This window comes from Dioscorea cayenensis, chromosome 10 (assembly GCF_009730915.1).
Source record: "Dioscorea cayenensis subsp. rotundata cultivar TDr96_F1 chromosome 10, TDr96_F1_v2_PseudoChromosome.rev07_lg8_w22 25.fasta, whole genome shotgun sequence".
NCBI classification, from domain to species: Eukaryota; Viridiplantae; Streptophyta; class Magnoliopsida; order Dioscoreales; family Dioscoreaceae; genus Dioscorea; species Dioscorea cayenensis.
In genome coordinates this window covers 5204816-5276904 of record NC_052480.1, presented here as the reverse complement: position 1 = coordinate 5276904, position 72089 = coordinate 5204816, and the positions used below count along the sequence as shown (strand labels likewise).

General features: G+C 32.5%; 4 protein-coding genes and 1 pseudogene across 5 annotated transcripts; 1 reads left to right on the top strand and 4 right to left on the bottom strand.

The window, feature by feature from the left end:
- Positions 1 to 14146: 14146 nt before the first annotated feature.
- LOC120270226 lies at positions 14147 to 26558 on the bottom strand (annotated as a pseudogene).
- Positions 26559 to 37157: 10599 nt separating this feature from the next.
- Positions 37158 to 39910, bottom strand: LOC120270934. Of its 2 annotated transcripts, XR_005539721.1 has the most exons (4): positions 39190 to 39910; positions 38954 to 39093; positions 38226 to 38360; positions 37324 to 37405 (listed from the first exon to the last, which is right to left on the bottom strand). XR_005539721.1 is itself a non-coding variant. In XM_039278011.1 (3 exons), the coding sequence occupies exons 1-3, from the start codon at positions 39907 to 39909 to the stop codon at positions 37279 to 37281; spliced, it is 987 nt and encodes a 328-aa protein (XP_039133945.1). In that variant the 5' UTR covers position 39910; the 3' UTR covers positions 37158 to 37278. The 2 variants fall into 2 exon arrangements, 1 of the variants encoding a protein (XP_039133945.1); XM_039278011.1 differs by lacking the exon at positions 38226 to 38360 and having other exon boundaries at positions 37158 to 37405.
- Positions 39911 to 42970: 3060 nt separating this feature from the next.
- Positions 42971 to 53250, top strand: LOC120270525 (oxysterol-binding protein-related protein 1D). Its single transcript, XM_039277557.1, is given in 10 exon segments — positions 42971 to 43561; positions 43563 to 43685; positions 45153 to 45383; positions 45385 to 45513; positions 46077 to 46158; positions 48298 to 48773; positions 50053 to 50208; positions 50413 to 50721; positions 52311 to 52655; positions 52824 to 53250. Coding segments are annotated over 10 exon segments (2337 nt in total). The 5' UTR covers positions 42971 to 43243; the 3' UTR covers positions 52992 to 53250.
- A 5202-nt stretch (positions 53251 to 58452) lies between these two features.
- LOC120270967 (autophagy-related protein 16) lies at positions 58453 to 62394 on the bottom strand. The gene is made up of 5 exons (XM_039278059.1): positions 62235 to 62394; positions 62021 to 62147; positions 60353 to 60534; positions 60050 to 60245; positions 58453 to 59585 (listed from the first exon to the last, which is right to left on the bottom strand). Coding segments are annotated over exons 1-5 (1530 nt in total). The 5' UTR covers positions 62237 to 62394; the 3' UTR covers positions 58453 to 58562.
- Positions 62395 to 64149: 1755 nt separating this feature from the next.
- On the bottom strand, positions 64150 to 68280 carry LOC120270534 (alpha/beta hydrolase domain-containing protein 17B-like). Its single transcript, XM_039277559.1, has 5 exons — positions 67922 to 68280; positions 66247 to 66283; positions 65899 to 66135; positions 65727 to 65774; positions 64150 to 64804 (listed from the first exon to the last, which is right to left on the bottom strand). The coding sequence occupies exons 1-5, from the start codon at positions 68221 to 68223 to the stop codon at positions 64343 to 64345; spliced, it is 1086 nt and encodes a 361-aa protein (XP_039133493.1). The 5' UTR covers positions 68224 to 68280; the 3' UTR covers positions 64150 to 64342.
- Positions 68281 to 72089: the final 3809 nt, after the last annotated feature.

Genomic DNA, 72089 nt, shown 5'->3' with positions numbered 1-72089 from the left:
CCTCAATCCATGGGTCCCACATTTTTTTTCTTTTAACTTTGTTTTTTAAAATGTATATGTTGCATTTGTGAGTGTATTTTTTTAAATTTTTTATTTTATTCAAAATTTTCAAATTTTAAAATTATCATGAATTTATTTTTTATTTTAAAAAATACCGAATTATCCAAATTTTATGTTTATTAGTGTTTCACTAATAATATTTCTTCTTCTTAGCTTTATGCTAATTAAAAAATCCCCATTATAATTACTACTAATTATTTAATACTCTATTTAAAAATTAAATTACAAATCACCATAATTAAGATAATTTTATTTTGAGATAACAATTATAATCATCACATTATATGAAAAACACATAAGAAATTAAAAAAAAAAAAAAACCTAAAGGGAGGTTAATTACCTTGATGCTGAGTTAAAAAAATATTAAAAATATTAAACAAATAAAAAATATAGGGAGAGGGGTTTGTATAGGGCTGTAAACGAGCCGAGCCAAGCTGAGTATCACCAGGCTAGAGCTCGGTTGGAATATAGTATTCGAAGGCTCGAGCTTGGCTCGAGCTCGTTCGAGCCATTTTTTTTTGTGCTCAAGCTCGGCTCGCTGAAAAGCTCAAGTAGCTCGAGCTTACCTCATTTAAGCTCGATTAGCTTGTATACAAAAGTATTTTTGTAATTTAATATAGTTTATATAATTATGTATTTTTATAATTTATATATATATAATTTAATATTTTATATATAAAAGCTCGTTTAGGCTCGTGAGCCTCACGAGCTAAGTATTTTTAGGCTTGAGCTCGGCTCGTCAACATAAACGAGCAGCTCGAGCTCGACTCGGCTCGTGAAAAATCGAATCGAATTCGAGTATTGACTAAGCCGATCTCGAGTAGCTCATGAGTAGCTTGGCTCATTTACACCCGTAGGTTTGTAACCACGGGATCAAGGTTACTAACACCAATGTCGGGGTTAGTATTTCCCATAAAAAATGTATTATTTAATTATTTTTATTAATTATGATATCATAATTTATTATTATTCACATATTTTTATTATTTAAATATTTATTTTGAAATATAATTTTTAAATATATTAGTTAATTATTTTATTAATTATATTTAATATTTTTTAAATAAATATGTTTTAATGAAATATATAATGTAAATAATTAAAAAGATGAATGATATGATTGTGGGTCATATTTTATAGTATAATTATTATAGAAGATAATTTAATAAATAAGATTTTAATGGATTCATGAGGTGGCATGGATATTAAATTCTAAAATAGTTTAATCGCTAAAGATGTCCTTATAATCCAATCTCAAACCATTAGTTATAAAAACATAGCATAAGTAATTATTATTATTCTCAATATTTAGTCTTAAAATTTTTAAAAAGGTGAATTAAAACCAACAAACCTTCTAATTATCTTCGTTAAAAGACCAAATTTAATTATGCATATATTTCTAAAAAACAATCATTTTAAATAATCTTGTTTTTTATTAAAGAAAAATACAAAATATCCGCTTTATCTTCTTCTTTTTATTAAATTTTTTATTTTATCCAAATTATTTAAATTTTAAAATTCTCGCCAATTTATTTTTTATTTAAAAATTACCCAAATTATCCAAATTGTATGCTTATTAGTGTTTTCACTAATAATATTTCTTCTATGGTTTACTACTAATTATTTAATACTATATTTAAAAATTAAATTGCAAATCGCCAAAATTAAGATAATTTTATTTGAGATAAGAATTATAATCATCACAGTGTATGAAAAAACACATGAGAAATTTGAAAATAAAAAATAAAAAAATCTAAAGGAGGTTAATAACCCCCTGGAGTTAAAAAAAATTTAAAAAATAAAAAATCTTGGGAGAGGGATTTGTAACCCCGGGATCGGTTAGTATCTCCCATAAAAATGTATTAATTAATTATTTTTATTTATTATGATATAATAATTTATTATTATTCATATATTTTTATTATTTAAATATTTATTTTGAAATATAATTTTTAAATATATTAGTTAATTATTTTATTAATTATATTTAATATTTTTTAAATAAATATATTTTAATGAAATATATAATGTAAATAATTAAAAAGATGAATGAAATGATTGTGTCATATTTTATAGTATAATTATTGTAGAAGATAGTTTAGTAAATATTTCTTCTTTGCTTTATACTAGTTACCAAATCCCCTCATAATTACTACTAATTATTTAATACTCTATTTAAAATTTAAATTACAAATCACCATGATAATTTTATTTTGAGATAAGAATTATAATCATCACATTCACATTGTATGAAAAACATATAAAAAATTTAAAATTTAAAACAAATCTAAAGGGAGGTTAATTATCCCGATGCCTGGGTTAAAAAAATATTTTAAAAATTAAAAAAAAAAATAAAAAAAATCTAGGGAGAGGGATTTGTAACGCAGATGTCAGGGTTAGTATCTCAAATAAAAAAATGTATTATTTAATTACTTTTATCAATTATGATATCATAATTTATTATTATTCACATATTTTTATTATTTTGAATATATATTTTGGAATATAATTTTTAAAATATATTTTATTGATAATCTGATAAGTGCTTGTGTGATAGGTATGCGGAGCATTCTTTCCTTATGATAAGTATTACTTTTCTCGGGTTTTAACGCTAATATGTGTGTATTTATGTTACTTTCATGTATGTAGGGTTGTGGAGCCGATTATGAGAAAAAGAAGCCAATGTGGATTGTATTGCATCAATTTGGAGGAAGTATTGCGAAAGTTCAAACACGAAGATGTAGGTCGGGTTCGAGATGCGGGAATGTGTGCCAACCTCCTCGTATTCAAGTTAGCACAACGATTTGGAGGGGCACAAGGGCAATCACATTCAAGTATTCCGACTTGCGCATATAGAATAAGATCTCCACCAACATGTCCGTTTTTGAAGAAGCAAAGCGATCCACGACGTAAACGTGTGTCTGTTTGCGTTACCTTGATGAAAGCATGGATTCGCGAGTATTTCGGGCCGGGCTGTAGCAGAGTACTGCAGCAAACACTGTAGCAGCACGGTTCATAGTCGGCCAAGAAAATAGGAAAAACAGAGAATCCACACGCCCGTGTGAAAAATCCACAGGGGCACCTATACGGCGCGCGGATTCCCGATTTCAGCCTCGATTTCAGCATTTTTTTCTCCATCTTTTCCCCAACTTGAGAGAGGGCTTTTGGTTAGGGTTTTGAGGGGCATTGGCTAGGGATTTGGAGAGGTTCTACGGCTCTGACATCACGCTCCGTTTGGAAGAAGGTTATTGGGAGAGCTTTCGTTAGCACCGATCCGGCGAGATGTATCCTAGGCAGGACAAAGGGACCCTTGCGACGAGTAGAGGACTCTCCATAAGACTATCACCATGACTATCGAGAGGGTTTTCTATGGATTTATTGATTTTACATTCGATTTCATTGATTGTACTTAGCTCCATGGAGAGCTAAACCCCCTAGTGGGTACTTGGATATTGTGAACCCTAGGATGTATTTGTTTCATTGAACCTCTTTATTATGCTTTCAATTAATTGATGTTTTATTTGAGTTCCAATCTTGAATGCTTGATTGTATGAATACTCTCCTAGAGTGACACTAGAGTTGAGAGTTCTTGTTGGTAACCCTTGTGAGTGAGTCACATCATTAGGGTTAGACAAAGCTAGATTGGAGAGGGTTGAATGGATGAGTCGAGAGGTAGCGGAGCGTCCCCTTTCCCCTCTGGTGTGATTTATTATACCTCTGTTTCCTTAAGCTCTTTACGGTCATAGTAGAGTGAATTGGTTAAGGGGTGACCTTCCGTTGGGGCTTAGTTGCGGGTGCAACAGAGTGAAGCATTGAAGTGATCTTAGCATCTAGGTCTTAATTGTGGCTAGGGACCTTTCACCTGGACCAAAGGGTTAGGTCTACATATAGGAAAAGGATTTATCACTTGGAATCCTTAGAACTTATTGCAATTCTATACGAGTGCAAGGTTGAGAGGTTATTTAATTTCTCCTTCGGGACATGTATAGAGTTAGGCATAGTTGACCTTAGGTTTGGGACTATGTATTTAAAGATCTCCATGACTCATTAATGCATTAGTTAGAAAGCATAATAGAGGGTTTTTGCACTTGAAACGATTGTCCTAGGCGGAACTTTATCCGAGTACCCCACTTATATCAATTGCCTTACCTTCTCCTTTACTTTTGCTCTCTTTCTTGTTGCTTTTACTTTTGTTATTCTACACCTTATCACACAAATCACTATTCATCTTTCACTTAGTTAAGAAACAAATTAAGTGTTTTTATTCCGTACTCTTTGTGGATACAATACCCACTCATTTGGGATTATTACTTCGACAAACCCGTACACTTGCAGGGGACCTTGTCATAATCTAAGAATTTTAAATCAATTAAATTTTTTTTACCAAAGCGACAAGTGCCACCCAAAAGGGTTTATCAAGAGATAGACATGTATGGTGATACACTATTTACAGTGACTTATCAACTATCTAAAAGTTTATTAACCAACTCATGAGTTACATGGGTCGATGAAAGTCCTATCACTCACCTATACGCTTAGAAGATTTTCAGGGACCAAATCGAGTTAAGATATTCCTATTACTTTACAACCCTAGAGTCAAGGTTCACAACACCTCCCATAGGGGACCCATTGGATCCATTTGAACTAGGGATGGAAATGGGGCGGGACGGGGGTAGGCATGCCTCTACCATCCCCACCCCGGATGGTAATAAGCGGAGTACCGGTGTGGCGGGTTGGGGCCTGGGCGCCGACGTGGCACTATTCTTGCCCTGTATTTTTTCGTAAATCTTCCACCTTACTCATAGTTACAAATAAGTACCCAAAATTCTTTAAAATATTTATAAAATAATTTTTTTATAAAACATATACTTATAAAGACAAACTCATAAGAAATTTATTGAAAATTTTTTAAAAAATTCATTTACCTCATACATTATATGATATTTATAATAAATTAAATTATTATCGGGGCGGGGCAAGCAAATACCAGACCCCGCCCCGCCCAAAACCGGGGCGGATCTGGGCGGGAATTTCGAGGCGGATCGGGTTTTGCCATCCCAAATTTAAATTATACTATAAAATTACTTGGGTCTAGCAACAATGATGAACAGTAATTCTATAGTACTTCAACATAAAAAATTCCATTATGCGCCTTGCCCACCACTGCTAAGGATGTTAATTGGTCCCGGCCCTAACGGGGAACAAGGAATTTTGGGGGATCGGGGCCAAGGCCAGGTCCGGAGAAAAATTCCCAGTCGGGGTCGGGGAATAACCTTCCCGCCCCAGCCCAACCAGGCCCCGAAATAGTAAATATTTAATTTAAATATTATATATATATATTAATATATATGTTATATGTTATAAATATGAAATATCTAAATAAAAATTGAACAAAAGGTAAAAGCCCATATATTTATTTAATTAACAAATTATTAATAATTATATTATATGAGGTTGTAACCCCAGCATCGGGGTTACAACCCAGTATCGGGGCTATTTTAAAGATACATAATTAGTTTTTATGAATACTAGAAATTTGAATTTTAATTTTGTAAATATATTATATAACAATTTTATTAAATAATGAACGGATTATCCTTTAATCTTTATGGGATTTTCAGACATACGCTGTATATCGTTATAATTCATATAGAACTTTATAAAATTTCAAGGAAAAATTGCTAGATCCATCGTAAGTGTGTGAATAAAGATGGTTTTATTTCTGACCCCAAGGTAAAAAAAAATTTAATGTTTATTTGTTTATTATTTGAAATTCTTTAACTATGGCATTTTAATTTAAATGCTTTATTCTTTTTATTTTTATATTTACTTTAAAACTTTCAAAAACATACTATTACTTGAGAAATTCTAATTTTGGTATTTAACAGGATGCCTTAGTGTATTTGGAATACAATCGGTTTAATAATTTAATTAGATAATCAAATTCAGATCGTTGATAATTGATAACCAATGTAGATCAATGGTCTGATCTACATTAATTATCAAAGGTTTGATCAACATGACAACATTGGTTTTTCGGATCTTCCTAAGCTTTGAATTTTCCAAGTAATTTTAAAATTTTCCCATATTATTTCTTTCCACCAAATATGTAAAAAAATTCAAAATTAATCTCAAAATTCACAAAATTTTCCCATCTCAGTGACCTCACAAAGTTATTCCCACCATTTTTATCCAAATATTTAAAATTATTTAAAAATTTAAAAAATATATTTAAAAAATTAAAGATAAAATTTGCATGGCATGATAAATATGATATTTTAATAAATATTTAAAGATAAATTTTTTAAAGATAAAAGCTCACTAGATAAATATTTAAATAAAATTAATTATGTTATATGAGGTTGTAACCCCCAACATCAGGGTTATTTTAAAGATAAATAATTATTTTTTATGAATACTAGAAATTTGAAAATTAGAAGTTTGAATTATATCCTAATGATATAATTAAAAAAAATGGAATTTTACATGCATATAAAAAAATAAAAATGAAAATTTAAAGATTTTTGGGTTCATTTGGAAAACTTTTAGAAAAAAAGATTAAAAATGTAAAAATGTGAGAATTCTTTGGATAAATTGCTTAAGCAACGGATCTTTTACCTGTTAACCCGAATCCATCATCTATCTTTACTCTTTAGCAAGAAAAAGAACATAAAGATCAGATCTATCATCTATCTCCTCACCAATTCACCATCTCATCTTAACTTCTCTAAAACCTTAGACTTTGGAGGGGAGAGGAGACAAGTCTACAACCGCACACAAGCTCTCCTTTAGCTCCTCCTACTTCTTGCCCACTTTGTGAGGTATGTACAAATGAAATTAATTCAAAGATTGATAGCTTGTTTAATAGAACTTTGGTAACCAATTGCTGCACTTATGGTTGTGAAGTTTTATTTAGTGTTGTTAAATAAAGGATTGCTTAGTCGAGTTTTCCATTTTCTGTATTTGATTATTTAGGTATGATAGGAATGTGCACACATTGCAGGGAGGAGCTTGAGCAGAGAGGTATTTGATTCTTTATTAGAAACATTTGAGAAGGATTTGAAACACTTAAAGGCAAAGGTGAGTTGTCTACATAATTTGTTTACTTCCAATGATGTTAACCATCTCTATTATAGAAGCTTTTGTTTTATTTATTGCATTGTTGTTGCATCTTTTTATGAGTTACGTCAAATTGTCAAAATCCATGTTTGCACAGATGTCAAGCCTAGTAGTTGCTGTCTATTGGTTGCTAACATTGTCCTTTGAGCACTAATATGCTTGTTTGTTTATTATGATGCCAATAATATCATTGAAATATTATGATTCCGGTAATTTATTTCCATTCAAGTTAGATGGTAATTGATTTTTTTTTTGTGTCCATTATTCCGGTTCCCTTCTATGGATCATTTAAATAATGTTTATTTCTTTTTATTGGTTCAATTTGAAGGCATTTTGTTATATGATGTTTTTTTTTAATTATTGTTTTTTATGATTGTTTAAAATGGTAGTCTTGTTGGTTCTTATTGGTGGATTGGATGATTTGAATGAAGTATGACGTACTTTGATTAATAATAATAATAATAATAATAATAATAATAATAATAATAATAATAATCCATAGAAGTTAGAATTCTAGTTTTTTTAGTTGTTTTATGAATATATTTTACTTTGAATGCTTTTCAGTTTGTTTATAATGATTAGTATATTTTATATTTTTTGGTTACTAATAAGTTCTAATTAAAACAATTAATTAACATAAATTCATATATTTTCTATAGAGAAATGATGGCATCTCAAGGTGGTAATTCTTCTACTCCAGTTGGTAGTAGCTCATTAACTCCACTTAATTCTCCTATGGAGTCACCAAATGAGTCACCTATAGACACTCCTACTCAAGTTAATAAAGAAACAACACAAGTTGGTGAGAAGAGATTGAAATCAATTGTTTGGCAACATTTTAAAAATATCAAAGTTGGTGAATCTAATAAAGCGGAATGCAATTATTGTAAAAAATTGCTTGCCATAGGAATCAAAAATGGAATAAGACATTTGCAAAATGAGGCCTTTTAACAACATAAGACAAAAAAAATATTAGTGCAACAACAATGGAATGCGGATGGGAAAATGTGTGTAAGCAATTACACATTTGACCAAGAATCTTCAAGAAAGGATCTTGCTAGTATGATAATAATGCATGAATATCCAATTTCAATGGTTGAACATTATGGGTTCAAAAAATATTCGGCAAATCTTCAAACAATGTTCAAAATTCTTTCTCGGAATACAATTAGAAATGATATCATGAAGATATATGCCAATGAAAAATCAAAGATCATAGACCTTTTGAAAAAGAATTTAAGTAGGGTTGCAATAACTACCGATATGTGGATGGCTTCAAATAAAAAAAAAAAAGGATTCATGGCTATCATGGGACATTTTATTGACAACAATTGGAATTTGCAAAGTTTGGTTTTGAGGTATGTTTAATTTATTGACATTTTAATAGTTATTTTATTAAATTTATTTTGTATTATTATAATTATAAAAGTAAGGTTATATGCTATTTTATTTCTTATAGTTATGCAATTTTTTCTTAACTCGTTAGGTTTCTTTATGTGCCTTGTTCACATACATCAGTTGTTCTCTCTAAAGAATTGTTGAAATGCATATTTGATTGGAACATAGAAAGAAAGTTGTCCACTTTAACAGTTGATAATTGCACTACTAATGATTCTATGGTTGATATCCTAGTGTCTAAGTTCAATCCTAACCATCTCTTGTTGCATGGAAAATTGATTCATATGAGTTTTTGTGCACATATTTTGAATATAATTGTTCAAGATGGGTTAAAACTCATGGGTGATGGAATAGAGAGGGTTAAAGATAGTGTTGCTTTTTGGATGGCCACACCAAAAAGCTACAAACTTTCAAGGAAAATGCACAAATTTTGAACATAAACTATTCCAAACAATTGATGCTTGATTGCAAGACTCGATGGAATTCTACATATTTGATGCTTAGTGTTGTTTTGGAATATAAAGATGTTTTTTAAACATTTACAACAAATGGAACCGCATTTTATTTCTACACCAACCGAAGAAAATTGGATGTTAGCTGAGGAGATTTGTAAAAAGTTGAATGCATTTTATACCGCTTCAAATGCATTTTCGGGGAGAAAATCCCAACATCCAATATTTTCTTTCCATTGATGTGTGAGATTAAAATTTCTTTGAGCACTTGGGTTAAATCTCCTATTGAAACTATTAGAAATATGGCCACAAATATATCAATAAAGTTTGATAAATATTCGGAAACTGTTTATGGAATCATGGGAGTAGCTACCGTGCTTGATCTAAGATATAAGTTGAAATTAATGGAATATTTTTTCCTCATCTTTATGGACATTTGACCGATTATGAAATTCAAAGGATTACAAGTTATTGTTATGACTTGTTACATGAATATGAAAGTTCTACACAAATTAGCAAAATTACCCGGCAAACTTCATGTAATGGTTCAAAGGAGAATGTATTATTAATTCAAGCTTCTTTGACGGTTTTGATTCTTATGAGAGTGATTCAAACAAAAATATATTGAAGTCGGAGTTAGGTCATTATTTGGAGGAAAATGTCATGACAAGAACTCCAGATTTTGACATTTTAGCTTGGTGAAAAAGTTATGGACTCCGTTATCCGATTTTGTAAATAATTGCTAAAGACATCTTGGCTATTCCAATTTCTATAGTGGCTTCAAAATTTGCTTTTTAGTACTGGTGGTAGATTGGTGAGTCCTCATCATAGTAGGCTTCATGCGAATACTTTGGAAGCATTGATGTGCAAGCAAAATTGGTTGTTGAAAGATATTGAAGGTAATCAAATTTACTTGCAAAAAATTATAACTTTTATTTATTTTGTATTAAATGAATATTATTTTGTTTTATAGATGAGTGTTCCAAAAAAAAAAAGATACATATGACACTATTAATGAAGATTTTGAGAGTGAAGAATAGATGGAATAAATAAAGGTATATTTTAATTATACTATGTGGTCATCATGGGAGTTGCATTTAGATGATTGACCTTGAATTATAAGATCATGTATTATTACCAATATTGTGTCTCATCACAATTTATTACTAATATATATAAATTTGTTCTTGTTGTTTACTACTACAACAGGTACTTGCATTACAATTGTAGAGTGTTCATTGAATCCAAATAGGAATATGCATTTTAAACTGGCTGTCGTGGATCCGTGGTGTTTCAAGTGCTTTGTTAAATTTATGTTTGCATTTGCCTTTTCTATTAACGTTGTATGGGAGATGTTAAATTTGGCTTATTATCAGATGTTTTCACTTCAGCTGAATGAAGAAACTAGATTTGCATTTCCTTTATCAGATATTTTTACTAGTTCCTTTGAACCATTGAATGTTTTTTTCTTCTTTCAATTATATGACTTGTCTAACATGATTCTTCTTTTTCTTTTAAGGGTGCTTTTTTTCTTTGTGTCAAGTAGAGTTGTTGAATTTTCATTGAGTTATAAGAAAATTATAATATAATATAAAATTTATATTAAATAAGAATAATATTTTAATTTATTAATTGGGGTTGGGGAATCCCCAAAACCGAAAAATCCCCGTGGGGACGGGGACGGCGAAAAAATATTCTCCATATTCTGGTTCGGAGCCGGAGTCGGGGATGAGAGTGGAAAATCGGGGCCATGGCAGGGGAATGTGTCCCTTGGTGAATCCTAGCCCCGTTGACATCTCTAACCACTACATTTGTGTCCTTACCACTAGGCCACTAGTGACTTGACACTAGTTAAAAATTAAAAAATTCCCCAAAAAAGGGATTATTTCATATTTAAAAAACATTAATTAATAATTCATAATGGAAAATATAAAGATTAATAAATAAATTTTTTTATGCACCTTTAAACATAGCTCTAATTAAATAACCAATGCCTATTATGGTTAAGCTTCCAATTGATAGCTTCAAAGAGTGTGGAAAACAATGAATCTAATTTATCCTTTACATACATTTAAAGTATTATAATAGCTTAAGAAATTTAATAGTTTTAATCATTGTCCATTGTGGTTGAGATCTCTGTGGGGTCTTTTATTCTTGCCAAGCCAATGATAGAATTGATCGGCTAAAAAACATGATCACAAATCAAAATTTTAATCATTTAAGGTTTCAAGGTTCCTAATGAATTCCCAAAGGTTGCAGCTTCACTCTAAACCAAAGAGTCCTAGTGTTTTTTAGCCTCCCCTTGTTGGCAATTTATTTCTCTTTGGCCTTACCTCATTTGTAATTATTTCCCTATAGGATCCTGTTCACATGAGTCAATAAACCAGAATAGCTAGATTTTATTTTGTTAACACATCTTATCCTAATAAGAAAATAGTATCAATGTTGAAGCATGTAAACTAATATATGAAGTGTAATCTAACTTGTGAGACAGATTCTACTACAATTTCTTATGTGAGTTCCCCAATTTTATTGCTTTTGTTGAGGATATCCACCATATAAAGATAATTACTTTCATGTCATAGAATTGGATGCCAAATAAAATAAGAAAAAAATGCAAAGAAAACTCAATGATAAACCTGAACAAAATGATCCTGAAGAACCTGGGGATTGATTGTTGCCATAGGATAATTACTTTCACCCTAATAAGCATAAGATAATTAAATAAACACCACAAATACAAAAGAACTAAATTTATTTATCACAAAAATTTCTCACATTATTAGCATTGAGTGTCCCAATAGACTGCCCTTTGCCTGTTCAATTGCCTCTTTTTCCCCTGAAACCATGGCAAATATGTCTATGTCATAGGAAAAACAAAAACAAAAGATGAAGCCCATATATTTTTTAAAATTTGACCATATTGGACACCATGGAATCTCTTGTTATGGCCAAGCTTTCTACAAATACTGCATCTCATTGAAATCCCCCTCTTGCATGCCCTACCATTTTTTAAACCCATATTTTGCTCATCTGGCTCTCTTCTTCTAAGCAATGGCTTTTTGCAGCTCTTCTTATTTATTGGCTCGGTGGAAGAGGGGGAGGGGGTGGGGTGGGGTGGGGGTTAGATCACTCTTAGGCCAATAGTCCCTATCTTGTGTTGGGTATAGAATATAGTCATATATTTTAAGAACAGTGGAGACTTGATAACATCCATCCAAGTAGTTCTCTAGCTTTCCCCTATTATAATAAATTGCCGATATTGCATGACTACAAGGAATTCCTGCTAGTTGTCATTCTTACAACTGCAATTTCTTTCTTTAATATTAACCACAAACTGTTCATCTTGCCCTAGTACTTGATATTCATCCCCTCCAATCCATGTTAAATAATACATGTTACTCATTTCCTTCAATTTCTTTAATTTCCTGAGAATCCTAGGGCAGTCTATGGTTTTGCATTTCTCCATTCCATCTCTTTTTCTATGGATCCTGATCATTAGCTTTGTCTTGATAATTTCATTCATTGTAATGATGCCCTTTGTTCTAGCTTCCAATATTTGACTGTTAAAACACTTGCATAAATTGTTCAAAAGCATGTCACACTTGAATTGAGTTTGGAAATGAGACTTACTCCAATGTTTTGGGTCTATGTTTTTCATATATTAATATGCACCCACAGACATCAATTTTAAATTTTCCATTGTCTTATCAAAATCTGGAATGTAGCTAGACCTTGCACATGTCCATAATTGATCCTTTAGTCCCTTACACTTAAAGTTTTTTTTTTTGAAGTTTGTGTCGATATGCCTCACACAAAATTTGTGCTCACTGTCTGGGGATAGATTTTCAATAGTAGATATAAGGCCCTACATAGTTTCCCCAATTCATACACCATGGCCAATAAAACAAAGAACAGAACAAGATAGTCACATAAAAGAAAAGTTAAATAAGATGATTCACATTCGTACCTGGTTTAGAGATAATATTAGTATTCATACTTAAACATTTAATCAATGAATGTAAATAGAAATGAAATTGCTTATAAAGCAATTCAGAATAGGACATGGCAATCACCAAAAAAAAAAAAAATTAGTATAAGCAGTGGCATTGCATTAACCGGTTGTTACTAGCATAAAATGCACTTATTTTTTGTTTGTCTGTCATAAATGCTCATTGATGGTTATTGTTTATTTCTATGTCTTCAGTTGGCAATTGTAGGAACCACTGCCAATTTTCATAATTCTCCTTTGCCACAACAGCCCATGCCAGGGGGTATATGTTGTCATTGCCATCTTACCTACAGCTAAGAGTAATTGGCCACCATATAAGCCCTTTAGGAAGCAACCATCCAAGAATATTATGCGCCTACAACCCTCCAAAAATCCAGCCTTGACTAGACCTTAACAAACATACATGCCTGCAAAGTGAATGCATAAATGCAAATTAGTTATAGGTATTGGCATAAAAACATACTATACTTGTAAAATGCAATTTGGTAACAGACATGCCTACAAAAACCCTTTTAGAACATTTGACCTTTACAGTTGAATTGACATGAGTTCTCAATAATTACAAATTGTAGTCATAAACCCTATATATATATATGTGATTATTCACCACCATCCACCATCCTTGCATAAGAAAAAATATATGTTATATTTAATCAAATATAAAAAGAGACATATAAACTTACTGAAAAAAAGAAAAAACAAATAATCACCCAAGGGCAATACATTTGGCCCTCCATGCTTTTAGCTTACTGATCTTAGCTTGCTGATTAAGCCTAACAGCTTCGATTATACTTGCAACCTTACATGATGGATCAGCTCTAAATTGCTCCAAATAATTCTTGGCTATCCATTGTGCACTTATATGCCTAATATTATGATCTCTTATTCATTCATGTTTCAGGTTACCCGACTTGATTTGAATAGTATTTTTGTGTTTATACATGAGAGAATCCCACAAATACCAAGGGCAACCTTGTTTGCAAAATGCTTTGTACCTTTTACTATTGTTTGGTTTGAATTTCATGACACACCTATTCTTTATACCATAATTCCTCACTGCTTCTTAAAATTGTTTAAAGCTTCTAAATTTCATACCAATTTTGAATTAAGGTTCCTTATTGTCAGCTTCTTCATTAAAGTCTACATACTTGGGCATTGTAGGATCCGATTCTTCCTCATCAGTGCAAGAGCATGATTTCAATTCTTCAGAATCAGCAATTTCAGAATCTTTATAGTCAGAATTACCCACAACCTATTCCCCACTACTTGTCGTGCACCATCCTCAACAGTTGGTATATTTTCATCCTCACCAAGGTCTTCCTCTTCAGGATCTTCATCTTCAGGGTCTTTCTCTTGAGGATCTTCAAGATCATCACTATGAAAGGTATAATTTGAATCATGTAGGTCACTTGACCACTCATCACTTTCATTAGCTATTTCTTTTCATTTGTCCTTTGCAGCCACTGTAGTGATTAATTCAACATCTCTCATGAATTCTATTTCTGTTGTACCATCCTTTTCCAATGAATCCAATCCATCACAACCAACTCATTCATTCCTAGCAGCTTCAACTGCACCATGTCCATCATTACTAGTACTTCCTCTATCACATACCTTGGCATATAAATGCATGAGCCTCCTACGATCAATCTTTATTGCAATTGAAAATGCATCAATGTCTTTTTTAATTTCTACAGATTCTCCCACAAACAAAGATAGTCAATATACCCTGTTATTTTGTAATCAGTCCAATTATATAGTTCACCATATGTGTAATAGATACAAATTGTGAAATACTCTGAATTTTGTGCTAAAACAAAGAAAATTTTATAATATTTATTAATCAGTAGCCACCAACATAGTAAATGTTATACCTAAACTATTGCATAGCAAAATAATGCATAGTGGATAGCAATTCATCATGGTGAATGTTTATGAAATTCAAAGATACTACATAAATGGACAAGGTATTTTTCCCTATGGCAGCACAGAACCCTCTCAACAAAATAGTTCCTTTTCTTAATTATTAGCTATACTTTAATAATATTCTCATCACCAAAACCAAATTAAATTGGCTACAAAATATTTGTGTCATATTTCAGAATCATTGAAATTGCTATGTTTGGTTTTAAAAAATAATAATGATGATGAACCATTCAAATTGAGTGGACCTAAATACATATCAATTCAATTGGAATGGACATTTGATCAACAACTCCATACTCTTCAGGATTTCACATTTGCTACAAAAAAATAAATTAAAATAAGTACAAAACTAGAAAATGTATAAAAGGTTTCAACCAACTTTTATATGATTTGTTCACACCAAACACAAGAGATTGAAATTTGAAGAAAAATGGTAGCAAAATTATTCAAATTCATCCTACTTCCAAAGATGTTACATTCATGTTTGCCTAACTCATTTTGAAATTTACATAACATTGGTTAGTTCTAATCAGTAACTTATGTCTTCCAACTACAAGAGATGCTAAATTCATATTTGCCAAACTCATTTTGAAATTTACATAACATTGGTTACTTCTAATCAGTAACTTATGTCTTCCCACTACAAGAGATGCTAAATTCATATTTGTCAAACTCATAACATATATGGTAAATTACAAAGATAATACATAACAGAACATGTCAATTATCAAGACAAAGATGTTAAATTCATAATTGACAAAGATGGTAAATTACAGAGATAGCACATAGTAGAAATTCATAATTATTATAACAAAGATGCTAAATCCATAAATGGTACGCTATTTATAAATGTTAAACTAGTCCCAAATGGTAAAGTATTCATTGCAAAGATGCTAAATTATTTGTGTAACCATTTATGCTACATTGATGAGTTGATTAAGCAAATTACTTGTTTTTTTTATTAACGGTTAACTTTACCTTAAGAATACTTACATGACAACAAAATGTTTATCATTCCTAACAACTATGCAATTGCCATGTGTGGCTCAAGTAATAATTGATGAAACTCGGTATTTACCTCACAGTACAAAAAATAAAAATAATTAATCAATGATGTTAAACTAGGATATGTACAAAGGTTTCAACAACTTTTATATGATTTGTTCACAATAGGGGAAGGTTTGAACTAAAATATCATTAAGCCTACTTACCAAAAGGACCTTCATCCCTAAAAAAACCCTAATTGTATATGCCATAAATCGAAGCATAACACTCAAAAAAACCCTCAAATCACCTACATTCCCAAGATAACAACTTACACAAGGTGTTGTCAACCCTAATTATATTGGGAACAATCTTTCATCCAAATTTCAAACTAAAGTTAAATTCCCTCAAATCACCACTCACATACAATCATACTTGCATCCTTAGCATCTTAAAGTATAGGAAGAGGAAGCACTTATGGTATTCATGCTATTTTAGGTCTGCGGGCCTTATCGCCCAATCAACCTCCATGTTGTGCAGTCTAATTACACTAGAAATTGATTTCAGCCGACGTATTGAAGATGCCCTTTGGAAGATGCCCTCGCTCGCATTATGTCTTTAAGGTCTAAGCAAAGAATAAGAAGAAGACGAAGAAGACAATGAAAGCAAAGAAGAAGAAGAAGACTAGGAGGTGAAGAAGGGGAAGAGATGAAGGGCTGGATGCTGAGCTGGATAAAGCAACTTTGACTAGGCTTGAAAAACCGGTTTAATCTTCATTGGGTAGTGGTGGGCACGGGCTGGTTAACCGGCCCAGCGAGCCCAACCCGACGGGTTATACGGTTCACCGGCCCTCTGACTCGAATCAGGCTCAGTAGGGGTGTACAACCCACCGGGCCGATTTGACCCTTCAGATCCGACGAGTTTGGGTCACAGGGAGCTGGGCCCGAAACCGACCCGGCTCCTTATTGACCTGGCGTGCCAGGTCGACAAGCTAGCTGACCCTGCAAGTTTGACTCGCCGGGCCGGGTTGGCCTACATATTAAAAAATAAAAAAATCTAAAAAAATTTCAAAAAAATTTAGAAAGAAAATAAAAATTTAAATTAATTACCAAACAGGGCCTGACCCGATGGGCCAACCTGCCAAGTCACAGGTTGGAGAAAGCCCAACCCGTAACCGAATCGTTTACATGACGGGCCGGTTACGGTTCATTGAACTGGCCGGTCGGATCACTGACCTAGCAAGCCGGTCTGGGCCGGTTCCGGGACGGGACGGGTTTCGGGACGACCCACACCCATCTCTAATTGTGGGTTCAAACATTAGATCATATTTATAGCTTCATAGGTATGTTTTCTTTTTTAATAATAAAAGTAAAGAAATCAAATGAATAAGAAATTTTCTTTTATTCTCCTTTTATTTTCATTGATTTACTTTCTTATACGTCAATAATATAACAGAGATGGATCTTTGATTTGTTTAATATTTGAGCCTATTTGACCTTTTATACCTTAAGAAGTAGATGTCCTCTTTTGTCGGTTTAGATTAAGGGTACGTTTGGATCACGGAATAGGAATGGGAATGGGAATGAAAATGGAAATGAGGTAATGTTAATGGGAATGAGAATTATGGGGATATGAATGAAAAAGTTGTTTGGTTGGAAGGAATGAGTATTGGGAATAAGAAAAAGTGGAGTAAGGATTATTATGAAATTACTTTTGTACCCTTAGAATAATAAATAATATAAAAATATGTGAAAATATGCATTATGATTAAGAGAAAATAAAAATTGATATTTATAAAATATTTTGAATATAATTATTCATTTAATTATTAAAATTAAATAATTAAATGTAAGAATTAACTTAATAATTTTGGATCTCCCCCGTTAATTATATTTTAATTTTAATTAATTAATTAATTAAAATTAGTTATTATATAATTTGATCACAATAATAAAATATTTAAATTAAACAATTTACTCATACTACATAATATTTCTTCAGAATCCAATGAAACCTAAAATTCCATGTCATTTTTAATATAACTAAAATAAATATATGAATCAATAAAACTATTGCATGCAACATAGGAGATTGTGTCATAATCAATGAAAAAAAATTGAAAAGCAAGGGTAAAAAAAAAAAATTCCATGTTATGCCCTTCCAATCCCACCAAATTTGAGAGTCATGTGATTAATGTACGGATAGGCATCCCATTAACCTCAATTTAAAGCTTTATCTTTGGTTGGCTACATCCAAACATGGGCATGGGTTTAAGGGGGTAATGATGCCCATTGATGGGGTTTCATTACCCCTATCCAAATGGACCCTAAAAGTCAATAATTACGGATGTAGTGAATAATCCCAACATTTATTTACATATTTAATGAAACAAAAAGCTAGTTGGGGTTTAGCCAATAGAATCCCTGAAAACCAAATGGTAATAATATTTGTTATTTACTGAAAAATAAATAATAATAAAGAATCATATGAACATGAACACCAGTGAAGAGTAATCATACTATTAAAAGATAATTACTTGTACTCCCTCCAAAAGAAAAAATGTAAATTACTAAAACACCCTTATAGAGATTATATTTCCATATACAACGTCACAAAATATTTGCCTTTCATGCAATGTTTACAAGTGAAGAGAATAGGGAGAGATGGGTATTTTTATCTTTTGATAAAATTTTGGTCCTGGAGTTACATATTTATATAAGGTTTGTATTTTTACCAAACACAATGACATAGATTTGATGATCCCGGTTGAGTCACTGAAATACCATTTCTGTTAGAGTTGAAGCGAGCCAATAAATAAATAAATAAAGTTCAAGGATCAAAAGCTCCATTGAATTCACAAAGCAACTTGAATTAAGCCAATGGCCAAATAGTCTATTGGTATACGGGTCACCGATAGAACTCTTCACCGATTGGTGAGAGTTCGATTCTCCGCTGAGGATATATTTTTGGGAGATGTGAGCAGTGGTTGTGTGTGCGGTACCCATGTGTACGTGGGTCATGCCCCCCACTTGCTCCACCGAGGCTTAGGTTAAAAACAAGAAATGGAAAGCACAATAAAATATATATATATAGCGTTTGGTTCGCGGTAATGTAGAAAAATTACCACGTGTTACGTGGTAAGATTACCACGTTTGGCATTGCACAAGTGGCAATCTGGATGACAATATCATATTACCAACTTATAAATATTACCAAGAAAGTGGTAATCCCATTACTACCAAATTTGGTGTCTATCTTGGATTACCGTGGTAATCGTATGACTTTGTATATTTTAACAAATAAATTACTATGATAACCAAACACGGTAATGAATTATTCCTGATAATAAAATTACCACAATATTCCCAACCATATAACATTTAATCTCGTTACATGGTAATATATCATTACCACGAACCAAACGGCCCTAACAGTAATGATCTAATGTAGTAATAAAAGAGAACATCATGGCCATCTAATCTAATCCTTTGAGCAAGAACTAAAAATAACAAAATTCAAAAATCAACCTTCCTAACACTAGTGTAGAAAAAAGACTGGCAAAACATGTAGCAGGTATACAACAGAGTTCCCGAATCAGTATCAGAACGATACAATAAGGGGAACTGTAAGAAATATGCAAACAAAGCTCAAGGGGTTTTACTCGACATTGATTTGGGTGTTGTGTTGCCTGAAAATATCCAGAATTCCATCCCATTTTCTTTGCTCTCTCTCTCTCTTCCCAATAGCCCCCAATGTATTGGAAACAATCATCCTCGCTGTCTTTCTTGAACCACCTCGGCTGCCATCCTTTTTCCTGCATTCTTCTCGCCTGTATTGCGTACAACATTGACAAGTTCATCAGCATCCCTTTTTTTTCCCTCTTCTTTTCATTAACATTGCAATTTGCATGATATTGATAAAAAGAACATTTACTGTACAGTCTTAAAATCGTTGACATATTTGAAAAAGGGTATGAATTTTACCTGTCTCTGTGAATTCTCAAGCCTGAACTTCTCGGCATTGGCTAACTCATATTCGCCATTTTCTAGATGCCGCTGATCAGGCCTGAGACGAGAATCAATTGGAGGCAACATCTCTAACAAGCTAGGTGCCAACTCATTCAATGAGATAGCAAATGGTCTAAGGTTGTATCGTGTATGATTCACAGATTTGTGTCGCTCCCAGAGAAGTACTTCTTCTGAAATTGGATCGTATCCCTTTGGTTTTGTACTTGGGTCCCTGAGTACATAATACATAGCTTCATCCCATTTCCCTATCAGCAGGGCAACCTTGTTCCCAGTTTTGTTGACTTGAACAAATCCATGCACCTTGATGTTCGTGCATAAAGTAATTAACAGGCAAGATATGAAGATAACAAAGCATCAAAAGATTATACAGTGTGATCAGCTTAATATCCGAATTATCCATAGTGGAAATTCACTTTCATCTAGTGAAAAAAAGCAACTAATTAGGCTCTGTTTAGATTGAGGAAAATAGAGAAAAAAAAAAAGATGGGAGAAAAAGACTAGAAAAAACTAATTTTCACAAGAACTTTCACCTTCCTAGCCAGTTTGTTTTCCTTCACCTAACCAAAACTAACTCAATTGCATCAAAGGAAATTGAATTTCCACTAATAAACATCATCAAAAGAAATTGAATTTCCACTAATAAACATCTGACACCATCTTGCCTGATAAGCAAAGTTGGTAAAGCTGTCCACTGATTAGTTGTTGATAGAGAATCACTTGAAGAATGCTTGTTAATCTTGTTCAGAAAACAATAAAATGCCAGATATTATTATGTGAACAGAATGATTAAAACTTCGCCAGATGACCCAATTATGTTAATGCTTTGATGCCAACAAAGGAAAATCAAGTTTGTTTGCTGAAGATAAGTTCTTGAAACACAATTTAGATTGTTGGGCATTTTCCTGCTCTAGTAAACATGCAGATAGCAATTGCAATTCTACAGGTTAAAACCTGACAGTGCCAGATAAAATGCCGTACAAAATTGTAGTCAATAAATTAAATGAATGAAAAGGGTTTTACTTGCCAATTCCAGAAAAATAGTGATATTACATGCCACATCCTGACTTTTCAATGACTACTTGCCACGCCTCTAATATTATTTTACTTGCCCACCTTGAAATAACTTTTGATGTTTTCTCTTGACTTAAAATGTTTTTTTTAAACTCTTTTGTTTATATAAAATGTCTTTAGTAATATATATCTTTGAGTATTAGGTATAAAACATTAGGAAACTTTCTATGTTTAATTAAAAAAAGCCATGATTTAGTAATAAAATCAATTACATATCTAATATTTAATGATATGAATCACAAAAGAGGTTTATATAAATAAATAAATAAAAGGAAAATTTATCTCAAGTTAAACATCAAAATTTGGTTAAGGAGTGACAAGTGAAACAAAATTAAAGCTGTGGTGGCAAGTAATTTTTTAAAAAAAATCTGGGATGGCAAGTAAAAAAACTCATTACTGAATGGGTGGTTATTCGGACTTATGTGATGCACATGATGACATGAAAACAAAACCTGACAGGAGAAATGCTCCTATTGAAGATACTCACTCTCCAAATAATGGCACGATTTATTAACAGATTGATTAGTAAGAGCATGTAACTGACCGTGGCATATATACATTACTGTCAAGCAGCCAGGTTTCAATAGCATGGAAAAAAAAAACATAGTTTCTCTAGGATATCAACATATGACTATATGCTAACAGTGGTGAGACTACTTAACGAACTTGTTTCAATGGTATTACTGATTCTCCAAAGCAAAGGTCGCTATTTCAAATCCTATGGGTGATAGAACAGGCTATAAGTTATCAAAGAAATAAAAGGAGTCTACAACAAACACATTGAAGAAGCCAAGAAAAATTAGCAGCTAAGACCATTTATCTTTTTCTTTCAAATTGAAAATTCAGCGATACCTGATGAGGATTTCAGTCAATGATAGACTGTTCTTTAAACTTCAGTTTGCAAGAGTACCGTCCACTACCTTTTATGCGCATGGTACCATAATGATCGCAATAGATTTTTCCCTGTATAATGTTATAGATGGAAGTGGTAACTTTACTCCACTGAAATTTCTCACCATCCTCAAACTGCAGGGTCAGAACACCTATAGGATCAAGCTGAATAGACCGACCCCAGAAGTTCCCTCTAAGGTTGGAATCACTCCAGAATTTCCATCCCATACCGTCACAATGACAAGCAACAACCATTGGGTGGTGACTAACCTGAAACCACAGAATATTTTATCATTGGAAAAGAATTAAATCCATGTCATGACCACAGCATTGTCAAAAAAATAAACACAACATAAGACTAGAAAGCAATTTTCTGGTTCTATAGATGATGCAGAACAAATATACATGAATCAATAAAAATACTAGCAGGAATTCAAGTTCAAGGAAAATAGAATAATGAACCAAGAAATAAAGGAAAGAAGTATAACCTTTTCAGAAAAGAAGTGAAGACATTTATCAGGATAATCACCCTCATATGTCTCTCCTAGGAGAGGGTTAAAGGGTTTGCATTGCCTACCTTCTGTTGAAGCATATCCAGAAACAGCAAAGGCCGCAATGTTAAGAATCCTCATTAAATTGTTTCCCTGTATGAAGAACATTCAACCTTTTAATTTTTTTTTAATGTCATACATACTTTTAAGAGGAATAAACAGGTGTTCATAGAACAGTTATTGTTTGAAATATCACGAACAATAAAAGTTAAATGTAAATATCATTGAAAATATCAATTTAATAGCTGTCTTTCTTAAAATACAGTTACAATATTCAGCAAAGGTACTTTTCCATGTTGACCTATATATTAACTTGAAGATGAGGATAGTAGATAGCTAGAGAAGGAAGCAAGGGGAACTTCTTGCCTTCACTGGATGGTCCTACAAGGAAGCCTGACAATGCAAGACACACAAGACATACTAGGAGTATGAATACAAGGAAAAAACAGCAAAAATTGGAACATAGGGGACACAGAGGTTAGGTGGTAGAATTAAACTAAAAGGAAAGAAATATCATCAGATTTAGTTTAAGTCAAGGGAATTGGAACTCAGAAAAGGAGAAACTTGTTTTGAGTTTTGCGATCCAATGAGAACTTCATGGACTAATGGATCAATAGAGGATTTCTTGGATAACATAAACTCAAAAGAAACTATTTGTATAAATGTTGCTGGTGGAATAGAATTCCAAAGGCAATCAAGGACAAAAAAAATTTCTGCTGGCTGCTGAAAGTGGAATGTTTTGGATGCCCAAAAATATGATTAATGCCAAGCAATCTCCAGCTCCTCCCTAACATAACCAACATTTGCACATGCATTTTCTCAAGAACTACAACATATATATAAAAAGAGATTCATTGAAACAAGAAAAAGTTCATTTTTTCTTTAAGAATTTAAAATATTTTTCCTACATAAAGACTAGAAAAGAACCAGAAATATCCTCAGAGCCAAGCCTGATGGCTGTGACTGTGTTTGTGTGTTTTAAATTTTTTATTATAGTTTTCATTGTGCTTGTATTAAAAGCAAACTGAATTGTCATCCTCGTACAGAGCCATAGCCTTGCTCATCACCAATGGCTGTGACAACAGCCTACTCCTTTCCTCGCCTGAAGGATGAGTTAACAACAGTTCCTCCAGGAACGCACTCATGTTACTCTGTTCTTGCTTTTTGTGTGTGCCAAGCATCTCAAACATCTTCTTTGGAACGTCACGAGGTGAGTAACCTGCAGACGCCATCAACATGAGGCCAATATAATCGGCCTCTTTTTCATTCCTGCCAAACAAGATCAAACTCATGTGAGAACTTGTCTTAATTTGACCCTTTCAACATCAGGTCTTGTGGTTTTGTTCAATAAAAGTGTCTCAAATTTCGAAAACATGTTTGTTTTAGGTAACCTCAAAAAAGTGGGAGAATTCCTGTTATTCCAAAATAGGAAAATTGAAATAACATTTATGAAGTCCTTTTTGGACTATTTCTGGTGCTTATGTAGTAAAACTATAAGGAAAACTAACTTTGATGTTTGAACACCATATAAACCCAAAAGAAAAAGAAAAAAAAAAGAAAAGAAAAAGAAAAACCCCCACAACAAACTGACCTAAAACATACATACCATCTTTTAGTTATTCAGTCATAAAACTATCACAGAGGAAATGGGCTGACATAAAAATTATTTTTCAGAAAACACAGTGAACTGAAAACGTTGTCCTAAAATGGTTTTCAAACGGAAGTAGACAACAGCAGAACAATTGTGCAGCCACATATTACATTAGCTAACATGCACAATGATAACCAAAAGATGATGGTGTTTTTCCATTGTAATTTCATTAAATCAAATCTTCAGAATACATATCAAGACAGGCATGGAGGTCACGGCCCCCATCAGCCCCTTCTAGAGCAGACTTATGCCTAAATGACCATTTTTTTCGTTGCTAAGTGATTCCTACTGATATATATCTCTCTGTTTCATGTCATGAAAGGTCTTTTGAAGGTTGTTGATGTGTCAAAATGCACTTGTTTCAGGAATAGATGGTGGATAAGCATCATCATATCCAAAGGTCAACTGTAAACATAGAAATAGAACAGAACAGTTGGCGATTTGCCCATTCTTATATGCCATTTTCACCTATCAACTATTCATTTGAGTATGTAAAAATTTTTTTCTGCTGCCATGTTATCAAATCCTCATAGAGCACAGTAAATTCAAATCTAACATACGCACTCAAAATCAAATCCTCATAGAGCACAGTAAATTCTTGTTACCACATCTCCTGGTTTCAGTGAACACAATACAAACATACATTCAGATGATGAAAACATACATCTTTGAATTCTAGCACTTGCAGGACATAAACATTCCTTTTGAATATTCATTTCACAACAAAAAAACTGCAGTGGTAAATATATACATAAGAGTTATGAGGGTGTCAAATTTTTCTTCAACTATCTACATAGTAAAATGAGCAAAACTAAAGCTACTCTAAAATTCTAGACATTGAAGATCAACCAGCACCAATGCCCAACAAAAAATCTACAGAAATAGTAAAAACAGGCTTACAACTAAATTCATAACCTCCAAAACAAGGACAAAAAAAAAGATGAAGAGAAAAATACAGATACTCACTCACATGAGTTTAATTGACAGTAGGAAACAAATGTAAATATGTCATCAACTATAGCCATCCTCCAATAAAATTTGCAAATGCACACAAAGCAAAAACCGGTGTAACTTTACAGAAAAGCAATACTAAATACATCGAGAAAAATCTCAATGCAATTCCTAAAATGAGATTCTAACAAGGAAAATGCTTGATAGAGTAAATACATGTATACAGAGAAGAACAGTCTAACACCCTGCATGAATTTTGTACACTATACAAACATGCAAACATACATTCAGAAAAATGCAGGAAACACACACACACACATATATAGTCTACAAAATTAAAAACATGCTGATGGTTTAGAAAATATGGGTGAAAAGAAAAACGGCGATAATAAATTATATGGAAAGTTTCGAAATTACACCTCCTCTCCAAATAACTCGTCAGCCAACGCCATGGATATGAGCAGACAACCACAGGAATTGTAAACCACGGTGAAACAATCAACGATGGTATAAGCCCGACAAGAATGGTCATCCCACATATAGATCTGGTTAGCTTCTCGGCACTATGTCGAGCTACCACATGCGCAATCTACATCAACCAAAGATAAAAGTTAATAAAGAACAAGAAAAGAAAAGAAAAGAAATGAAAAAAAACAAAAACAAAAACCTCATGCGCTATGACCGCAGCCACAAAATCTTCGTTCACATTCGCAGCCACAAAATCTTCATTCCTGTTCAACAGCACCCCCATATTAACAAATATACAGCCATTGGGCAAGCACTCGGCATTGGAGTCCGTGTTCTTTAGCACAGTGACTTCCCATTCAAGCTCCTTTAAATGGGAGGTCTGCGATTTTGTAGACTTTTTCAACTGAATATTTCGATTGAGTGCTCTCATGATATTACCATATATACCAAGAATTGTAATAGCCCGGATATCATTTTCCGGTAGAATGAAGTTGGATTCAAACTCCTTGGTAACCTGACACCCAAAATCACCAAGTAGACGCTCCAAGGCAGGACCAATGAGGAGGAAATGAGACCGTTCAGTGCAAGGAACGGTCTCAATGTTCCCAAAGACCATAAGAGCTCCGGCACCAAAAGCAACAAGTATGAAACAATGGCGTGGAGGAGGGAGCCAATTTCGGGGATTTTTTGGATTGAAACGGCGCCACCACCGATTTGCAGAAAATGAGGTGTAACCGGAGGGACGGGAGACTAATTTGAAGCCATTGAAGACAGGACTACGGCGGCACCACCGATTGGAAGAATATTGGATGCAACTGGAGGGATGGGAGACCAATCTGAACACATTGGAGACAGGAATGATGGCGCTGATGGCGCGGCGGCGACGGAAAGTTAAAGAGAGAACGGTGTCCATTTGGGTTACGGCTCGAGGGGAAGGGGAAGGGGAAGCTGAAGCTGGGCTGCATTTCGTTTATTAGTTTATATATGAAGAAGAGAGGTTGGGGAGGTTTCACGCCGGAAAAGTGACGAAGCGGCAGAGCTCTAGGGGGTTGCAGGGTTGCAGGGTTGCAGGTGGAGCAGAACGGAAGTAGTGTGGTGTCCCGCGGAGCAGTTTTGAGTACAGGCTTGGAATAATACCATTATGGGAATTGGCCGGAATTATGGTGGAGCCGCAGGCCCATTTCTGCAAAAGTTGTCATTAAATTAAAAAGTTTGTCCTTTTCCTAGTTTTATTTCAATTTTTGATAGTTATATAATCGTTGCACCCTTTTCAAAAAACACTTTATAGTTGCTTACAGATATTTTGTGTTGACTAAAGACGGAGGAAAACCTACAATTATTATTTATTAAATATTATTCATTTTTCCCATTGCCCTCTAGGCAAAAAGGAGAATTTGGTTTTAGAATAATTTCATACATTATAAAACTTCTAAAAATATTAAACTAAAGTTATTCCGAATTATCCGGTCAAATCTAATGATTTTAAATATATCAATGTATTATAATCATATATATATATATATATATATTTAATTTATTTATTAAAATAATAAAGTGTAAGACACGTGTCAATCCACTGGAAAAACAAATTGAAAGCCCAAAACCCTTAATACTGTGTTTACTCTAGCGATTTCATCTAATAATGCAAATTATTAAAATAAATAAATAAAAATAAAATCATTTAACAAAAAGGGCAAAAAAACTAACCAAACACCTCAGATAAATTTTATAAAACAATAACAAATAATATAATATACAAACAATAAAAACAAAAAAACACATATGGAAAATAAAAAAAAATTAAAATTAAAATTAAAAAGCAATATATCTATTTATTTATTTTACTATGAAAAATAATAAAATATTAAATATAAAAATTAAAATACAAAAAATCATGGCTATATGTAAAATAATAGAAAACAATTAAAATTAAATTAAAATAGACAAAATCATGTCCACCATTATATATGTATGAAAAAATAATTAAAAAAATAATTAAACAAGAGATTGTTCAAACAATCCCTCTAGCTTTCCCCAAAAAAAAAAAACTGTTAAGTTATAGGGGAATTAATAATAATGTCCCTCTATTAAAATTTAAAAATAATTAGTTTTTAAAAAAAAAAATAATGTCAAATCACTTCGTTTCTCAAAAGGAGTTTGTCGGAAACCATTCTCTTTCTGGATTAGTTCATCCTCCTTGACAGGTAAAGGACTTTATGACGGAGTTGTTACTCTTGTGAAAAGATATAGAGAGAACAGAATGGAGGAAGTAAATGTTTTTTTGTCATTCACTTATGTGGCTGGGTTTCAAAGGACCTAAGAAAAGAAGAGCAGAAGAAAGGATCAAAAAGAAGGATGGCTAGGGAGAAGCAATATACAGCGTAAACAACATTGTGGGACCCTTAAGCCCGAGAGGTATGAAGGCCAGGTGATATCTACGGTGACGCCCACTTTTCCCAAAGCTTAGGCAATCTAAATAAAATGATGTTATTGCCAACTAATTTTAGTAAAAGATATCATATGTTAATATATTTATTTTTATTTTCATTTAATTTATCTTCAAATTATGCAAGAATAAGTAAACATGACATAGCTCTGGGGCAGAGGTGTTAATTCAAGCCACGGGACGGACCGGGCCTCAGCACTCATGCTCCGCCAAAAATCCGCCATTTGACGAGGATGGATTGGCTCGCCATTTTAGTCGGGCTAAGAAAATCGCCAACCCAACTATACCTAATTTGGGTTGTGGGTTGGGAGAGCCGACTCACCAAAAATAAAAAAATAATTATATTTCATAGTTCTGATGTATTTATTTATATGTTTGACATAAAATGGCCACAATAAGTAAAAAGTATCCAAAAAAATAATAGCAAAATAAAAACATCTATTACTAGTAAAAATCATCAATTCATCAAAATTACTTTAATCCTATTAAATTTGCAAAGTTTTTTAAAAAAAAATTAAAAACATCAATATATTAGGAAAAAAAAACAATATCTTTAGTATAAAAGCCCCTCTATAAACATGTATTAACATTTTCTAACTTTGTACTTAATTCATCAAAATAATAGCAAAATAAAAACATCTATTACTAGTAAAAATCATCAATTCATCAAAATTACTTTAATCCCATTAAATTTGCAAAGTTTTTTATTAAAAAAACATCAATATATTAGGAAAAAAAAACAATATCTTTAGTATAAAAGCCCCTCTATAAACATGTATTAACATTTTCTAACTTTGTACTTAATTTAATAAGATTTTATTTTTAAAATTTTTTTTACAAATTAAGGGTGGCGGGCTAGCCGCCGCAACCCGCGGCTTGACCCGCCCCGCCCCAACTCTCGGCCCACACGGGATGGCCTGTTGAGGCCCATCTCCAAACGGGACTATAAAAGGCCGGTGCAAAAGCCACTTATTTTAGTTGGCAAGGAGGACTGGCCCAGCGGGTTAGGCCCAAATTAATAGCTATATTTAATATTCTGAGTCACAGGGTTATTACAGTGGATTAGAAGGTGCCTCCGTCCTTTAGCTAGATGGAGTGTGCCACTTGTAGATGTTTGATATGTGGATGTTTGCCCACGTAATAGCCGTGTATTTCCAAATCATAATTGTGTTCTGTTTTTGTTGAGAAACGTTGTGGTGTCCCGTAGAACAGTTTGAGTACGGGCTTGGAATAATACTATTATGGGAACTGGTTGGAATCATGGTGGAGCCGCAGGCCTGTTTCTGGGGAAAAAAATGTTATCATTAAATTAGAAAGTTTGTTTTTTCCCCTAATTTTAGTTCAATTTTAGATAGATTTATAGTTGCATCCTTTTCAAAAAAAAAAAATTATAGTTGCCTATATATATATTTTGTGTTGACTAAGGACTGGGGAGGACCTACCATTATTATTTATTAAATATTATTCATTTTTCCTATTGCCCTTAAGGCAAAAAGGAGAATTTGATTTTAGAATAATTTCATACATTATAAAACTTATCAAAAATATTAAACTAAAGTTATTCCGAATTATCTGGTCAAATCTAATGATTTTAAATATATCAATGTATTATAATCATATATATATACATTAAAATAATAAAGTGTAAGACATGTGTCAATCACTGGAAAAAAATTGAAAGACAAAAATCATTAATACTGTGTTTACTCTAGCGATTTCATCTAATAATGCAAATTATTAAAAAAATTAATAAAATAAAATCATTTAAAAAAAAAGGGGAAAAAAACTAACCAAACACCTCAGATAAATTTTGTAAAACAATAACAAATAATATAATATACAAATAATAAAAACAAAAAAAAAATCACATGTGGAAAACAATAAAAAATTAAAATTAAAACGCAATATATCTATTTATTTATTTTATTATGAAAAAATAAAAAAATTAAAATACAAAAAATCATGGCCATATGTAAAGTAATAGAAAACAATTAAAATAAAATTAAAATAGATAAAATCATGCCTACCGTTATATGTATGAAAAAAAAAAATAATTAAAAAACAATTAAAACAAGAGATTGTTCAAACAATCCCTCTAGTTTTTCCCACCTGACCAAAGCATCCTTTGATTTTTGCCTATCCTCACAAAATCCTTATTTTTTGAAAATTGGAGTTTTTAAGTCGAAAAATAAGCTTAAGTTATAGAGGAATTAATAATAATACCCCTCTATTAAGATTGAAAAATAATAAGTTTTTTAAAAAAATTAATGTCAAATCACTTCGTTCGCCTTATGGAGTTTGTGGGAAACCATTCTCTTTCCGAGTTAATTCGTCGTCCTTGGCAACAACTCCTTCGTGAAGTCCTTGACAGGTAAAGGACTTCATGAAGGAGTTGTTGCTCTTGTGAAAAGATATAGAGATAGTGGAGTGAAGGAAGTCAATATTTTTTATCATTCATTTATGTAGCTGAGTTTCAAAGGACCTAAGAAAAGAATAGCAAAAGATAGGATCGAAAAGAAGAATGGCTAAGTAAAAACAATATAAGCATAAAAAATATCGTGGGACCCTTAAACCCGAGAGGTATGAAGGTCCGGTGATATCTAGGCCGACACCTACTTTTCCCAAAGCTTGTGCCATCTAAATAAAATGATGTTGTTGCCCCTTAATTTTAGCAGAATATATCATATGTTAATAGATTTATTTTTATTTTCATGTAATTTATCTTCAAGTTATGCAAGAATAAGTAAAAATGGCATAGCTCTGGGGTTGTAAGGTTGTTGCAGTGGATTAGAAGGTGGCTCCGTCCTTTAACTGGATGGATGTGCGCCAAGTGTAGATGTTTGTGCCAAGGGCCTTTGATGTTTAATATGCGGATGCTTGCCCACGTAGTAGCCGTGTTAATTTTCCAAATCATGATTGTGTCATGTTTTTGTTGAGAAGCAGTGTGGTATCTCGTGAAGTAGTTTGAGTACAAACTTGGAATAATGTCATTATAGAAACTAGCCGAAATTATGGTGGAGCCCTAGCCCTGTTTTTGTAAAAAAAAAATAAAATAAAAATGTTATTATTAAATTAAAAAGTTTGTCTTTTTCCTAATTTTATTTCAAATTTTGATAGATATATCGTTGCACCTTTTTCCAAAAAAATTTATAGTTGCATACATATGTTTTGTGTTGACTAAGGACTGATGACCTACAATTATAATTTATTAAATATTATTCATTTTTCCCATTGCCTTTACAAAAGAGTTTGGTTTTAGAATAATTTCATACATTATAAAACTTCTAAAAATATTAAACTAAAGTTATTCCGACTTATCCGGTCAAATCTAATGATTTTAAATATATCAATGTATTATAATCATATATATATATATTAAAATAATAAAGTGTAAGACACGTGTCAATCAACTGGAAAAAAATTGAAAGCCAAAAACCATTAATACTGTGTTTACTCTAGTGATTTCATCTAATAATGCATATTATTAAAAAAATTTAAAAAAATAAAATCATTTAAAAAAGGGGCAGAAAAAACTAACCAAACATCTCAGATAAATTTTGTAAAAAATAACAAATAATATAATATACAAACAATAAAAACAAAAAAAAACATGTGGAAAATATTAAAAAATTAAAATTAAAACGCAATATATCTATTTATTTATTTTATTATGAAACATAATAAAATATAAAATATAAAAAAATTAAAATACAAAAAACCATGGCTATATGTAAAATAATAGAAAACAATTAAAACAAGTGATTGTTAAACAATCCCTCTAGCTTTCACTCCTGAGCAAAGCATCCTTTGATTTTTGCATATCCCCACAAAATCCTTGCTTTTTAAAAATTGGAGTTTTTAGTCCAAAAAAAGTTAAGTTATAGGGGAATTAATAATAATTCCCCTCTATTAAAATTTAAAAATAATTAGTTTTTTTTTTTTAAAATAATGTCGAATAACTTCGTTACTCAAAAGAGCTTGCCAGAAATTATTCTCATTCCGGATTAGTTCATCATCTTTGACAGGTAAAGGACTTTATGATGGAGTTGTTACAGCGTAAACAACATTGTGGGACCCTTAAGCCCGAGAGGTATGAAGGCTCGGTGATATCTACAACAACGCCCACTTTTCCCAAAGCTTATGCAATCTAAATAAAATGATGTTATTGCCAACTAATTTTAGTAGAAGATATCATATGTTAATATATTTATTTTTATTTTCATTTAATTTATCTTCAAATTATGCAAGAATAAGTAAACATGACATAGCTTTGGGGTAAAGGTGTTAATTCAAGCTGCGGGATGGGCTGGCCCGTGGCCCCGCCAAAATCCGCCATTTGACAAGGCGAGATGAGCATGCCATTTTGGCAGGCCATCAAAATGCCAACCCAACCAGACCTAATTCAGGTTGTGGGTTGGAGGGGCCAGCTCGCCAAAAATAAAAAAAATAATTATATTTCATAGTTCTCACGTATTTATTTATATGTTTGACATAAAATGACCACAATACGTAAACAAGTAAAAAAGAAGATCCAAAAAAATAATAGCAAAATAAAAACATCTATTACTAGTAAAAATCATCAATCCATCAAAATTACCTTAATTCTATTAAATTTGCAAAGTTTTAAAAAAAGTTTAAAAACATCAATATGTTAGAAAAAAAAAAATCAATATCTTTCGTATAAAAGCCCCTCTATAAACATGTATTAACATTTTCTAACTTTGTAATTAATTTAATAAGTTTTCATTTTTAAAATTTTTTTTATAGAGTAAGGGTGGCGGGCTAGCCCGCCCCAACTCGCGGCCCGCAAGGGGATGGCCCGTTGAGGCCTGCCTCTAAACGGGACTATAAAAGGCCAGTGCAACCCATTTACTTTAGTTGACGGGGACGGCTAGCCTGGCGGGCTAGGCCCAAATTGATAGCTATATTCTAGTGTTGCAGGGTTATTATAATATATTAGAAGATGGCTCCATCCTTTAGCTTGATGGAGTGTGGCACTTGTTATGGGTGAGCAAAATCGGGTACCCGATTTTTCAGATCGGCATAAACTTGACCCGTATCTGACACGGTATAAATCGAATACCAAAAATCGTGTACTTAGTTTAAACCGAATCGGATATCGGATATCGTATATCTTGATCCAAATTTAAGTTTTATTTACTCTATGGATTTGTTTTATATAACAACATTTCATAAAAAACAAATATGAAAAATTTATAACTTAGCATTAAACTCTTATATTATTCTCCACACAATAATATCATAACAAAAATAATAAAGAATTTTATCAATCTTAGGCATTAAATAAAATTCAAATATTTTCTGAAGTATTAAGCGTTTCATTAATAATGATTATTAGTTGCTAGAGAGAAAAGAGATTTGAATGGATGCTAGAAAGAAGAGATGGGGTTGTTAAGTCTAGTAAAATGGATTGACATTATATGACAAGCCAAGTGATTGACCCGATGATAAGAGGAAGCGAGGGGGGTTGCCGGAGAGACGTGAGGGAGAAGCAATAGCGAGAGATAGCCGGAAGAGTTAACGCCCGCACGAGACAGCTTTTAGCCTGAGAAGAGAAAGGGAGAGAATCCCGAGGCATTTGATTTATTTTTTATTTTTTTATTGCTTTGTGAATCCCCACATAGAAAGAGAGTGAGTGGAGGAATTATTCGGGTTTTTTTAATATTTTAATATTTTTTTAAATCAATGATATTATGATTTTATTATGATATAAAACTAAAATTTTAAATATTAAATTTAATGATATTTTAAATATTTTAAAAATCAAAGAAAATATATAAAATTAAAGTTTTAAATATTATATTTAATTAATTGTGTTTTTTAATTATTTAAAATATAGATTGTATTATTTTTATTATTATTAATTACTATAATATTTTTTTTAATATTTTATTATTGCCCCGGTTCGACCCGATCGACCCTTGACTTGGCCGGGTCAATGCCCGGGCCGAGTCTGACTACCTTGAGGATTTGAACCCATAACCTTAAACTTGAATAGCAAAAATTCAACCACTTGAGCTACAATTTGCTTTTAACATTTATTGGCAAAACTTATACATAGATAAATGTAGGATATGGATTAAAATATTTTACATATATATTTAATTTATAAAAAATTAAGAGACCATATAATAAATTAAAAAATTATATAAATCAATCTGTAAAATATCAAAGCATCAAACAATAAATTTTTATAAATATTTTTTTTAAAAAATAATTATTTTGTTAATCGTCTTTTGGCTCATAAGCACTAAGTCCCTACACATGCACATTCTTAAATTCTCTCAAATAGGGGCACTCTTATTTGTCACATATATATTAGATTATTTTGTTTCAATTTATAAAATAAAAAATAAAATTACAAAAAATTGTTTTTAAATTATTTATATCAATTTATAAAAAAAACATATTAGTAAAAAAGGAATATCTTTGAATAATGAGTGACCGGTTACACAATGTAAAAGAACTACGTGGGCTTTGATTCCTCTCACCCAGGATGATACGTAGGCAATTTGATTTGACAAGTAGAAGGATTAAGTGCAAGCCATTTATTTTCAAATTTAGTGTAATTTAAAATTTTCTATATTTTCTGAATTTTTAGTAATTAATTATGATCATTCCCCAACTCTTTATCTTGATCTCAATATTTCCCAACTCCTACTTTTATCTTAATCTCAATTTTTAGTTAATTTAATTTTTTTTCTAGAAAATTTTCTGAATTTTTTTCTTAATTTTCAGAACTTTTTTTGAATTTTTTCATATTTTTGTTGAATTTTCAAATTTTTTTAGTTTTTTAATTATTTTATCCGGTAGGCCAACCCGGCCGGGCCCGGCCAGCCGGGTCAATATGGAAGGCGGGCCGGTTCCGGGCCCGGCTTCATATGACCCAGACCTGTCGAGTCAGATGGGCCAACCCGGCCGGGTGGGTTCTAGACCCAGCCGGGCCAAGTCTGGATTGGTGGGCGGTGAACCGCAACACGGCAGGTCAGGCCCATCGGGTCGGTTAACCAGCCCATGCCCACCTCTATATACAGCACAACTTCTTATTTTTTTTTTTACCACCAAAACCACGATTGAAAAATTTTATCAAAGACAATTAATTTAATAATAAAATTGTCCTAATTTAAAATTAAAAATTACACTATTCAATACACAAGTGATAGCATGATTTATTTATTTTATTATTTTGTTTTATTTATTTATTTATCTATTTATTTATTTATTTATTTATCTATCAATTTATTTGTTTTTTAGGATTAAGATATTAATGAAGCTTGTTTGATTTGAATTAAATATTTTTAAAATTATGTAGATTTTTTAATTTGTTGCTATGTTGTTGGGCGTCATAAAATTTGATAAATTTTTTTATAAAATAGTATTGTACTTATGCAAATCAAATATTAACCAACAAAAAAAAAATTGTATTGTTCGATGAAAATCAAACTTAGAACAGCACAAACACTTATATTGTACTTTTAACTGTTTGTACTGCTGCTGGTGTTGTTCTCCTTAATGAATCAAACGGACCCTTAGAATCGTATGTCCAAAATTCTAGAAACTTGAACCCAAAATAATAAACACTAAACCCTAAATTTTAAACTCTAAACCCTAAGTTTAGTTTAAATAAGGATTTAAATTTAAAAATTAAATGATAAAATATTTTAATATTTTTTAAAAAAACAAGAATGACGTTGATAGTGACAAAGATGGCCACTTGACATCTATATTTTCGGGAAACTTATTTGTAAAAAGATCATTCCTCATATACAATTGGTGTTTGACTTTTTTTTTTTACTTTTTTTTAAGTGACATATTTTGTATATAGTATACATTTCTATTGTATATAATATATATACAATACTAGTGTTTGGTAAATTTTTTCTTTCTTTTTTTAAGTGTTTTTGTATTTTAACTTTTTTTTTTTTAACAATTCCGGTTATTGGATGAAGCCTTACCATAAGCACAGACATCTAAACACCTATAACTATAGCACACGCATATGCTTTATTTGGAGGCATTAATACATTGTGACAATTTGATGCAAGCGCTTGACTAATAGGCATGAAAAATTACACTTGTGCAAAAATGCACAATTTATAAGGATTTTGGATTAACTACGGCATGAATCATGGAAATTGTAGAAATGTCAATGGGTGGGGGATTCAGAGGACTATATTCCCCTGCCCAGGCCTAAACCCAGTCCCAGCCTCAAATCTGACTAGCAAAAAATATTTTTCCTTCATTTCGGTGTCCGCACGGATTCTCTTGGTTTGGGGATTCTTGAAACCGAAATTCAAAATATTAAAAACTCAAAATACAATTAAGAAAAAGTACATTAAAAAAAAACCATCAAATTGGCATACAAATTAACATCAAACAAATCACAATTAAATTTCCATTAATAATAAAACATGCAAATTTACATAATCAGAATATAATTTAAAAAAATACCATCAAGTTACACATCATCTATGATATACATTAGTATCAAACAAATCATTATCAAAAGATAAATTGCAATCTTAATAAAATTAACACAATCAATTTAACATCAATCAATTATCTGGAAATATATAAAACATACTATCTTGTAATAATACTTTTCATTTAAAATAAATTTCTAATATTTAAAAATAGATTGATACAGATTTTTTTAATCTAAAACTACAAAATTCACTCACCAATCTCTTTGAATGCTACAGCCCCTGCTAACTCAAGTTTTATCTTTATGAACAAATCATTCCACTATACTAATAATCTAAAATAACTTAAAAGAAACAAATATATATAATAAATATCTAAACTCTAGAATTTTATTTTGTCATTTTTTATCTGCAGTAATTTGATAATTAAAAAGTAAATGAGATTTTAAAAATGTTTATTTAAATATTTGCAACTTATACCATAATATATATATATATATATATATATAATTTAAAATTACATTTCCAAGACCAGGGCGGGGCAGTAGGGTATCCCCATCCCTGTCCCCGGCGCCGACAGGGAATCAACCCCCACCCCGGCGATGGCACCCCTAAATTATCCCCGGCCCAACAAACCTAATTGAAAAAGTTATACTACATTTAAATTTCCATGATGGCAGGTAAAATAAATTTAACAAAATAGGATGTTACGATATTTCTGAAAGTGGATTAAGTGATGCAACTCTAATTTGTACTGCATAGAAACATGAAGAGACTAAAGAAAGGTCAATTTAAGAAGGAAATCAGAAGCAAACATGAGTGGTTCTCAATAGTCCCATAAAGTAAACCTATTGATCCCCTGAAGTTTTTCATAAACTCTTGGTGCAACACTAGGGTCATATCCAGCATGCGCCATCAACAGGCGGCCTATATCATCTGTCTCTCTTCTCATTCTGCCAAACGAAACAAACAAATCATTTGTTAAAGTAAAAGAGGCAGAGGAAAATGCAAGATAAAAACAAGGGCAACAGTCTTGTAACTGTGGAGGAACTCAGCCCACCCTTAACCTGATTTGCACGATTGGAGGAAGAAAAATGCTTCTGATGCTGACATGATGATGATGATGATAATGATGATGGTGTCACCATTTACTAATAATAGTCAATTAACTTCTCTTCTTCCTTAAACAGGATATATATAATAAGGCCATATTGTCTGGCAGACTGCCATGGAGTACAATTGTGACTATCTAGATCAAAGTCCAGATAGTACTAGATTGCACAAAATTAATGCCATGAGCATGGAGTTAACATGACTGTTCAAAACTCTTTCAGAATTACTTGTGGCCATTCCAAGTCATTTTGAATGTCCATTTCCTATTCAATTAGAAATTTGGTTTTTTTCATAATGGATGTAGGAAGCACAATAATTAAGTTGGGATGCAAAAAGGAGAAATGAATAAAGTAGAATGATCCTTCTCGAAATTGAACAAATGAAAATATTTCAACATAATAATCCATGTTACTCTTAGATGGCATGTATTTATTGGTAACTGCAGAAGAATGTCCATGCTGTCTAGTTTTCATTTTTTATCTTCCACAAAATGTATGAAAGAAAAAATATTAGTTGATTTTATTCCACAGATTTTGCTGTTTTGGGTTGCAAATTAATAAAAGATAACAAGAATGTCTTTTAATAGTCAATTAAACTATAAACAAAACCCAAGTCCTCCTGCAAACGTTTGATACTATAATGTCCTTGTAAGAAACCTACCTTGGGCACTTTGCTCAATCACCTCCAACAAAATGTATTATAGACCAGCACAAAGTTGGTAAAGGCCAATTCCATCAATCCCAAGCAGAATTTTCTATCATTTTCTTGCCTCGCACGACAATGTCCTTCAAGTGCCTGATTGGGTATATTTTACAAGCATCATCGTTCTTAGCATGTCATGGCCCTAACATTAGTGTGCCAGGAACATGAAATATCAATTATTTTGCCCACAAAAACATCATGTATGTCACCCTTTTTTCTCAAATAGTCCCGTATGTGTTAATTCAAGAAATTCTATCTCTCTTCTTACAAGGGATAGAAACTATATATGGAGTTTGATCATTCCCCTCAAAGTATCACTGCAGATTGATATATTATGATCCAAGAAGTTCATCCAATATCAAATAGCCAATGTATCACCAACTCAATTACTTAAGACTATCTAAATTACGTGCAAAGTTAACTTCCTTGAATTTGATCAGGTTAGGTATGAATAATTGTAGAGTTCAATCTCATCCATATGCAACAAATTAAGAAAATGTAATTTAGTTAGCTGATTAAACTTTTAAATAGAATAGTCATGGTTAAATATTCTCCAAAGACACTATGAACTCAAAACAAACAGTGCCAGGATCAAAACAAAAAAGCAATTATAAGCCACAATGAAATGACCAAGTTCAATTCACCGAATTAGGTTAAAATTACACAAAGAAATAAAATTGAAATACCTTTTGAAGAATTTCGGTAGCTGCAGAAGTTTAGACGGATTTAATAATTCCCTACCATAGCAACGACATGGTGCATGAATATCCAACCACAAGTCCTTTGTAGCTATCTCCGCACCATGGCGAGCAATGACATGAGCAGCCTCCAAAAAAAGAAGAAAAAAAAAAAGCAAATAAAAGATAAGCTCAAAGAATCATCTCAACTTCAATCAATAACAAGGAAGAAAAAAAAGGGTTACCTCGCGCCCAAGCAAAGTGGCGATCTCGGCATCCGTCCTGAGATGATCAAGAGCTCCGGTGGAAACCACAATCTTGCAACACGGAAGGCAAAAGGCATAGAAAGTCTTATCACTCACCACAAGCACCTCCCAATTCTGGGCCTCCGCCTCCGCCGCCGCCGTCCTAGTCTCCTTAAGCTTATCATGAGCTAGGATCTCAAAAGCGGACCTGAGATAGCCCCAGTACTGGCGCCTGTCATTTTCGAGACATGGTTGAATGGCGTCAATGATGTTCTCGGAGATGCGGCGGACTCGGATGCTATCGGGATGGTTGGTGGGGAGGATCCTGCCTTCGAGGCTGTTCTTGAACTCCTGAAACACGATCTTGCTGAGCTCTCGCTCAGCGGAAGGAGAGAGGAGGACCAAGCGAGAGCAGTTACATGTACTGAAAGGGACGGTCTCAAAATAGCGGTAATAGATGATGCCTCCGCCGCCAACTATGACACCAAGAAGGACAACGAGGGGTTGGAGGATGGCAAGGCGGTTATGGTACCATTCTTGGGGCTGGCATTGATCGAGGTTGTTGTACCGGCGCCATGTCAAGAATGGATTGGGGATACGTCCGGCGGTGGGGTTAGGGTTGGATACGAGAGAAGGAGGAAGATAGGGTGTGGGAGAAGAAGGGATCTTGGAGGAGATGGAGCGGCGGAGGAGGGGCAGTGACCTACGGAATAAGTTCATTACCCTGGTGTGTGTGTGGGAAGCTGGCCGGGAGGAGGATGTGGCCTGGGAGGAAAGGGCAATGAACTAACACTTCTGGATTCTTCTAAGACCCCTTTTAAACAGGGCAGGTCAAGAAAAATAAATTTAAATATATTATAGTAAGGGCCCTTCCCCTAATCACCACCTCCACGACCTTTTATTTATTTATTTATTTATTTATTTATTTATTTATTTTCAATGGTTTTCGGTTTTTGCAAATAAAAACACACATGATTTTTTTTACAATTAAATATTTTGTGGTTTTTTTATTTTTGCAAATCAAGAAAGAGCTGTCAATGCCGTCTGTGTTTCTTATGTGATAGGGCAAAACTGACTTTTCACATAAATTTTTTTTTTCTTATGCCAACTAGATGTTAATTTAAGTCTCTAATTAATTTGGATTAATAGGACATAATTTCATCTTTTTCACATTGACCCTAACATGAAGAACGTCCAAGCTATTCTAATCTCCTTTCGTATTATCTCAAAATAAAATTATCTTAATTATGGTGATTGCAATTTAATTTTTAAATAAAGTATTAAATAATTAATAGTAATTAACTAATTATGATGGGATTTGGTACTTAGCATAAAGCCAACAAGAAATATTATTAGTGAAAGCACCAATAAACATAAAATTTGGATAATTTGGGTAATTATTAAAATAAAAAATAAATTGGCGAGAATTTTAAATTTTGAATAATGCATTATGAAAAGAATCAATAAAAAACAAAAGCAATGCAAAAAATCAAAAATAAAAATAAAGAAAAAATAATAAAGTAATAAAATAAAATTAAAAAAACCGAAAAGAATTAGCAAGGTTGTAGACCCGGTCCGGGCATTGACCCGGTTAAGTCCAGGGGTCAGGGGTCAATGGGTTCGATCGGGTTGAACCGAGGTCAATAATAAAATATAAAAAATATTATAATAATTAATAATAAACAAATATAATATTAAAACCATACTCATAATATAAAAACTACTCAAATTTGATATTTAAATTGATAAATGACTTTAAATCCACTAGTGTGTTCTAATTATGTCATTTATTTTTAAGTTTTTAAAATATTTACAAATTTAATATATTAATATATAATTATCGAACTTCTCTTGGTGTTTTTTATTTATTTATTTGTTTATTGGTTGATTTTGTTAGATAGATAAGAAATTTAATTCACTAATTTTTATCCTTGTATATGGGTGATATATTTTATCAATAAAGTATATAACTTACCCAATCTCAATTGAGTTTTTATTTTGTTTTAAATTTTCTTATATTTTTATTTAGTTAAAATATTTTATTTTTATATTTTATAATAAAATTGCACTCATTTATTGTTTTATTTTTTTAATAAATTAATTTTTTATAAAGTATTTACATAGCATATTAATGGGTTTTATTTTTAAATGTTAATTTTTGTTGGTATGTTTATGATATATATAATTCTATTTTATTGATTATAAATTAAAAATTAACATTAATAAATATGCATGATTTTGTGGTTTCTAATGAAAAAATAATAATAAAATATTAAATATACTAAAAAAAATTTTAACATTATGACCGATTGACCCGGCTGGGTCAATCGGTTCTCTGTTGAACAGCTCCTGGTCACCGGGTTAACATCAGATTTTTTTATACCGGGTTCAATAGGATATACTCTGACAGGTTATATGGCCGATTTTTAATTTTTCCAATTGAACCAATCGGGTGGATCCGGATCTGACTACCTTGAGAAAGAGACGCGCAGCGCAACCTTGTGAGTTGTGTGACAAATGTAACTATGTAAGTCCAGCAATTGGCATAATGCGCTTCACAACGATGCCTTCTTTTTCGGGCTTCCAAAACTAACCATCCCGCGTTCCTCTACTCCGCGGTCACACCCAAACGACGTAAACCCTTCCCTGACAGAGAACAGTATTATCTTTAACCCCATTGCCTTGATAGCACAATGGCAGCTTAACTATAATGCTCCGCAGGCGCAAGCGTGGTGGGACCTAGACGTAGACCTGGCCGGACCTCATCGTAGCGTTGCCACCCAAGAGAGGGACAGAAACCTTTATGACGTAATACGTGGATGCTTCCACGTGGCGAACATTGATTCGTTCTACATAATGGCGTAGCCTGGCTCTCGTAAGGTTCCAAAGCTTCAAAACACGGAGAAGAATTGGGTTAATTGAACCGGTGGGTTCGATTTCGGTTCACCTTCCATTTCCTTATAATTTTTTGTATTTGATTAATTGAACTGTTTTCATCTCTATAGAGTACTGAGTACCTGCTTTTTTTCATAATTAAAAGAATAAAAATATTAATAATGGACAGGGGCGGAACCAAGGCCGGAAAAAATACTTTTTAAACAATATAAAATTTGGTAGTTTTCGATTTTTCTATATTTAATTTCATGTAAAATATAATATTTTGACATATAAAAGTATGGAATATGGGTGTGCTTGAGTGGTTAGTGGGTCATTTGGGATCTTCTGATCCACCCAAGATCAAATCCCACTTGGTGCATTTTTTTTCATATTTTATTTTTTAATTTAAAAATTACTACTACTTCAAAATTTTAATAAAATAAATTTTATATACAAATTTTATTAATTTAAAAAAAAATTGAATTGATCATGAGGCTTAACATATAGGCATATATGTTATAATATACCATATATGCTATAGTGAAACAACAAAAGTTTTTTATAAACAATAGTTTGAGATCAATTTTACCATATTTAAAAAAAAAATACAAACTTAAGATGTATTCTTATGAGTTGAATTATTGGAAAATCTCATATATTTGGTATCGGTAATAACAAAATTTTAAATTATACTTTATATATTTTTTAATATGTGTATTCAAATTTTGGTTATATTAACACATTATTCTTCATTAAAATAATTATTTTGTTAGATTATTTTTTTATTTTTTTGTTTTTTGTTTTTAGGCTTCAGCCCTCGCACCATCAAGTTCTGTTCCATCTTGATAATGGATCTTGGTTCAATCAATTTCGGTTCGGTTCGGTTCAGGGTAGAGAACCGAACCATGGCAATAACTAGCTCAGGACGAGAGAGCGGTGTTAATGGATCTGCAAGGCATCTGAGAACGCGCCCAGCTTTGCAGAGCCCGGCCCAGCTCTGCTTTCATTGCTGCTCCCGCTGCCACACTGCAACGCCAGTGCTCGCTTTTAAACCCATCTCTCTCTCTTCTTCTTCTTCTTCTCCTATTCTTCTCGCCAGATCCGATCCATGAAGGGCTTGATCTCTTTGTTTTGATAGATTTGTTGTTATTGTTCATTGATCGGAGATCGGAGAGGGATGAATCCGTTGTGCTGCATTGCGCCAGTGTCGCTGGAACCAGGGGAGAAGAGGAGCCAGCCTGTGGTGGCGTTGAAGACGAGCAAGCTGCCGGTTGGGCTTGGGATCGATGTTCCGGCGAGGAATTCGCTGATGAAGCAGGGGACGGCACCGTCGAGTCCAATGCCGGTGGTGGATTTGGAGTTTAAGGGGGAGGAGGTGGCGGGGATTTTGTATAAGTGGGTGAACTATGGGAAGGGGTGGAGGGCGAGGTGGTTTGTGTTGAGGGATGGGGTGCTTTCTTACTATAAGGTGCATGGGCCGGATAAGATATCGATGGGGCCGTCTTGTGAGGTTTGGGGTGAGGGTGATCGGGGAGGATTCGATGAGGAGGGTGAGGAAAGAGCAAGGGAATGGGGTGCCTGTGAAGGAGTGGAAGCCTTTTGGGGAGATACATTTGAAGGTTTGATTGCTCCACTCTGTTTTGTTCTGTTCTGTTGTTCTTGTTTTTATTTGGTTTCTGATGATTTGTAGTTGGGATGTTTAGTTTGTGGTTTGTGGATGGGGTGCTGCAAAAAAAAAAGTGCCTTTAGTGAAAAAACCCGGCCTTTTAGTGGTGAGATTTGATTGCTTGCAATGCCAATGCTGCAAAAGCGTGTCTTGAACTAGCTCAGTGTATAGTAGTTCGTCTCTGGATTACGTGTGTGCATTCTCCATTATTTGAGCTTCTGATGGTGTTCTTTTCCCCGCTTTTAAGCTCTGTTTTTAACAGTTGTCTGCCATATGATGCTACATGTGTTAACACTGTGCACTAGTGTTTGTTCCAGTTTCATGTCATGGCCTTTTGGCTCATAATTAACTGTGTCACGGCTTTGTCGTTGTTTGTTTTCAATGTTCATTTTTGGCTTTGCAGGCTATGAAACTAGGTAGTTACTTTTCTGATGATAATTGAAGTCGCAAATAAGCCTGCATTGAAGTACCTTTATGATAACATTTGTTTTGTAGTTGTGTAGAGATGATGGTATGGACATAAGCATTCATTTCATTATTACCCTTGTGAGTGATGTTTGGGTGCTTCTGGACCCTACAGCTTTCTGAGTTATGAATCAAGACCTCTGAGCCTTAATTTCTGAACTTAGTGAGAAGCTCTGATGTCAAATTGATAACTACCCTCGAAATTCAGAAATCAATCTTTCTACTTTGGTATTTTTATGGTTTCACACCACAAAATTCTTATATGATTATTAAGATGTGTTTTGTTGACTTTTATATGAAATATCTTTGGTGAGTAATCGGACTGATGTAGGAACTTTCTGCTTTAGGCCCAGAGGATATGATGAATTGAAGGAAACAGTTGAAGTGCTCTAAGATTCTTGCATATGGTTTTGGATGAAAGGAACAGAGTCAACTTCATCTAGAAGACTAATATGAATTATTGAAGTAGCCTGAGAAAAATGTGTTGGAGAAGGTAGAAGGCTAGAAACGTAGATTGTTCTTGATCAAATTGATGACTCTATGAATCTAATCACGCTTAAAAAACCAAATTTTATTGGCTTCACCTGGTAGTGGTGTAACTTTAATACAAAAGTGAATTCCATGGATCAACCTATGATGGTAATAGTTCTTCAAACACTAGTATTCTTTCAAAATTATAGTTCGTAAGGTTGGGTTCTGCATTTTTGCTGAAATATAGTGCTATTTCTAATGTGTAAGTGAAATTTGACCTCTACAACTGACCAGCTTCTAGTCTGAAAGTATTGCATTAATTTGGTTCCTCTGCATTGGCTCATTACTGTCAATAACATTATAATAATAAGTATTTGGTGTCATGATAAATATTTTTTATGCGGTTGTTGATTTATTTACATAACCCTCTTTGTGATTATCTGATGGTATGTTTCAATAACTGAACATAAAATATTACATTCAGGTTTCCTCAATTCGAGCTAGCAAGTCAGATGATAAAAGGCTTTACATTTTCACTGGTACAAAAACACTTCATTTACGGAGTGATTGTAGAGAAGATCGGAGTGCATGGATTGAGGCATTGCTGTCTGCAAAAGAGTTATTTCCTCGTGTGCTGACGACAAGCAGTGACTTTGATCCATCTTTAGATATTACTGTCTCAACTGAGAAGCTACGAGGACGATTACAGCAGGAAAGAGCTTGGTGAAATGGCGATCAAGGAGTGTGAGTCCATCATGCTATTAGAACTTTCTGAGCTACACAACCATTTGAAGTCTCTTCAACAAAAACATATCCTCTTACTAGATAGACTTAGACAGTTAGAGGTAGATTTTCTTCTGATTATCTTTAGTGAAATACTTTCCTGAGAATATTTTCTCTAAATTGCCTTTAATTTCATTTACCTGAAAATTTTTCCTCAAAGCAATTTTTAGCTTTATCAGGATGTTACATTTTGCTTCTCAATGTGTGAGTCCTTGTTTAAGTTAGTCTTTTACATATTTTTCTGTGGGGACCTCTACACAAATTATTCAATTTTTATCAACATCATTTTTTAACACATTATTTATAAATAGCTTTGAGCTGTGACTGCTATGGATTAGATAAAATATTAGAGCAATAAACCTCACAAGTGTGATGTAAACAAATTTTCACCTTTATAACAAAAATTGAGATAAATTCAATGTTTAGTGGGTGGAATTTCCCATGATAGATTTGGATGGTCCTGGGTTAGTCTGATTTATTTTTTTCATTTTTCTTTTCTTATAGAAACCTTCCTAGCTTATTGATCTGACGGTCTTATGGTTGGATATCTGACTTACATCCATATTGTTATGTTAGCATATGGAACCGATCACTATAAGTAATATTTCCTTTGCATATTTTGCAGACAGAAAAGGTAGAGCTGGAAACCACGGTAATTGATGAAACCAAGGAGCGGGATTCACATATGCTGAATGGAAGATTTAGTGGTCAGTATTGCTTTAAATCATTTTCTTAATTTAGGCTCCATGATATATAATTAAAGGTGGCTTCTGTTTACCATTCTCTTCATTTCTCTAACTTCAGCCTGCAGTATAATATCGGGTCACACTTCATGCTCACCCAAAATCTTATTTATTAGCTATAGTGAAAATTTGTAATCTTGCATCTTTCCGTGACATAATTTTTTTGTGAGTATTTAGATTTAGTGGATCAAAGTTTAAATGTTTTTTATTTAAAAATTTTCTATAATAGTATCTATCAAAATTTTGTTAGAAATGCATCACTTTTCTATTCTGATGATGCTATGAGCCTATGAGGTTTAGGATTCTCTGTTTTTTGCTATAAAATATGCGTTTCTAGGTCATCATAGATACAGGCAGTGGTGTATGTCTAATCATTTTGAAATGTTAGATGGCATATGCTTTAGGCCATCTTATTCACATGCAAGCCACCACTCAATTGGTTCTGAGATTAAAGATTGGTTCAGGTGCACCTTGTTATTTTATTTTATTTTTTAAACCTCCTTGTTATTTTTATCTGAATCCTTTTGGCAATTTTCTATTACATGCCCCCATATCAAGCGACATTCAAGGCTTGAGAAAGCTTTACCCTTTGATGTTGAGCGGATGAGAATCTAATCTTCGCCAACACAAATTTGCAGTAGGAAAGGACCGCAGACATGGCTGCTGGCTCTTTTTTCGTGATGCAACTTAACCTGGATAATTTTCTCGATTTATTTAGATTTGTTGCTAATAAAATATAAATGAGATAAACTACATCGTCTGAGAGTGTTAGGTTATCGCTCTTCGCCAAGATAAACTACATCATAATTTAAAAGAAGAAAGCTATGATATTGTTCCAGTAGAGAGCATATTAAATAATGAGCCAACAAATAAATTCAATAATAAATTATATAAATTAAGATAAGATAAATTTGATATAATTTTAACTATAAGATTCAAATTAAGTAAATCATCATATTTCCAAGACACCGCCATGTCCATTTACTCTGCAGATTCTAGCAACATTCCACATCCATATCACATGACAAAAAATGATATGCTTTCTTAAATACTAATTATTGCAGGACTCAAAGTTCTCCAACAAATTCTTGGTTGAGCCTAAAGAAGTTTTTAGATCTTTGATTGTACAAACAGTGAAACTACAACAGTGGTTGATTGAAAACACTCTATTCAAATGGATTGTTTGAGCAGTTCATCTTCACAAGGTCTACAGTCTTTTATGATGTTTTTTAGGGATCTTGAGATTTGAAAACTCACTACCCAATTAGACCAACTTGAAAACTATTTGAAAGTTTGAAGCCACACTTAAACAGTTTGGTTCTTGCTATTTTTTATTGATGCTTTTTAGATTTTTACTGCCAATATGATGTTCCCAGCTCCTCTAATTTAAGTTATTAAGGGCTTGTTTGGTTAGTGAGTTTGTTAAGCTATTCAATCAAACAATTTTGAGTCATCATATTCGTATTTTATAAAAATTCTTTAAATTATTTATTGATTTTTTTAAATTAATATCAGTATTAGTAAATACTTGTTATTAACCAAAAAGGTGAAAATTTTAAGTTTAAAATATTTAATTTTGATTAGTTTTAATTAAAAGTAAAGTGTGCTCAGCTCATATAAAAACTTTCCTGCCTTAATTCACCAACCAAACATAACCTAAGGTGTGCTATACTATCATCAGTAATGTCGTGTTTTTTTTTACATGGGCCACTATTTAGTATAAGCGTGTTAGCCACATAGATATTGTTCGAGAACATACTTTATTTAGGGAAAGATGCTTTCGGAATTTTTAACTCCAATTTACTTTGTCCCGCCTGAAAATTTTGTTAATGTATGAGTTGTTAAAACTTCCCTTAATACAAAAATGAAATCTATCTATCCATCATAATATAGATCTATGGTTTTTGATATATATTTATGTATTTGAATCACCTTTTTTCTACGTAGATTTGTATGATGTTCTGGTTTTGTGCTCTATTATGGTTGTTTTGTAGATATGTTAGAGTTTGTTATGGTGATTTATACTTCCCATATCTATGTACAATTTACTTTTGCAGTATTATTTATCTAATCATGCTGTTCATCCTTGTTCTTTATTTACAGATTTTTATTCAGTTATGTCAGAGGGAAGTGCATCTGATTCTGACGCGGATAATGAAAGTCAGGGTGCAGATGTGGAGACTGATGAAGAGGATGGAATTTATTTTGACACAAGTGATTTCTTATCTTCTGAATCCCTGAGAAGTGGCTCTTATCGCAGTAGAGATTCTATGGGTAATAATTGTTTTTACTTGCCATATGGAAGGGATTCAACTTCTTCTGATGTTATGCATGGAAATTCTGTTGGAGTCAAGATTCCGGAGTATCCATTTGTAAAGAGGAGAAAAAAATTACCTGAGCCAAAGGAAAAAGAGAAACCTGTTGGACTTTGGTCAATAATCAAAGAGAATATAGGTAAAGATCTTTCGGGTGTGTGTCTTCCTGTGTACTTTAACGAGCCTCTTTCTTCCTTGCAAAAATGCTTTGAAGATCTTGAGTATTCATACTTGGTTGATCGAGCACTGGAATGGGGCAAGCAGGTCTCTGTCTCTAAACCTCAAGAAACATTACAATTTAATAATTGCCATTCTGCTTACTATCTTGCTAGCTTAAACTTAAAGACATATATGAAGCTTGACATTAGTTTCTTTTCTTTTACCACTAAGTATTATGCTACATTTTTCCTATTTCAGGTTGCTATTTTCTGCTTACTATTTTGGCTGAGCAATTCTAATAACTTGGATAGTGCTCGCGCTGCCAATTAATTTACTTATCAGTTGTCTTGATATCCAAGCATTCTTTATCAGTATAATCTAGAAGATTTATTCAGTTGTCATGTTATACAGGATGAGAGAGGTGTTGATTTTTATAAGTAGAACCTTGCCTTTTACAAGAATGCTATGCGCTAAGTTTAGTTAATTTGTAATGACAGAAGTATTTTGGAACAAAATCCAGAGTGATGCTGAAACTTTTTAGAACTTAGAGGCTTCTTATGTAAATTGAGTACTGCTACTTGTACAAATTAGGTTTACCAAGTCAACTTCCCAATTTAATGATAGATCTGTTGCGAAGCCTGTTTGCTAAACCTAGCTTGTATAAAAAGCTTTTTTCACGAAAAATTACTTTAAAAATGTTGGAACATTCCCCACATAACTAATCATTTTTTTGGGCATCCTAAACATTCCACTTTCAGCTGCCAGCAGAAAATTTTTTGTCCTTGATTGCCTTTGTAATTCTATTCCACTAGCAACATTTATACAAGTAGTTTCTTTTGAGTTTATGTTATCTAAGAAATCCTCTATTGATCCATTAGTCCATGAAGTTCTCATTGGATCGCAAAACTCAAAACAAGTTTCTCCTTTTCTGAGTTCCAATTCCCTTGACTTAAACTAAATCTGATGATATTATCTTTCAATTCAGTTTCTACCACCTGACCTCTGTGCCCCTTATGTTCCAATTTTTGCTGTTTTTTCCTTGTATGCATACTCCTAGTATGTCTTGTGTGTCTTGCATTGTCAGCCTTCCTTGTAGGACCATCCAGTGAAGGCAAGAAGTTCTCCTTGCTTCCTTCTCTAGCTATCTACTATCCTCATCTTCAAGTTAATATATAGGTCAACATGGAAAATTACCTTCACTGAATATTGTAACTGTATTTTCAGAAAGACAGCTATTAAATTGATATTTTCAATGATATTTACATTTAACTTTTGATGTTCGTGATATTTCAAATGATAACTGTTCTATGAACACCTGTTTATTCCTCTTAAAAGTATGTATGGCATTGAAAAAAAATTAAAAGGTTGAATGTTCTTCATACAGGGAAACAATTTAATGAGGATTCTTAACATTGCGGCCTTTGCTGTTTCTGGATATGCTTCAACAGAAGGTAGGCAATGCAAACCCTTTAACCCTCTCCTAGGAGAGACATATGAGGGTGATTATCCTGATAAAGGTCTTCGCTTCTTTTCTGAAAAGGTTATACTTCTTTCCTTTCTTGCTTGGTTCATTATTCTATTTTCCCTGAACTGGAATTCCTGATTCATGTATATTTGTTCTCTACTGTCTATAGAACCAGAAAATTGCTTTCTAGTTTTATGTTGTGTCTATTTTTTTGACAATGCTGTGGTCATGACATGGATTTAATTCTTTTCCAATGATAAAATATTTCTGTGGTTTCAGGTTAGTCACCACCCAATGGTTGTTGCTTGTCATTGTGACGGTATGGGATGGAAATTTTGGGGTGATTCCAACCTTAGAGGGAAGTTCTGGGGTCGGTCTATTCAGCTTGATCCTATAGGTGTTCTGACCCTGCAGTTTGAGGATGGTGAGAAATTTCAGTGGAGTAAAGTTACCACTTCCATCTATAACATTATACTGGGAAAAATCTATTGCGATCATTATGGTACCATGCGCATAAAAGGTAGTGGACAGTACTCTTGCAAACTGAAGTTCAAAGAACAATCTATCATTGACCGAAATCCTCATCAGGTATCGTCGAATTTTCAATTTTAAAGAAACAGATAAATGGCCTTAGCTGCTAATTTTTCTTGGCTTCTTCAATGTGCTTGTTCTATCACTCATAGGATTTGAAATAACGACCTTTGCTTTGGAGAATCAGTAATCCCATTGAAACAAGTTTGTTTAGTAGTCTCACTGCTGTTAGCATATTCCTAGTCATATGTAGATATCCTAGAGAAACTATGTTACTTTCCATGCTTTGGAAACCTGGTTTAGGTATCAGCAGATGCACCTGCATATATGGGGGTGCCTGCTTGACAGTAGTGTATATATGCCACGGTCAGATACATTGTCTTACTTATCTATCTGTTAATAAACTGTGGCATTATTTGATGAGTGAATATCTTCAGTCAGGTTTCGTTTTCATGCCATCATATGCTTCACATAAGTCTGAATCACCACTCATTCATTTATTAGGTTTTTCCTTGCCATCCCAGATTTTTTTTTAAATATTACTTGCCACCCCACCTTTAATTTTGTTTCACTTGCCAGTCCTTAAACAATTTTGGATGCTTAACTTGAGATAATTTTCCTTTTTATTTATTTATTGATTTATATAAAACCTCTTTTGTGGTGCATATCATTAAATATTAGATATGTAATTGATTTTATTACGAAATCATGGATTTTTTAATTAAACATAGAAAAGTTTCCTCGTGTTTTATACCTAATATCTAATGATATATATTACAAAAGCCATTTTATATAAACAAAAGAGTTAAAAAAAACATTTTAAGTCAAGAGAAAACATCAAAAGTTATTTCAAGGGGGGGCAAGTAAAATAAAATTAGAGGCGTGGCAAGTGGTAATTGAAAAGTCAGGATGTGGCATGTAATATCACTATTTTTCTGGGATTGGCCGGCAAAACTCTTTTCATTCATTTAATTTTTTTACTACAATTTTGCTTGGCTTTTTGATCTGGCACTGTCAGGTTTTAACCCGTAGAATTGCAATTACTATCTGCATGTTTACTGGAGCAGGAAAATGACCAACAGTCTAAATTGTGTTTCTGAAAACTTTTCTTCAGCAAACAAGCATAATTTTCCTTTGTTAGCATCAAAAGCATTATCATAATTGGGCCATCTGGGGAAGTTTTAATCATTCTGTTCACATATTAATATCTGACATTTTATTGTTTTCTGAACAAGATTAACAAGCATTATTCAAGCAATTCACTATCAACAACTAATCAGTGGACACCTTTACCAACTTTGCTTATCAGGCAAGATGGTGTTAGATGTTTATTAGTGGAAATTCAATTTCCTTCGACGTAATCTTTATGGATTGAGTTAGTTTTGGTTAGATGAAGGAAAACAAACTAGCTAGGAAGATGAAAGTTCTAGTGAAGATCTGTTTTTCTAGCCTTTTTCTCCCATCTTTTTTTTCTCTATTTTCCTCAATCTAAACAGAGCCTAATTAGTTGTTTTTTTTTAACTAGATGAAAAGTGAATTTCCATTATGGATAATTCTGATATTAAGCTTATCACACTGTATAATCTTTTTTATGCTTTCTTATCTTCATTTTCTGCCTGTTAATTATTTTATATGCAAACATCAAGGTGCATGGATTTGTTCAAGACAACAAAACTGGGAACAAGGTTGCCATGCTGATAGGGAAATGGGATGAAGCTATGTACTATGTACTTGGGGACCCAAGTACAAAGCCGAAGGGATATGATCCAATGTCAGAAGCAGTACTTCTCTGGGAGCGACACAAGACCGTGAATCAAACACGATACAACCTTACACCCTTTGCTATCTCATTGAACGAGTTGGCACCTAGTTTGTTAGAGAAGTTGCCTCCAACTGATTCTCGTCTCAGGCCTGATCAGCGGCATTTAGAAAATGGCGAATATGAGTTAGCCAATGCCGAGAAGCTCAGGCTTGAGAATTCACAAAGACAGGTAAAATTCATACCCTTTTTCAAATATGTCAATGATTTTATGACTGCACAGTCAACTTCACTATCTTTTGAAGTAAATGTTCTTTTATCAATGTCATGTAAATTGCCATGTTAATGAAAAGAAAAAAATTCAATGCTGTTGAATTTGTCAATATTGTACCCGATACAGGCGAGAAGAATGCAGGAAAAAGGATGGCAGCCGAGGTGGTTCAGGAAAGACAGCGAGGATGATTGTTACCGATACGTTGGGGGCTACTGGGAAGCGAGAGAGCAAAGAAAATGGGATGGAATTCCGGATATTTTCAGGCAGCACACCACCCAAATCTATGTCGAGTAAGATCTTTTGAGCTTTGTTTGCATATTTCTTTCGGTTCCCCTTATTGTATCGTTCCGATACTGATTCGGGAACTCTGTTGTATACCTACTACATGTTTTGCCATAGTCTTCTTTCTACACTAGTGTTAACAGATGATAGGATGAAATTATTGAAAGTTCTCTTTGCCATGTTTCCATTTTCTGCCAAAAATAGAATTTAAGTTGAAAGACCAACTTTGTGCTATAAATGGAAGCTTGATGTTTGAATTTTGTTATTTTTAGTTCTTGCTCAAAGAATTAGCTTAGATGGGCATGATGTTCTCTTTTATTACTATATTAGATCATTACTGTTATATATATATATGTATGTATTTATTGTGCTTTACATTTCTTGTTTATGGATGAAATTATTTGAGTGTTTTTAATCCAAGTTCCTTTGTGAGTTCAAATGGAGCATTTGATTCTTGAACTTAAATTGTTTATTTATTTATTTATGGTTAAAATATTATAATGGTCATTCGTATTTTACGTTTTTCTACTTTTTAATCCCTTTAATATAAAATTTATCTTTTTTGTCTTTCAGATTACACGATTTTTTGCTTTTTAGCCCCTCCAATCGACTGGATTTGTCTTTTTGGTCATTCCGGATGTACTGAACCTGGAGGGATTAAAAAGATGAAAATGCTAGAATACTGGTAACCCAAAAGCTCGGATTTTACATTTAAAAGATTTAAAATGCTAAACATCTGAGGACTAAAAAGGCAAATTTTATATTAGAGGGACTAAAAAGATGGAAAACATAAAATAAAGGGACTAATTTGATCTTTTATACCTTTATTTATTTATTGGCTCGCTTCAACTCCAACAGAAATGGTATTTTAATGACTTAACATGGATCATCAAATCTATGTCTTTGTGCTTGGTAAAACTAGAAACCTTATATAATAAGTATGCAACTCCAGGATGAAAAATTTTATCAAAAGACAAAAATACCCATCTCTCCCTACTCTCTTCACTTGTAAACATTTCATGAAAGGCAAATATTTTGTGGCGTTGTATATGGAAATATGATTTCTATAAGGGTATTTTAGTAATTATACATTTTTTTAAAATTGGGGGAGTACAAGTAGTGTTCATGTGACTCTTTATTTATTTTCAGTAAATAAGAAATATTATTACCATTTGTTTTTCAGGGATTCTATTGGCTAGACCCCATCTAGCTTTTTGCTTCATTAAATATGTAAATAAATGTTGGGATTATTCACTACATCTGTAATTATTGACCTTTAATCTAAACCGGCAAAAGAGGACATCTACTGCAAGAGGTATAAAAGGTCACATAGGCTCAAATATTAAACAAATCAAAGATCCATCTCTTTAATCTTATTGATGTAAAAGAAAGTAAATCAATGAAAATAAAAGGTGGAGAATAAAAGAAAATTTTCTTATTCATTTGATTTCTTCACTTTCATTATTAAAAAAGAAAACATACCTATAAAGCTATAAATATGATCTAATGTTTGAATCCCACAATTATTAACTATATAAACATTCATCTTTTTCAGTAACACACAAGGACCATTCTATTAAAAAATAATCAAATAAAATAATCAAATTACAATAAAAAATTATGATTATATATTCAAGGAAAAGTCTGAAACAAATTTGAAATATTTCATTAATATATATGATTTATCATATGCCAAATAGTTTAAAGAAATATCAATGATTTTTTTGTCAATTGATACTGGTACTGTATTTTATGTAAAAATATGTGTTTTACTAAAAATACAAAATTTGATTCTTATTTTATGCAAAGTAAAAATTTATTATTACCAAAGAAATATCAATGATTTTTTTTGTCTATTGGTACTGTATCTTATGTAAAAATATGTGTTTTACTAAAAAATACAAATTTGAATCTTATTTTATGTAAAGTAAAATTATAAATATGTTAAAGTAATAACTTCACCTCTGCACACCTAAACATAACAGATTTTGTAAAAAAAATAGGAGGAATAATGAGACCTATGAGATATAGAAAATAGAAAATAGAAAATAACAAGAAGGGTAAGAATGTCTTTTTGGCAGTGGCACATCAAACATAACACAACACTCACATTGTGGCATGGAGGAGATAAAACAAAGTCTGATCTTTAATACTTTATAATATATAAACATATTCCTAGAAGATCTCAAGTGTGTCTCATCTTTGGCCAAATATTTAATATATAATATAATATGTATTATTTTATATAAATATATTATATATAACTGTCATGTGACTTGTCTGGTAGTGGAGGTCACATGAGCCAAAATATTCCAGAAGATTGGAAAAAGGACTGACTAGATTATTTTATGTAAGACCTTCATTCAGACCCTATATTTTCTTTGAATGATTAAGACCACTTGACTGGATAATTGGTGTGTTTAAAAACATAAGGAATATCATGTATAAATTTTTATTTTTTGGAAATATCAAAATAAATAAAAAAATTTTAATTTAAAAATGAAAATGAATATAGGATTACAGGTAGTATTAACTTTTATTTTATGAGACACAAAATGAATCAAAATTGGAAAAAGTTGAGTATGTGTGTTTATTTGTAATGAAGCTAATTGAATTTTTCAAAATTTTATAACTAATAAAATAGAATCAATAATATTAATTACAAGCATGAGCTATAAAGCACTTTAATTTGATTTTGATCCATACAAAAAATTTTTTTTAAAAAAAAGTAACAATTCTTAAACTAGCTAAAGAGACTGAAAATCTTTGTTATATACTTAAAAAAACAACAATGAATATTCAAGAATATGGTTCATGAATCACAAATGCATTTAAACACCTTTAAATATTTCACACTTTAGATTGATTACCAATTTACTTTTCTATACATAGAGGCAGCCACAACCAAGTGAAATCCATTACTCATTCAAAGCATGCACTATTCCATCAACCATTAAACAAAGAGATTAATTTAAAGCTGTTTGTTTATATGGAAGAATCTCAAGGCATAATAAAATACATACATACATAAATATATATATATATAACATAGACAGCAAAGTTTGAGAGGCACAAGGGACAGGATGCAAGTATTAGACTAACCCTTTTTAGCTCAACAAAATCTATTGATCAGAAGAGAAGGCTGACAAGGTTCAACCTCAAAAGAGAAGAACAGAAAAGAAAAAAGACACTGATCAGAGAGATGAGCTTTCTTAACAACATGCAACCTTGGATACTTGTTGCCATCCTCTTCATCTCCTTCTCTTTGTTCCTTCATCCATTATCAGTAGGTAATGCACCTTTTATCTCTCTCTCTCTCTCTCTCTCTCTCTTTTATATATATATATATATAAATGAATAATGTTTTAATATTGGATATATATAGAAGGAGGGATTAGGTTGCATGATAAGGAGAAGGGAAGATACAAAGAAAAGGAGATGATGCCATGGTGGTGGTCTCAAGATTACGCCGGAGTTCGACGACGTCGGCCGGTGCATAATAGGTTTGATCCATGAAGAAAACTATATATGCATGCATGCAGAAAAAAGAAGGGGAAAAAAAATGATGAAGGAAAAGCAGTGTTTGATGTTGGTGATTTTTAGGGTTAAATGTTTAGTTTTTGTTGAAATGGTGTTAAATTAGGTAGGAGATCACTTATGTTTTTTTTTTTTAGTTTTTTTTTTTAATTTATAATGTTTGCTAATAAAAAATCTTAGATCAGTTTTGATTATGTTGCCATGCTAAATTATTTAAGTTGCATGTTTATAGTATTTTTAAGTAGCTAATGGATATTGAAGAAGTTATTATATATATATATATATATATATATATATATATTCAGTGCAATATGTTATCAATGAAGCTGCCAAGTATTTGAAGTGAAATAAATTTTGGATTAGAGATGTAACTAAACAAATTACTCTTATTTTAGAGTAAAATTCAAAATTTTATATCATGCTTTTATTTAAAATAATAATAAAAAATGGCACCACCTCAAACATCACATTGGAATAAATATATAATAATGAAATAATTATGAGTGTTTCAAATGTTTGTCAAACACATCCAATATGATGGTGCATAACAATTTAAAAAAAAAAAACCCATATGTAACTCTTAGAAGGAAACCAAGATACCCTTTCTTAGACCAAAGATTAAAATAAATAATGAGGATATTGTTTACTATACTAGCAATTTAAATGTGATGTATAGTTATATTAAAGTCAATTGTCATCTGCCACGTTGGATGGTGAAATCAAAATTAAAAAAATGACACAAATTTTAAAAGCTTTTAATTTCAGATATATAGGCATTTGAAATGTGGCCATTGTCATTCTCTCAATTAAAAAAAATTAATAATACTATTAATTACTATCAATTTAATGTTATAAACTTATATATATATATATTGATCTTTAAATGTACAAAATTTATTTATTTTGATGTCTTTAGCTAACATGGATTTGTGTATATATCACACATCTCTGGCACAAAATAGATCATATATATATCAAATTGAATAAAATTAAATAAAAATTTCTCCACAAATCAAAATCAACAAAGGAGAAAAAGGAGTATTGGTTCCTACTGAACTGTTCAAAGTGGTTATAAGATAAATTTATATATATATTTTTAAATCTACTGGACGTTTCTCTGAACCGTTAAATTTGAATTCAATGGTGATGATCTATTTGAAGGACGTTTCTCTGAATGTTGGATTTGAATTCAATGGTAATAATCTATTTGAGGAATAACAATCACTGTGCTTTATAAACAATATCAAATGACACGCACAGTAAAAATTGAGATGCACAATAATATAAGATCAAATTAAACTAAAATTCAATCGAGAAAACAACATACCAACTCGTTCGGTAAAAGGACAGTATTTTTCACCGTTATAAACACTGATGTTTCTGTGAATATATTTACTCTATATATATAGGTTATGAAAGGCAGAGATTAGACATGAAACAAAAGCATGGGACAACAAAGAACCGTACAAGGAGGTTTGGTCAGTGACATGAAAGGTGGTCAAACATAAGACAAGACAAAGGCATGCATGCCCACAAAAAGAGATGCATGCATGTGCCACCATTACCAACCCACTCACACTCCTCTCCATCCTTAATTAATACCGCTATTAATTATAACAACTACTAATAAAATAATATAAACACCTCTTCAAATTTATATATATATATATATATATTCTAATTTCTCTAATGCTTGCCAGATTCTCATCATAGAAAAACTTGATAGATCCTCAAACAATCCAGTTTGAACTTGTCTCCATTTGGAACAACTCTTTGACTGTCCAAAAGTTGAGAACAATAATGACTAGTGTTATACATAAACATATATCATAAGTTGTGGTTTTCTTATGGCAGATAAGTACCATGTGGATCACATCATCATATCATGCTAACAAATGGAAACATTTCACCAAAACAAACAATCATAGACAATGAATGCAGCAGATAAGTATTCATTGAGCATTCACATGAAAGAAAATAGAATTAGATGAAACAGCAATATAACTGATTTGCCTTCACAGTAATCAGATTGTTACAGCTTACCATTCATGCCCATATACACAAGTTTCCATTTTTATCAGCAGAAGCTAAGGTTTTGCCGAGCCCACTCCATGCACAAGTGAGAACAGGCGAAGAATGCCCTTCGAGAACGCTCAGCGTGTCGGCTTTTATTCTTGACCAGATATACACTGATCCATCAACAGATCCTGAAGCGACATAGTTCTCATCTGCACTGATGCAGGAACGACTCCAGTTCGATGCTAACCTGCTGCCATTTGACCGGAATGTCCCGCACACTTCTAAAGATCTCATGTCGAACAAGTTATGGACGTTATCCCTCCCGCTTGTCAGAACAATGTTGCCACATCGAGATATAGAGATTGATGAAATTGCCTGAGAATGTGCAGCTACCTCACTAATCAGCTTTCCGGTGTTACTTTCCCATAACCGAAGATTTCCATCAATGTGGCCCGAGCAAATTGTGAGGCCATCTAGGCTGTATGCAAGGGAATTACAGTTGCTTGGTGAAATAATGGTGTTGATACAATAGCCTTTCTGGAGATCCCAGATTTTTATAGTGTGATCATAAGCAGAGCTCACAACATGACGGGTGGATACCTTGCTTGCGTCCACGGCGCATACTTTGTCTGCGTGACCTGTGAGAGTATGACGAATTCGACCAGTGCTCACATCCCACACATACAAGTTGTTTGAGCTGCTTGCTGCGATCACGGATCTGTTATCATGGGTAACAGCTAGATCAAGAACCAATCCGAGGCAACCGCGAAGAGTGCCACTTTGAGTCCCTGTTTTTGTGTCCCATATTTTAACTGTCCTGTCCTGTCCTCCACTGTACAATTTGTCTGAGTTGTGCTCAAATAAAATAGAACCGCATCCACCTTCATGAGCATGGATTGTGTGCTTGCACACAGATGGAACAGTGGTCGCCACGAAATTCTCATATCCTGCTTCACTTCGGCGGACTACTCCATCGACTTGCAACCGTGCAAGTTGTTCAATGCTACTTACCTTGAATCGTTGCATCAAATCTTCATATAATGCATTAACCTGTAACCAGAACACAAAAGTTGTTATTGAAAGCCAAATACTTCTGTTCATGCATCAAATAACTAGAAAATCCATCATTAGCTCAAGCTAATCAGACTGTAACTCATACTTAATTGCTCGCCAATATCTATAAAAGGTAAAATGGTGGGGACGGCAAAATCCAACAAAAGCAGGCAACAAACTAAAATTGGCTATAACAGTTACCATAACAAATTTTAGATGAAATTGGGTTCAAAGCAAGAGATAACTGTTTATGCTGCATTAATCAAGGATTCTCCCAAGTTAATGTCAAAGAACAATCCGAAGAGGCACTTGCTCTATCAATTTCAGAAAAAAAAGGAAGATATAAACATTGGAATGGCTGACTTTAATAAAAGATATCCATAAATAAGTTGCCACCAAACAAACAAATTATGGCCGAGATTTAGTTATGCAAAACCTAGCAACTTGGGAAAATAAAATACCTCATTGAGCTTTTCTGCATCTTTCATCTTTTCCAACATCATACGATCAATCAATTTCTTGTTCTCAGCTTCGGTATCTTTCAATTTCAGTAGCCCTTCCTCTAGTTGTGCTTTCAATGACTGGTTCTCACTGATCAACAGCGCCACAGTTTTTGTTTTTTCATCAAGATCAGCCTTTAATTGGGAGTTCTCTTCCCTGGAAATTTGGAAAATTACGTTAAAACTCTTTTTAAATGATTAAATATGAAATTCTATTCTTACTCTCTGGTGAAAATACATATACATAAAAATAAAAAATTCAACCTTGTTTGAGTCATATCATTTTGCAGATTAGTCATTGATGTTTCTTTCTCTTGAACAATAGATTTCATGGTTCTAGACTCGGCCACTTCAACCACTAGTTGTTCAGATAATCTTGATTGGGCCTTGTAACATTGTTGAAGTTCTAGTTCAAGGCTTTCCGCTTTCTCCTTCCACTCTAAACCCTGCAGGATGTAAAATATAATTGATAAATTTGCTGCCCAATTCAGAGGAAAAAACTAACCAACCAATATTTTAAAAGGTAAACAATTAAAAAATACAAAGATGCATACAAAAATTATCAGCATAAATTGAATGGGGGAAAAACAAGCCATGCCAAAATCCAAATTAAGGGGATTTTCAGCAAAATGTTGATGCATAATATTACTGGGTCGCTCTTAAGAGAAGAGTAAGAAAGAGAATAAGGCAAATAACATTTTATCGAAAATATTCTACAAGGTCAATTTTATCAGGAAATTAATGAGGTGATTTGGAAGTCAAACAGACTGTTACAACTTACAAACAGAATCATCTCAATATGGGGTCCAATGGAAGGAACGAAGACATCCAATACAACAGAGTGGAGGCAAAACACACTTCTTCAGGAATAATGAATTCCTTCATCAAGCTAGAATAATGGCTTGATTGCTTATAGCTGCTTTAACTGATAACCCACCCCTTTATAATGATTAGATTATTGATATTGAGCAAGTTAAATAGGAAGTGAGAAACTTCTCACTTGGTAGAAGAGCCGACCAAAAAGATTATAGAACAAGCAAAAATAGGGACGAGTGAAAGATGAAGCACGGGGTCGTTCCAAATCTCCAACTTGAAATCCAACAAAAAAAATCTAAACCAGATTATAAACTTCTCCCTCATTTTCAAAAACTACTCTAAGATTAAAAGTCATCTAGCAACTAAATAGTACAAAAATAGAGATACATTGGTTTCTAGGAAGTTCCAGTCCTTTCTCTGGACAAACAAACACAAAATCAATCATTGTTGTGCTCAATCAGGCTTGGCAACTTCATAGATGAAAATATAAAGAAATGACTATATCAGAAGAAACTCATCTAAAATAAAAACTTCCAACAACATAGAAATGCTTGTTTACAGGAAGTTCCAATTTCCTCAAATATCGTTAGAAAAATTCAATCTCATAAATCCTCAATTAGTATCCTGAATATTTTTATATAAGAGAACAAAGGAAAAATAAATTCTACTTACTAATTTTAACTCCCAATTTCTCCCAATTTCCTCAATATCTCAAATAACCATTAATAAGCTCAAGTCAATCAGTAACTAAAGTTTGCTGATACTCTACATCCAGTTCATGAAGAAGGCCATCACTCTGTTGTCTCATTCCATTCTACATGTTTCAATGAGTAGGTTTTTACCTAAATTTTCGTATAAAATACAAGCATATTATTGAATCTAATGATCCATAAATCAATATTTAACAAATTCTAGCACATCTATACATTATGAATTCAGAAATCAACATACCAGTGAAAAATTCTCCCTCAAAAAAACATTTTTTTCCTAATAAAACCATTAAAACAAGAAACAGACACATCATAAAACACAACCCTAATCCATCTCAGAGAGCAAACGATCCACAACCAGATCCCGCAACAAGAACAATAAAACACCATAAAAAAAGGGAAGCACCTGCGCAGCAAAGGGCTTGGAGAGGGCGAGGATGGCGGCGGAGTGTGCGCCCTCTTCGAGCAAATGCCGTCTGCGGAGGGCTTTGATCGCACGCTTGATTGCAGCTCGTCCAATTTCCTCCGGATCCCTGCAAATTCAAACCATGAATAAGAGTGAAACGAAGAAAAAATTGGATCAAAACGAAGAAGAAAAGATGATTGAAATCGCAAATTACATCTTCGCTAGGGTTCAAACCATGCGGTCCTCTGCTTCTTCTTCTCCGATCGATCCGAGGGCAACAGCGAAACTCTAGCTTAAGTTTAAGAGAAAAAGATAATTTTCGGTAAAAACATGGATCATAATAAACACAAATAATAATAATAATAATAATAATATGTAGTTTTTGACAGATTTTTGTGGAATTTTTAGGTATGTTAATTTTATAATATTTTAAACAGCTTTGTCTTTTTAAATAAATTTGCATTATTTATTTATTTATTTTTGTTTATTTTTCTATTTTTTATTTGTAGAGAGGGGAATAATTTAATTTTTTTTCATAGCTATTATTTATTTAAAAGATGTGACACTTCCCCCACTTTTAGAGTTATGAGTTCTCATTTTGGGTTATTAGGGTTTATCTTTTTTATAATACCAAGCTAATTTTTTATGTGAAATTTAAATTCTTTTATTCCAAAACCATTCAAATTAGTGGCTTTCACACATTTATTTCATTAATTATTATTTTATTCTATTTTTCTTTTGACTTCTCTCCTTAGTGAGTTATCTCATAAGCTTCTAAAGTTCATTTGACTTTGCACCTAGTTAGTTTTTTTACAAGTTTACTGTTACAAATCTGGTTTAATCCGACATCATCTAATTGAGGAGAAGTCCATGTGCATATATGTGGGGGACAACCCCACTCTATCAGGCCGGTCTTTTGGGGTTGTGGGTCCCCCGCTGTGTGCAACATTGGTGTTTTCATTGAGAGCAGGTGGTGTGGGACTGGGTGAGGGGCTGACCAGCGGAGGGTTTTGATCAGTAGAGGGGCTGACCAGGGAGGGTTCTGACCAGGGACAAACCTGAGTGCCTTGAGCTGAGTGAAGTGTCCTGAGTGAAGCACTGCTGAGTAAAGTGTCGTTTGAGTTAAGCGTACCTGATCCGACGAGGACGTCGAGTCTGATCGGGGGAGCAATGTTGCAAACCTGGTTTAGTCCCACATCGCCTAATTGAGGGGGAGTCCATGTGCATATATGTGGGGGGCAACCCCACCCTATCAGACCGGTCTTTTGGTGTTGTGGGTCCCCCGCTGTATGCAACATTTGCACTGGGTTATTTGAGCTTGTGCCTATGCCCCAATAGAGTTTGCTAAGGCTTAGGACGAGCTCACTAGTTAAAAATGAATGATAAGTGAAGTGAGAATAAATTAATAATTTTCAAATTTCGATTAAATTAAAAATAATAATATAAAAAGTAAAACATTTTAACAATATTGAGACTATAATTCAAAAGTGACAGAAAACATTTTCACCACAAAATTTGACCATCATCATTTTATACATTTCAACATTTATTACAATGTGGTTGATGTTTATGGGAAAAGTCACCTATTTACCAAGGCAATAATCTATATCCATGTAAATTTTTTTTAAAAAAAAAAATCAAACACATATTTTTAAAAAAATAAGTGAACAAAATTTCCCCACATTTAATGCTACAGCATAATTTCTCCTCTATAAATGTAATTGTTTTGAAAAATATAGTAGATTTGGGAGTATAGAAGTTATTAATAAAATTAAAACTTCAGTAGTCAAGAGTAAACTGACATTATTTTTCTCTAATAGTATTTTGGGTGATTCACTTTTGAACCCCTGCTGCCACTATCATAATTTTTAAATAAAAAAATATTTAACTCTTATGCAGAAAATAAAAAGTTCTATAAAAGCTCTTCAACTTTTCTGGAGAAAATTACCAAAACACACTCAAGGTGAAATTTGATCAGAATGCCTAAAGTACAAGAAGAGCTTGTATCAAATCACACTGTAATTTCAATTTGTTCTTCATTCAAACAAGTGAACACACAAACTTGAGTATGCAAGTATACTCTGATACAGATCTGTCAGTGACAACCAAAAAAAGAGATCAACCAAATGTATAGCAATTGGTTTTTATTGAACTATGATTAAGAAACCACAACCTGTCAGTGACTTAGCTTTTCGTCGTCTCCGCCAATATTTATGTAAATCCACAAACAAACAACATGATTGAAACACATAAATATACGACGCATGAATAAAATTTTTCTAAACTCAGCTCATGTACATATTTCACAATGTGAGTAAACTTTCACCCAGCTCGTATTCTGTCCAACCTGTCGACACTCTTGCGTGCTCTCTCCAGTTGTTCAGTATTCTTCCTTGACTTGTCAATGCAATCTACACTCCTCCTTGACTTCTCCATGCGTTCGAATGAAACCTTTAGTTTTTCCAACTTGTCCAAATTACTTTTTGTCTTTTCCGTGCTGTATCTTGGCTTCTCTCTTCGATCGGTGCTTTTCCGTGATGCTTCAAAACAGTCTGTGCTTCTTCTGGCTGGCTCAAACCGATCTGTACTCTTCCTCCAACTGTTTCTTTCAGTCGGAGATTTCTCAACTGTAGAAATGAATTTTTTTAGGTGTCTAATGTACTCTGGGAAGAGCTCTAAGTCACAATGATTTCCGCCTTTAAGCCACAATGGTTCGTATTTTTCCTTGCAGAGTTCCCATAGCTGTTTGCCATGAGAACAGTCCACTACTTCATCTGAAGTACCCTGATTATCACAAGAGACAAGGATGGTAGCTGATTTAAAATGCAATTCCTTAGAATCATCAAACTTGCTGAATAAAGATAATTGATACTGAAAAAAAAAACTATAAATGCATCCAAAAAAGGATGCTTTGACGACATTATGAAACATGCCGCCATACACAAAGGTCTAAAACAATCTTTTGTGTTTTTTTCTTTTTTCTTTAATTTCAAACAACCAAATGCAATGAATTTGTATAAGGCTATATCTGTGATCATGGAAGAATAACGAGAAATCCACTTTTTTGGGAAACGACAAAGGGAGGTTCTATATGGATTTCATCGTTTATGAAATCTAGCAAGTGTGATTATGAAACTAAAAGAGAATGGAAAACTACTCTCCTGCTTTCTTCTTATTAGGGTCAAAGGCTCTAGATTGACCAAATGAACAAAATAAACAGTGGCAACTTAAAGAAACTTAACCCAAACGAAAACTACTCCCCTGCTTTCTTCTTTCTCTCCTCTCTCTTTTATCTAACTGTATATTTGCATACTATTCCTGTTGTACTGGTCAACAAAAACTTCAACTTCCTCTATTTATCAAAAGATAAATGAGCCTAGTAAAATAAAAATGGATTGTTCCTCAATTAAATGAGCTAAAAGAATAAGTAAAAAAAGACTAGATCCTTTGGCAGCCATTAGAAATAGCACCTTCATGCTCAGATCTACAACAAGAATAATAACAAAGGCAATAAATATATGACCAAAACAATAAACACCTATTTCGAAAAAATTCTTTGCCAAGTAACTAGCATATAGCTGGCATTTCATCAAGAAAAAGAAACAGTACACTAACACTGTGATTCAATAAATGAATTGTTCAACAAATTTACAATACACCAAGCCCCTTTCAAATTGAGTAAGAATGTTAGTTCGGGAGTACTTACATGAATTACAAGCACAGGACAATTTACCAGTGGAATTTTGTCAATATTCTGCAACAAAATAGTAATGAAAAAAATACTGAGTCATGGACAAAATACTTAATAATCAGATGCTTAGTATATGGAAGTTCCCAAATTAAAAAGAAACCATAGGACTTATTAAAGAAGTTTTGACCTTGTAGATGTCAAACCAATATGAGCGCTTTACAGGATACATAACCCTTAGGCCTGAAAGTATTGGGCTATGCAAGACAACAGCTCGTAATCGAGGTAGCCGAGCTGCCATTTCTAATGTTGGCCCACTACCAACTGATTGTCCATAGAGGATAATTTCTTCTTCCTTTGCACCAAAGTTCTCTTCAAGGCACTTAAAAGCAGCCTCAATATCAGCGTAAGTATTTTGCTCACTTGGCTACGGAAGAGAGAGAAAGAAAAAGAAATCAATTTAAGATTTGCACCCACTCTGTCACTTTGAAAGTATTCAGCAGTTATAATGAATAAACTATTGAGCATTGCAACAAACCTTTCCAGATGATCGACCGTATCCAGAGTAATCATACCTACAAAAAGCAATGAATTTATGAGAAAGAATTGTGGTAAGTTTGTCACAGATGATGCAGGGATGACAAAAATCTAGAAATTTCTTTTGAGAAATTATGATTAGAAATTTGTTAAAAGCATCTGCAGGGACAGAGAGAATAATAAAAACTCAAACATGAAGATATTACAGAGGATAATAATGAAGTGTCACTGACTCATTAAAGAAAAATCTGAACAAAACATCATTATGTGCAAAAAGACAAAAAAATAAAAGTATCTAGCTGAAGGTATAGATCGGATAAGCCTATCAAAAGAAGTCCTAACATCAACAAGATAATTTGCTCATATAAAACTAGAATCCTTCTTAAAAATAGTTAGCAAGAAACACAAAAAGAAAACAAAAGATTGAAAAGTCTTCCAAGAGAGCTAGCTTGAAATGGACCAGGAAATCTGAGTCATTCGTGTGAACAAAAATCAACTGAAACTAAGGCTCTTATTAATAGCCGAACTCAAGTCCTTAAATATAACAAGAAAGTAACTTTATGTACACTATATGCAGGTCTAATATCTTCATGAACAGAAGGCTATTCACATTTATTGTGGGGTTAAATAAAGGGGACTGCACTGCCAATATGTTCTTTCTAAAGTTGAAAAATAAGTTTACCATTCTTGTCATACCTAGATGTGCACTACTGCACTTGCTATTGTAAAATTTACAGCAACACAGAGAATAGTATTTTTTTTTAAAAAAAAAAAAGACATGAAAACTAGGTCTCTCAATATCAAAATTTTAGACATGGTTGGGTCAAATTGAAGATAAACAAAATTTTAAAAAACAAAAACAAAAACCTTGCAAGAAACAGAAGCTTGATCTACACAAAACATCACACAGACCATATATACAATCAATTCTCACTCAAACAATAAGTTGACAAAGATCAGAGGCTCTTTTGAGTATTTTGAAAATGTTAAAAGGAGACGATAGATTTTGGATGTCATTGAGAAGTGAAATATTGTAATAAAGAGAGTAAAAAGAATAAATAACTACTAGCTGACTTCTCTTGCCTTGTTTTCATTGTCTTTCTCATGATGATTTCTCCATAGATCTCAAAGAAAATTTCTTAATGAGGTCAGAGGCTTATGAAGACTAGAAAAAGGGTCTAACCAATAAGCTTAAAAAGGTGAGTGCTTTGTCACTAAAATCACTGTTTACAAAATCTAGAATCAGGAAAAGAAATCACCAGAGACAGCAAAGAACTCTCCTCTAACTAGACTTTGAGTGAGAGATCCAAACAACACAAACAACTCAAAATTCACACAGATTTATTAAAAAACAACAAATCTTACAATAGAATCCAGGTGACACTGCAAGCTGAGAAAGAACAAAACAACAAAAATTCCTTTAAAAACAACAACTAAGACAAGACAAATCCTTCAAACTTGTGATAAAACCAATTATAATAAAAAAAACGATGCAATTTTCACACAAAAAAAGAAAAAACCACCGAAGCTACAAAAGAACAAACCAAGCAAAACAATCAATCGGAGTCCAATCCCACAAAAACGCAACTCTCACCAAATCAAAAGACACAAATCCCCACAGATCCAATCTCCACTAAGATCCCAAAGAAGAAGAAGCAAGATAAAAGCAAAAGTACCCCAAGAGATTGACGCGCAGGTGGATGCTAAGCTCGAGGAAGAGCTCATACATCTGGCCGAGATCAGCCGCGTTCCCATGGGAATACAGCAGGGTAGACGAGGCCATAGGGTTGCGGACATAGACAGCGACGATCTCAGTGCCCCGGCGAGTAGGAATGGTCATCACCTCCACATTCTCTCGGTGAGGGAACCGGCTCAAAGTCAAGAGCCCTGTTCCCACATCCTTCACCAGCTCATACGACGGCGGGTTCGGCGGGAAGAACGCCAGCCGCGCCGCCACCGACGAGGTCACCCCTCCCATCTCTCCACCTCCTCTCCCTCTCTCTCTCTCTCTCTGTGAGGAAAAGCGAGAGCTTTGCTTTTGGAGAAGAAGAGAGCTTTGCTAATGCTTTGCTTTGATCGTCTCACTGTCAGTGAGAATGGGTATTAACACGTGGCGATTTATTATTGGACAGAACTTGACACGTGGATATGTCTGATGATTAGGGTGAGATTTTAGGGTGACTTTATCACATGCGTGTCTGAAACATCAGTGAAGGATTAGCTGTTCGTGTTTGAACAGCGAGTGGTTATTGGGGACATTTTGACAGTTGGATGTACGTTGTGATTCGTGAGATTTGTATTGGATGATAATTGTACGGGTAGGATTGAATGATTGTGATGGATGCTGTTCGGAAAGGAGTACGGTTGGGTTTCTCTTGGATCAGGGACACTGGTGGTACATGTTTGCTTTTAAGAGAAAATGAGATATTGAAAATTTTATTTTTATTTGGGTATTTTAGTAAAATTAAATATTAAAAATGGTTTTTAAAAAAAATGAGAGTGTAAGCTAAGAGCTTTATTAATAATAATGGGTTTATCTACGACGCATTGTCTCAATGATTTAAAGATCACTTTTGATAAAGATTTGGTCTTTTAACCTTTATACCTTTCAATTTCAAATACACATAAATAAAATAAAATATTTTATATATTTTTTAAAATTCAATTTGTTTATATATATATAACTTATACTCAAACTAATAACCATTTAGTTTATCGATATCAGGTTTCCTACACAAATTATTCATCCCACTGATAAAGCGAATCTTAATTTTAGCTCACGCAAGTGATTGGCACAAATGAATGTTATGAACTAAGCTTCCAGTAAATGTCATTTTTAACATGTGACTTGTTCATATTTGTTAAAAACACTTTTTATTCTATATACACTATTAAAATATATTATAATAATATAAATATTAATTTTTATGATAATAAAAATAAAATTTATTTAGATTCTCCACTCTAAGTAATGTTAATTTTTTATTTACATGTGATGAATGAAAACTAGCTTAAGTTTATTTAGAAATAAATATGTAAAAATATCAATTGACTATGAGAAAATTTATTGATATATATTTACACATATGTTTTAGTCATTTAACATGTAATAATATATTTTACTGATGTACATGAGAAAGGGGTCTCTACATAAACAAATTGAATTTTTAAGCGTGTGTGTATATATATATATATATCACTCAAAAATCTTCTGAACATTACTGTTTTAAGTTGTCTTTTTGTGGTGACACTTTTCGTTACCCAACCATAGTTAGAATTTAATCAGGAGAATATGTTTACTGGGTATATAATTAGTTTTAGAGGGTAGTGTGCAAAACTATCAAATGACTAGATTTTCCTTGTGATTTTACTGTTTTAGGGGAATAAACACAAAATAAAAGTAAAAGATGTTTTTAACTGCTTTTTTAATTATTATTATTTTTTATGTTATTTGTTTGTATAATTGTAAAATTTTGTTTCATTACTTGTATATCCCTAGTAAAAATCAAATGTCATATATACTCCTTAAACTTCGATTTATTTGCATATATACCCTTACCTCACATACACCATTACAATATATTATAAATTATACAAATTTTGATTTTTTATAATAATAAAAATAAAATTTTATTTAAATTCCTTTGTTACCTTGGCAAATGTTAATTTTATTTAAATTATATTTAAAAACTTCCCAATTCTTCTCTATTTGTCTCTATTGTAATATGTAGGTGAAATGGATATACATATATAAAAAATAAAGGAATGGAGACATAAAATTGCCTACGGCCTTATAGCGCACTAGGTTTTTCATACTATTGCCAAGGACGACACATGCCTCATAACATGTAATTTGTCCATTTTATTAAAAAAATAAAAAAATAAATAAAAAAATGAAAACACAAATTTATGTGATTCATCCTTTAAAAATGAAATAATATTGATTTTTATATTATTACCTCATAATTTATTTTTAGTTATACTCGTAAGACTTGGTTATTATTATAGAATTATCTATTGTACAACCAGATTTTTTTCACCGGGTGATTGGTCTATATAAAAAATAAAATTTTTGAAAATGTTAAAAGGAGGCTGAAATAATATTGGTTTTTCTATTGTTACCTCATAGTTTATTTTTAGTTATACTAGTAAGACTTGGTTGTTATTATAGAATTATCTATTGTGCAACCAGATTTTCTTCACCTGGTGATTGATCTATATAAAAAATAAAATAGATAAACACAGATTTAAATTTAGAATTAAAAGAACATTGTTAGAAGTTATTTTTCAAACATGAAAAATATGTCTTTTATATTATGATATAATATGGTATGTTTTCTTTTATAATTTGACCATATATTTTTTCCATATTTATTCCAATTTTTTTATATTTTACTTCCTGACAAGTAAAATTATAGAGTGAGGACTTCACATAAAATTAGGCGTAAATTTAAAAGGCTTATTCTCAAAATTTTTGGTAATATATGTACATACACTAAATTTAAGTCCTTATCAATTAAATAAGACGAGTTTTCAATTTATTTTTATTTTTATTTTATATATAAATCAATCCACACAATAAGTAGCTATATAGCAATAATCAGAGTTGGCGAATATAACTAATAATAAATTATGAAAGTAACAACACGAAAAATCAATATTCTCATTCATAAATGATGAACCACATAAATGTTGTGTTCTTATCTCTCCAATTCATTAGCTTTTCTTATTTATATATACATATACACAAAACCAACACATACTACTCTATTAATGAAAAAACAATTAGATGAAATTAAACAAGACCAAACTATATCACAAATAACCATTTTCTCCTTAAAACAAGGGGATATTTAAGGTTGATGTGGGGATGAAGAATAAGATGGGCTAACCATCCATTGGTTGTAAAGAAAAGGTAGAGAGGTAAGGAAGGTTGGCAAGTCTCAATCATCACATCTCTCCATCAAGCAATGCATGCCTTTTTTTTATTTTAATTTATTATTTTGGAGCTTTTATTATGGGACATTTCACAAGCATTCTTATCATCCATATGGAGGAGGACCCCCTCTATTATATTCCATATGTTTACTTTTCCATAAGGTGGCCAATGGCCATTGACCATTGGCCCCACAATACTATCATAAACAAGTGAACCTTCTTTGAAGTCTTAACACTTGAACTTAATTGATGCATATTCAAAGAGATTTAATTTTAAGTGGTGGGAAAAGGATTCAAGCTTGTGGTGCATTTCTCTTCTACTTTTGGGACCATGAATTCAAAACAAGGTGCTCTTTGATCTTACCCAAAATGGATCATGAATATATATATATAGCTTTGGTGTTATTCAATTTTTAAACTTTCTTCATCAATATCAATACTAATAAAATGAATTTTAAACCAACCCAATCCTTTTCTTATCATTTCTTCTTAACTAAGTCCTTAATTTCCAACTCAAATTCTCTAATCTTTTCATTTTATTCACTTGGTTTAAAGTTTTCATGGCTCTGCATGTATATGTATGTATATATATATTCAAACACAAGCTCATGTGTATCTAGTTTTTAATAATTAATTTTAATTAAAATAAAATTATAGTTTGAGCATAGTTATTTACTTTGAATTTAAGTAAAATTAGTAAAAAAAACTAAGCGTGTGTCAATATGTGGAATCTTTTCATTTTATTCACTTAGTTTAAAGTATCACGGCTCTGCCTGTATATATATATATATATATATTCAATTATAGATTATTAAATAGGCAAGATTTTCGATTGATATCATGATAAACACAAGCTCATGTGTATTAGTATTTATTTACTTTGAATTTAACTTAAATTAGTCAATT

Coding starts and splice junctions, on each gene's coding strand:
- LOC120270934 (XM_039278011.1), bottom strand. CDS start 39,909: ATGAACTTATTCCGTAGGTCACTGCCCCTCCTCCGCCGCTCCATCTCC. Junction 39,094..39,189: donor CCACTTTGCTTGGGCGCGAG/GTAACCCTTTTT, acceptor CTTTTTTTGGAG/GCTGCTCATGTCATTGCTCG. Junction 37,406..38,953: donor CTACCGAAATTCTTCAAAAG/GTATTTCAATTT, acceptor TTCGTTTGGCAG/AATGAGAAGAGAGACAGATG.
- LOC120270534 (XM_039277559.1), bottom strand. CDS start 68,223: ATGGGAGGGGTGACCTCGTCGGTGGCGGCGCGGCTGGCGTTCTTCCCG. Junction 66,136..66,246: donor ACGGTCGATCATCTGGAAAG/GTTTGTTGCAAT, acceptor TCTCTTCCGTAG/CCAAGTGAGCAAAATACTTA. Junction 64,805..65,726: donor GTCCTGTGCTTGTAATTCAT/GTAAGTACTCCC, acceptor TGTGATAATCAG/GGTACTTCAGATGAAGTAGT.
- LOC120270967 (XM_039278059.1), bottom strand. Junction 60,535..62,020: donor CCAAGCCCTTTGCTGCGCAG/GTGCTTCCCTTT, acceptor TACATCCTGCAG/GGTTTAGAGTGGAAGGAGAA. Junction 59,586..60,049: donor ATGCAGAAAAGCTCAATGAG/GTATTTTATTTT, acceptor TTCTGGTTACAG/GTTAATGCATTATATGAAGA.